Genomic DNA, 71,757 nt, shown 5'->3' with positions numbered 1-71,757 from the left:
CAAATGTCGAGCATCAAACCGATTCGGGAATTATTTAAAGTTCCAGGAAAATTGCGGTTGGGTTGAGACTATTTCATAGCCGTAAACACATGAAATGGCTGCTTGAATACGATCGGTGGCCATTAAATTGCGCACACTATCTATACAAATATTGTTTTTAAGCAAGCGCAAACGATAAACGCGTAAGTACGCTATCAGCCGCCCATAAGGCTGGTTGGCTGGCTCCATGCCCTGTGCATGCGTTTCGAGTGTTGTTCGGACAGAACCATCACCCCAAAACGGTGCCATAAACAAGACGCTTATCGCGCCCTGCCATCGCCTTCATTAAGCTCGAATTTCAAATAAACACACTGCCCGGCTGCCCGGCTGCTGCTGATTGCGGGCCATTGCGCGGTTATGTCGTGACGACAACGAGTGCGTGTGTGTGTGCTTTACTTGAACCATAACGACCGGACTGAAAACTAGTTACTCTGAAATAACTCTCCTAACACTCTTTATTCACACCCGAGCTCGAACCTGCCGATGGATGGGCGATTGAGGAGCAATAAATTGTTTTAGCAGCGCTCCTTAGACGCCAATAGTGCGAAGGAGTTGGGTTTCGCATCAATAAAATCAGCCATCAGCCAGCGTGTGTGTGCATCAACTGCTCTCCAGGCTGCGGCTCCGACCCGCCGATAAGTAAATAAATCCATTAGAATCCCAACCTAGAGTCGGAGCCGTTGTTGTGCATCTCATTACCGGGGCGCCAAGTTGCACTCCATTCTAGTCGGGGCCTATAGTCTGGACTTTGGCCAGTGTGGAGCAACTGCACCTAGTGGTGCGTTCGCGGGGCACCTAGCTTGAGCAGTAGAAAAAGCAACACAATTCTCAAGGCGCCATTCGGGCCACAGGTTCTGGACAAGGACGAGCCAGAAGGGCCACTTGGCAATTAACATCTAGCCAGCCATCGGGCGTAGTTGTTTCACGCTAATCTGCAAAACACCTTACAGATTCGCTGATGTATGGGCCGCTGGAGTGCCGATGCGGAAATCGTTGGAATTATTGCGAGTTTCGTTCCGCTAGCACCGAGATGGTCGCAGGAACTCCAGAGAATGCGCTGATATTCTTCACGGAAGGATTTAGTCGCCTGCCGTGACCCCGTAACAAAATAAAGCTCCAGATGGTGAAAGAAGGCTTGGTGGCCGGGCTCTCGAAAGTTGGGGCGGCCGGTCTCGGAAGACCGGCCCCCCCATGCTGCGGCCGATAAGCGTGACCTAGTTGAGAGCGCTACATTTTAATGCGCTTAAAATCGGGCCAATGACCGATTTCGGTGCCACTGCCGGTCATTGAACTTCGTGCCACCCCACCAGCCTGCCATGCCAGCCAGCCAGCCAGCTGTATACACTCGGCCAGGTCGGCCGTTTTTTTGTTGGGTACAACTGTTCAGGCGTAGGGTTACCACCGCCGTGAACCCTCCGTCGTCGTGGTGTGTTAATTAGCTGCTCGATGATGACATCAAACGGCCCCTAGTATTTTGAAATCCGTTCGGTGCCTTTTTCCCCCGGGCCGACGCGTGAGCTTCGGGGAAGGAACATTTTCTTGAAAATTACGAACATACCGCGCTTAAAGAAACCCTCTGCCCTCTGCCCGGGGTTGACATCAATCGATCGATTGACGGAAAGAGGTTACCAAACACGATGTGTGCGGTACGAAAAGTTCCATTACGAACCTTCAGGGACCGGTGTGTGTGTGTGTGGGGGCCAATTTGAAAAGAACAGTGCCTTTGGATGGGATTCATTAATTTTATAAGGCGCCAGTAAAAGTCAAATTGCTTTTTGCGCTCGTGGCTCTCAGGAGCGGACGAAATATGGCCGGGTGTGGTGCAGCTTCCAGCCCCGTTGCAACAACCGGCCATTAAACATTCTGTTTCAACGCGGTGGTGGCGGCGGCAACGACGATTGCTTGCAGCGTCAGAGTCTTTCTTCGTCTCAGGAAAAGTTTGGTCCAGTCTCTGGGGCTCGTCTGGCGCAACATCACTTTCGAGAGTGTCATAAAAGACACCAGACACACACACACAAACCGTGACTAAGGTTTCCCGGAAAGAAGCGAATGCAAACGAGAGCGCAATGCATCAATCAATCGATTCTTTGCAACCCGGGTTGCCCATGGGGACGAGTTTCGGGTTGCCAGCCAGCCGTGCGCCATCTTGCTTTTATGGTTACGGCCTTAAAGCCGCGGGGGCCGTCATGTTTCTTCAAAAATTCAATCTACCACATTGAAGCAGTTGCTGGTTTAGTGAACCATTTTGTATTGTCACTATTTGTCTGTCGAAAGTTTTGCACTCAAGTGATGACTCGATGCGACTTAAATGGATGATCTACGGACGAGCCACGCATCAGCTTTTATTATGCATATATAAAGTGATTTCGAGCGATAAATGAGCATTGGAGGATTGGCTGACCTTTGCGTTGACGTAAACAGAAAGCCCAATCGATGCCCAGGTCTTACTTAAAACAATAAATCTTTGCACAGCTTACTGCGCAGCGCGAGGAGTAGTAATAAAAGGATGTTACGAAAATGCGACCCACAACAATCACCGAGCCGTTCCGATCTTGAAGTGCCGTGATGCAACTGCGGTGCCGCGATCTTGCAACAGCCAGCGATTCAAGTGGCGCGTCTCCGTGGCCGTCTTCCGTGCCGTATCATGTGCATTCCATCGAGAACCCCTTCTCGGAGCGTCAGAGTCCACGCGAATCGACACAATACCCAATCACTATCGATCACCTCCGTGGGACTAGCGCGTTTCAGCCACTTCGACACTCCGATCGCCGGCGTGCAAGGTTGTGCAATTATCACCTGAAATGACGGGCCCCGGGAACGTCGTGTCGTGATCTGAATTCGGAAATTGAAGCATGGCGCGGTGCGCGTGGTGCATTCCGCCAGGAGATTTCTGCAGCGATTTCGCAGCTCTTTAGGCAAACAAAGCGCGCGTTGCTCTGTTGCAAGGGCTGCGGTGCCTGGTCATAAATTATTATTAAAATAAAAGTAAATATTTGAAATTACACTCCACAAAGCTTTGGGACTCGTCGTTTGCGACTGCGATTCCAACAGCGCGCAATCCTTTCGGGCGGCCATTGCACTCCGCAGATGAGAGTGCTCATTTGGCGCCGCGTTTTGGAGGTTTTATGTTTTTTTGGGCGCTGCCGGCACACTCGAAACCGCCCCGCAGACACAGTGTGTCTCGTATGGGATCTTTTGTTATTTTGTTCTTGAAAGAAACGTTTCTTTCATCTTTCCACACAAAAAAACGCTATTCATTGTGCTCGAGGGAGCACACATACACCGCGGAACACTCCGGCCTCACACTCATACATACGTAATCCGGGTGGTTCGGCGAACAACACCTTCCAGGGAAGGTGTTTGCGGCGGGGCGAAGCAGAACTAAAGCAAGAATAAGTGCATTTTATTCTTTGCATAAATTAACTTATAATTACGTATTCAACCCGGTTGCTCGTCCGCCCTCCGTGTCCGCCGTCGTCGACCCGGGCGGATTTGGCACGGGTGACCGTAAAAGGGCACTCCACGGGCAACGCTCTTCGTTCGACAAATCCACCCGACGACGACGTTGGGCGGCGGACCGCTGGAGTGACCGTCCCGAGCACGAGAGCTCGGCCTTCGCAAACAGCTTTTCGATGAATTTAAATTCAGATTTACGGGCTGATCCCGGGAACCCTCGGAAGCAAGCTGAAGAATGGTCCGCGTAAAAGCGAAACGACAATACTTCAAATGCGCGTTAGTTAATGCATGTTCTATCGATGTTTTGACACCTCGATCGTTATTTAGGATAAGGAGTTTTTTGGCCACTGAAAACCCCGATAACTTCTTGAGGCCACAAAAAATGAGTGCTGGAGTACCGTCCCCGCAATCTTATCTGGCCCAACAGAAACTCTACTCGTTCCGGCGGAATCACAGATTTCGTACAACTTTTTGGAACAAACCGTGGAAGTGGAAAATAAAGAAGTTTTGCCAATAAAAAAGGAGCTCCAAACCGGAACGGGGCCGAATTTTAAAAGCCTCACCTCCCCCGGCCCGGCGCTGGGGTTAGAGTTCCTCCTTCCCCGAGACACACGAGAGTCGTTGTCCTTTCGGGCAACCGGCCGGCCAGCCAGGACTAGTTACGTGTGCGAGGCGGTACAGGAGGCGATTTATGAATCATGGCCCCGTTGGAGTGTTGGATCGTGTTGCTTGGTTCGGGACATTAATCATCGTCACATCTCTCTGCGCCCACTTAATTTCAGTCCCCGGAGAGATAGAAAGACAGTGAGAGAGAGAAAAAGTGAATTTAATGAAGAACATTCGGCCGGCCAACACCTAGAGGCCACGTAACGGCAGTGACCAGGGAGTCCACCCTAGAACCCTAGAGAGAAAACCAAAACGGAAAGCAAGGAAATAAACAAAAGCAAAAACATGCCCAGCAGTAAACGCGCGGTGAACAAAATGGCGGCGCCTGATCGAAGGCCACCGGAAGTCATCAATGGGAACGAGAGCGGGTCGCGTTTCGCGGAGCCTTCGTCGGTGGCCGCCACCCTGACCGGAAGTGCTTCTAGCGCTACTCTAGTAAACAACTTGTGCGTGTGCGTGTCAGTGTGTTGGCCCCCTAGGCGGCCGAACAAACACACGCGAGGGGGTAGAGGTTCAAGAGGTTTAACAACTTCCAACCAACGCGCCGTGTCCGCGGAAGGTCAACTTCGGTCAATCTCCGGATTGTGTGTTGGGCCGTGCATACCATTACCGGGAGACCTTGCCGGACGGGGTTAGGTTAGAGAGCGAGAGCCGGGAACCGCATCACGGGATGATGAGTGACACTACCTTCGATTTTGAGCCTCTTCGCTCCCTTAGCACACCCATTCTATGGTTTCTTAGCATTCATAGCAGAAACGAGGAAAAAAAAATCCAAAAGCGGAAAATAAATTTCCGGTCCGGGTTCCGGGAAGGGCCCCCATACCCCGCGGAACGTTGGAACAATTCCCACCACGACCCCTAGCGCTCTCGGGAATGACACTTTGATTGGCATCCCGGTGTGTTGTCAGAAGCCAAACCTTTTTTTGTTCGGGACCATTGATTAGATTGATTCCGGGGGAAAATGCGACGCCGCATCGGATGACCACCGCCAATGGGCGGCATCATAAAGATGTTGGATTGTTCGACACCGTGTGGCACCGATCATGTCTTGTCTTGGTGGCGCTGATGGATGAGATGTGAACTCAGATCTAGTAGCCATAGCGCGGAGCTGTCCAACAACCGGCAGCGATCTGTTTCGCACCGCCATTTTCAACTAAAAGGGGGAGCCTTTTCCTGGCGGGTTTTCTTATTTAAGTTTCCTAGGCAGAAAATCGATACAAACCGAAAGCGACGCCGAAACCCATCATATTTTACGCTTGAACCGCGCCCGCGTGGCGCAAGTATAAAGTTCTCGGTTAATTAATTCACCGCAAAGCCTTTAATCTACCATCAGCGTACGCTGCGTGTGAAGATGATTATTTTTTTTTGTTTTCAGCAGCGATGTGTATACCTTCATACTATCACACACACAGACACACACGAAGATCGTTATCAATCGTGGAGCTTCATATTTCGCTGGGCCCGGGACGCGGTATCTTCGAAAGTAACGCGGATTCGTGGAACTTTGTGTGGCGAAAAACTTTCACTCCGTGCCGTGATCGAAACCGTGATATATCACGGTGCCGTAGGTACTCGGCGGCGGCTGCTTGCTGCTATCTCGTGGTATGCCATCTTAACGGTGGACCGCAGTTCCTCCTCCACCCGCTGGCTCTTTGCAGGGCTCCGAATGACACACGGCGAGCACAGAGAGTTGGACAGCCCGATCTAAAGCACCGTGTACCGTCCGTGGTGTGGCTCACATGCTCATTGTTCCTCCTGGGCACACACACACCTACACACACACAAACAAGGACCCGGATGCGGGGCCGCACAAACGGGTGTGCTCATTTCGCATCACTCATGTGGATCTCTCCTCGACATCCCTCGGAAGGAAAGCAAAAAAAAAGAAGCGACTCGTCCACTTCCCAGAAACTCCCAGAGAATTCCCAGGGAACAGGTCGGGGGGCGGAGGCGGAGGCCGCTCTTCATCTGGTCACGAACGCCGAATTTGCCAGCTCGAATCCGCGCCCTTGCCCCCCGGTCCCGGTGTGTGTGACGCAGAATGATTATTATGCACTCTTTTCGTCCACGGCCACTGTATCATTTGTTTCGGTTTTATAAAACAGCAACAGCAAAAGGTAAGCAAATACGACCGGCGCGAGGCCGGAGGGCCGTCCCCTTGCGGGGGAAATCGAGGATGTGGGGTGGGGTGTGGTTGGCGGGGAAGGCCTAAAACATTAAGCCCGAAACGCGGAACACATGTCACGATGATTAGAGTCGGAGTGGGTCGGAAATGAACAGCAGCAGCGCGGCGGGCGAGAATGGAAATTCAAATTCCGTTCTTGCGCGCGGGGGTGTTTGAGGGCGATCGGGGCAATTGGGGGGTGGTTTGGTGTGGTGTGAAAACTGTTTTTCAACACCGCGCACACCACAATCCGGACACTCCATCGTTCATCGGGTATTCCGCCTTAAAACAATCAGCGTTTTGCGCGAAAGGTTTGCGTGTAGGTGTGTGTGTGTGAGGCAGGATTAAAAACAGGATGCTTTTGGGCCACGCGAGCTTTTTTCGGGCAGTGTAAAAATAAGGAAAATGTTCGCAATTAATTTAGCGACGGTTGGGTAATCCATTTATAACGCGACAAAGGTTTATGTATTATAACCATCTATCGGAGCTGCGCCATCTTGTGGTGGCGATTTCAGGGTTTGCAACTCTTTCACCGCCAATGCTCACCCGCCGCGGTACGTCACACACAGCAATTGACCTGCACGGCTGTGCGCGTTGACTTGTGATTCATACCCTCTCGTTGTAGCACCCACAATGGGCAATCGCAGTCGGCGTCGAACGAAAAGTTTCCTTCATTTCCAATCTCCCATCACTGTCGAACGTAATTTCGGTCGCTAATTGGGAAAAAGAAACTGAACGGCGAACTTTCTACTTTAGGCGCGCGCGCGCGCACGCGGATTTGGTTTCGATCCGCACCTCGGTTTTGCCGCCGCGGCAGTCGAAAGCGGAATTTGCGGATGTCATATCCCGCGTCGAATTCGCTCGGAATAGGGCGAACCGATGGAGAGTTCTTCGATGGATATTTATATTTTACCGGGACCACCTGCCACGGCATCTGTGAACAGCTGACGCGAAGGCGAAGCCTCGGTTGGCATGTAGCTCTGCAAAATAAGGGCAGCAAAAAACAAACAAAAAATTAAGCCCGAAACGGAACCAAGCGGCTCTTAATAAGCATTCCAAGCATAATATCGATCGTTGTTATCGATGAAGGGGTTCGGGGTTCGTGTTTCGATTATAAATAGGCATCGCCAGTGTCCAACACCCGCCCAACCCCGATGTGGTGACGATGATGGCGGTATGTACACAAGGGCGGGTTGTTGGCAACACGTATGATTTGAGTTTTGCTATTTTTATTCTACACCACTTGCCCCCCATTAGGCCTCGTGCCTCGTCAGCGTTCACGGTGCACAATGTATGGCCCAGCGTCCGGGGATGATATCAAAAATTGTACACCCCTATGTGCGTGGGTGTGTGCGTGTGTGGCCGAATATGTTTCCGCTTTCTTGCCGATTTCTCTATCGATTGTGCTGCTGTGCGAAACTTCAAAGGCCACCGTGTCCGGAGGCTGCGTTCGTCTCTTGGGGTTTGCTGGTTAAAATGCAGTTTTGAGTGCAGCTCACGCAAGAGGCCATCTTCCTTGCTCGCTCTTGCTCGCTCTCTCTCGTTTCCTCAGCCGGGCATCGGTCGCTCGTGCAGGCTTCGTGTGACCTAAATATGACGTTGCAGTGTTTTATGGCCGCACAGCAGCACTAGCCTAAGCACACCGTGAGCCCTGCCCAGTGAGTGTGTGGAGAAAATATCTTCTTTCCATCGCGGAAGCTTGCCACGTTGGCACTGGCAGGCAAAATGGCGGCAATTGTGGCCAATAAATACTATCCAGCTAAACCCCGCACGTGTGGCACACACACACTGGGGTACGGGGGATGATAATGGGATTAGCTGATGAAGCCGCGAACGCAAAGTGCGGCGCAATTTCGATTTGCTTGTGCGAAAAGTGCACGTATTGGTGTTCCCGCATCCCTCCATGGAGTTGGGTTGGCCAAAAAAAAATGGCAACAAAAACGTGAGCCCTTGAGTGTGTCCCCGTCAACCGGAGGAAGAAATGGAACATGACCGGAATGGATGACCGAGTCAAGGTCACCGGCGTAATGCGTAAGATTGGCGCGTAGTTCGTAGGGGGAGGGTGGCAAGTTTATGCTGGGGGGCAGGAACAGCAGGAACCGGCCACATCGAGGGTCGAGACAACGCAAATTGTGTGACACGCATCGATTCGCAAACGCAAAACTCAACACAGAAAAGGGACAGCATCTGGTGTGCGGCCGAAACGGCAATAGAGCGGCGCGGTGGGACGGGATGAGAGCGAGAGAGAAAGTAGCATCAGCATGGCGAAGCATAAAATGCCAAAACCTAAAACATCGCACACACCCCCCGGGGGGTAAAAACATCGCACCGGCAGCATATCGCACACGTGCGCAAAGTGATAATGATACGTTGCCGGAGCGCCAAGGGTGGGCCGCAAAGGGGTGGTGGCGCCTGTCAATTGTGTGACCAATCGCTGTGACGTCATCACAACAAAGCACTCACGCCGTCGAGACAGATATTGACGACGGAGCTCTCTCTCTCTTTTTCTTGCACTCCTTTCGCCGTCTCTTGTTCTCTTTCAAGGATGCAGCACTTCGCTCTCTCTCTCTCGCGTCGACCCCATGTATAGGAATGAGAGCATTGGTCGCGGCGATGAATACGTGTGTGTGCGTGCGTTGTTTGCGCCTGCTTTCGCTTTCTACGGCCAAACACTCGAGCCACGCTCGCTCAGAGATTCTCGGGAACGGAACAACGCCACACGGACGCTAGGGCGAGAGAGAGAGAGAGAGATGGCCGCAAAAGAGAGCACTCGCGGGCCACTCGACCGATTCTCGCGTTCGTTGCGCACGTTGCGGCTTCCCGTCGACAGTCAGTTTTGTGCGGGCAATGAAACGGTGAACTTTAAGAGCGATCGAGACACAGAAATGGACGTCCGGCGAGCAGGACATGCAGCGAGAAGCGCGTGAGAAGTTCGGTGCAATCAGTGAGTCGTGTCAAACACCGATTGCCTAGAAGTTGAAGACGGAAAAAAAAAATTTAGAAGGAAACAAATGGGTAAGGGTGTGGAGTTATTGGCCACCGAAGGATACGGATGCGATGTGGGGTTCATGGGTACGGTGGAGCAGCGAGGGAGTGAGCAAATGCGCGCATGAGTGAGGCAGAGGTAGATCGGAGCGAGAGAGAGAGAGAGTGAGCGAGAGACACAGAGTACGTGAGAAAGCAATACGAAGCAATCAAAACGCAACAACAACCAACAACAATAAGCAGCGCGTAGTAGTAGTAGTAGTAGTAGGCCTGTGTTGTTGAGCGATGTATTGTGCGCGAGTGAGTGAAACAGTTTCGTGGGGCTGGCGACCTTTCGGAGAGCGAAGAGAGAGAGAGAGGGTGACAAAATGCTGCGTACATGAGACCACTGGTCGTCCTCGCCGTTTTTCGAAGAAATGCGTACTAGAATTCCATTGTTGTGCTACAACCACCTGCCCGGTGAAAAATGGAGCTACTACGAGATTCGCCGACCAACACGACCCGTGTTGTTGCTATAGTGATGTGTGTAAAATTCGGTCATCAAACGTGTCGAATCGAAGCGATAGTAGATCCAGAGTTTGTAGTGGGCCTCGCCAATCGATTTTACGACGAATGCTTAAAGATGGGCCGCCTCGGTGGTGCTGCAAAGTAAAAAAAATCGGTTAACAGTTCCTGCGATTGTTTAACTAAGCTGCAAGCTGCAAGTGAGAAATGATTTACGACCCGTCCCCGCCATAGCACACAATAAATGAGGGTGTTGTTGATGGATAGTTAGGAACGGAAAGTGGTCGTGCCCCGAAGTGTTCTAATCGGAAAGCGAAGAAGTGAACAAAACGAAGATAAATTAATTCTTCCTGCCTGTTCCCTGATCGTGGCGGGCGTGCTGAAGCCGTACGGGTGTGTGCGGGTGTGCGGGTGCGGGTCCACACACCCAGCGGCGGATCTAGTGCTTCGCCCCCAAACCGAATGACCTCTCGCCGCATCGCGAGAATTCCGTCAAACAACCGCTGTCATTCTCGACGCCACTGACAGTTCACCGCGCTGGGGCACACCACCACACACACACACGCACGCACCCAAGCGCGTGTCGCATTAGCGCTGTCAAGTGCGTGCGCTGGTGTGTGTGCGCGAGTGAGCAGCAGCAAGTGCAACGGGCGGGCGGACGCGATGTTTTTCGCGTTCCGCGGCCAGTGCGTTCGTTCGCACGATAGTGTTAGTGGTGGCGGTCAAGCTGCGCTGTGGATAGAATGTTTTCAATAAAATCCAGCGAATCCAGCGGTGGAGAGCTTGTTTTGGTTGAGCGCGAGAGAGCGAGCGAGCGAACCTTCGAGAGAGCCCACCGCGGGATGAGAGCGAGATTGTGTGAGAAGTGAATAGAAAAAAAAAACGTCGAAATCGAAATACGATTTTGACAGCTCGTCGAGCACGAGAGTTTAGGGGGGCGCTTTGATGGGGACGGACGGGGGGGTAGTTTTCCTAATTTGTGTGTGCGGGACCACCATACGACGTAGAGAGAGGTTTATCGTTTTGTTTCGTGTGAATTAAGTGGCGAAAAACGCCATCTTAGTGGGGCCTCCGCACGGAAAGTAGTATTGAAACGTGTGCATCACAGCGGGCGACGCAAAAAGTGCCATTCCTTTGGATGCGATCGATCCGCCGATTCGTTGTGATCTGTGTGGTGTCGATTCGATCGATTTAATTTTAATTGGTTTTCTTCCCTCCCCCAAACAGAGCCGAGTGAGTGAGTGTTTTGTGTTGACCGACCGACACTCCAGGAACAGAACGGGAAAATCTCGGCGGCCTCAAAACGCAGCGCAGAGAAGAATTAATGACGGAGGTTTCCAGCGAGCCGCGAGCGCACATCATCGGAGAAGAGTAGCAGCAACTAGGAGCGGCGGTGGTCAGGCGGAGTTGCCGAGAATTTTCTCCCATCCGGGAAGAAGTGGCCGAAAGGAAGAAGAAAAAAGAGGTGCAAAATTGCTCTCACAGAGCGCTGGGAAGTGAAGAAAATGTCTTGTCTTACGATTGAATTGCGATAAAGCTGCAACTGGCGAGCGATTAGTAGTCGTCCGTCGCTTCGGTGGTGTGCGTTAGTAGTGTACAGCAGGCGGCCCGCGGTAGCGGTGTGTTGGTGAACGTGAAGCAATACGTGCACAGGAAATAAAGAAAGAAAAACAACGTCTGCTGCCGGTGTGTGTGTGTCATGTACAAGAAGCAATAAAAAGTGTGTTGTTCCGCCTAGCGTGTGAGAGAGAGAAAGAGAGTGTAGTGGGTTGCAATCGTGGGATTGTGTTTCGCGCGCAAGTGTGCGTGGCCGCAGCAATGGGTAATCGATAGTGGTGTTTTTATCTCTCTCTGAGTGTGTGCGTGTGTGGAAGTGGATCCATGTGCGCGCGTGTGTATGCGATGCAACGGGGCTCACTGGTGGGATATTGTTTTCACTAGAACCGCGATTCCGCGACCAACAACGACGAACTTAATCGATCCGGTCGGTCGGTGGGTCGGTGGGGGAAAAGTCGCTGTGTCCGGTGTGTCCGCGTCGGGAGAGTTCGACCGGAAATGGTCGCTAGTCGCCGGATATGAGTGCCGAGGTTAGTGCCCAATGGAGATCGCTCGGATTCAGCGGAACCTCGTCCTCGGACGGTTGCGGTGGGCCACAGCACCACTCGCCCTCGCCGGTTCCGGTGGTTCCTGAGTTGCTACCGATCGCCCCGGGGAAGCCCACAACGGCGACGACCAAGGCGAAGACGACGGCTGGGCCGGGCGGCGAAAAAGGACACATCAATCACAACAACAACATAATCAGCACAGCAGCAGCAGACCCATCCGCCGGAAAGTCGCGGAAGTTGGCCAGCGCGAGTCACCAAGATGAAGGTTGCGCCAGCTCGTCGGAAGAGTTCAACTGTGAGCTAGTGTTGCGCTCACTCCACGCAACCGACGATGGTGGTGGTGGGGTCGGTGGCGGCTCAGGGCGCGACAGTGCGGTAAGGATACTGACGGCCACCGAATCTACCGCCGACCGCGATTCCGGGTTCGAGACGCCCTCGCTGGACACCACGATTCTGCTTCCGTGGGAAACGGCGTCCCAGCGACCGGAAGTGGCCACCGGCGACGACGACCAGGACCAAGGAAAACATCGCCACGGAGATGCGCCGGAACAAGGACAGCACTATGTAGCGCACGTTGTTGCAGGGGAATGCAGCGACTCGAAGGACACGAAGCTGATACTGAGGCGACGCAACGTCACGCCGCCGACCGAACAGCAGTCACCGCGCTGCCAGAACGCCAACGCCGATTCGGTTCCGATGGCGGAAGTAGCAACAGCCGGGTCAATCGGATCGTCCTCGAGGTTGCAAACCGCCGTCGTGAAAAAGGAACTGCCGGATGAGCCACCGGCCGCCGGAGATGCTGGCGACAAGTCGTCCATGGTGGTGGTCAAGCGCGAACTGGTGCCGGATGCTGTCGCCGAACAGTCACGGGTTACCGTGCTGCCGCTACCACAACCCGCACCACCACCACCGGCGCCACGGAGGGCTCCCCATAAGGACGATCCGCTTCCGCTGCCGTTGGAGCCGAAGGAACACCGAAAGTCGAACCGGCGGAGACAGTTTACAGATCGGGTCGTCGATACGCTCTGCCTGCCGGAGATCTTCTTCAATGCCCGCATACGCCCGAAACCGAAGCCAAAGGGGCTGGGGGGGACCAAGTCGGGGAAGGTGGCGATCACCGTCGCCGCCACGACGGCGACCACCTCCTCCAAGAAACGTGCCATTCCTGCATCGGTGACGACGACCCCCCCGAGCAGTGCCTCGACGAAGCGTCCACCAAAAGCACCACAGCAAGCGCCAAGCGCTTCCGCGACGACCCCAACGCCGGACGTTGCCGTCGCCCGAAGGTCCCGCACGCCGGCGGCCACCCCGTCACCGGTTCCTTCCGCGCCTAAAGCCACCGGTGGTAGTGGCTCTTCGAAGGCGTCAACCCCGACGGGCTCGGTCGCCAGCGGCGCCACCGCCACGGCCACGCCGGTGGGCGGTGCCGCCGCCTCCACAGTTCCTAGAGTTAATCCCATCTTTCTGTTCGTCAAGCAGGAAGACACGCGCATCGTCGAGGTGCGCTGCGAGGACTACGATAAGCGCAACCGTATACGATTAACCCGCACCGGCACCGGAAGCTGGCGGGCCATTCCGCGAACCGACACCAGTTCGTCGGTGATGTTCTCACTGTTTCCGCCGGCGACCGGTCACGAGGGACCGGACCGGACCGACGATGAACAGGAGCAAGAGGACGAGGAGGACGGGGAGGAAAACGAAGGACAGACGACGGCCAGCGACAGCTGTCGAACGTCCACGCCGGCTAGCGAAACGTCACCAAAGTACAAACACTCGTCGAAAGCCCAACAGCAACACCATAGCAAGCACCACAAGCACAAGAAGTCGAAGAAGAAAAGGAAGCGCCACTCGGAGGACGAGCGGCGACGGCGAGGGTTGATGGACAGCAGCAGGAGTAGCAGCTGCAGCACGGCGGCCGCCGCCACCCCGACCACCGGTGGCACCCCGAGTGGACGCCGGAAGGTGACGTTCTGTTTGGGCGTGAAGCAGGAGAAGCTCGAAGCGACGGTGGCCCAGCCACCGGAAGAGCACCACCATCAGCAGCAGCATCCGGCGCCCCCGAAGCGCACGGCGGCGGACGTAAAAGCGGAGGAGCGGGAGCGCGAGGAAGCGATTGCCGAGCTGATACGAAACTACCACGAGCAGCAGCAGCGGCAACTGCAGGAACTGCAGGAAAAGCTCGCCGCCAGCAGCCGACTGGCGATGGGCGGGAGTGACGAGCCGATGGCGGCGGCCGGAAGTGGTAGCAATAATAATATCACTAGTTTTAGCGAATCCTCCACCACCAACAGTCTTCTTCCTCGTACTAGTAATAGTAGTGGTGGCAACCATCGCAACAGCAGCGCAGCAGGCGCCGACGGTGGCGACGAACACATAAGCAATAGCAGCAAGCCACGACAGGTCGACAACAATCAAAAGGTAGAGCTTCTCGAGCTAGACGACGACGACGACGAGGACGAAGTGCAGGAAGTGGTGCACCATGCCACGGACGGCGATGCGATGGCAGCACTGGTCGCAGTATCCCGCAGCAGCAACCGGGAGTGGCCTGGTGCTGCGATGGCAACGACGGCATCGACCCCGTCGAAAGCTTCTCATCTTGACGACTCCGGCGGTGGCGGAGGCCGGGGGCAACTGTTGGATAGCATCGAGTCACAGATACCATCAACCGTCATCCCGGTGCAACGGTGCAACGGACTCTCCGATGACGTCGGCGGTGGTGCGCATGTGCCAAACGGGCTCGGGTTCGGTCTTGCCTTGGCCTCCGGCTGCTCCCCGGCTGGTAGCAGCAGCCTGCAGGACGTCGTGCTGAGCGTCGACGGTAGCGCCGGCCCCGCGGAACTGATTGCACTCGATGAACTTGGGCTTGGGAATCAACACCAACACCAAGGCGACGACGACGACGATGACGACGACGTGCAGCTACTCGGCGTGGAAGGAGCATCCGGTGGTGGATTCCACCACCACCACCAGCTGCTGCACCACTCGCTGTACGACGACGACGACGATGATGTGATGCTCGGCGAGGAGATGCTCGGCACGGGCACGGGAACCGGGGCCGGGACTTCGGCCACCAACGGGCCCACCGCGGGCCTCGTTGGTGTTAGTGTGTCGGAAGCTGGGGAACGTGGCAGACGACCATCGGGACCTTCGGTGTCGTCGTCGGCGGCGGCGGCCGCGGGAGAAGAGGATAATGCGTTGCTTCTGCTGCACTCGTCACTGGCGCTGGCAGCGGCCGCAGCAGCCGCAGCGGCCGCCAGCGATGCAACACTGACGAACGGTGGCGGTGGTGGCAGCGGCGCAGTGGACGGCCGCCGCCCCACCGTGGTGGAGATTGACGACGATGAAGTGTGCGTTTTGGAGCAGCCCCAGCAGCAGCAGCAGCAGCTGGCACCAACACCAACAGCGGGGCAGGATCAGCGCCAGCAGCAGCCGTCGGAGCGCCGGAATGCTGTTGGTGCCGAGTCACAGAAAAGAGTTCGACGGAACGACGAGGATACGACGACGACGACGGCGACGGCCATCGTCGGGTGCCCGGATAGTGTAGCGACGCACACGGGAACCACTACGACGACGACGACGACGACGATGATTACGAAGGCGGCCACTGACGGTGCTAGTGCTGCTGGTGCTGCTGGTAGTAGTGGTGGGAAGACGAAATCGGCTTGCACCGAGAACGCGGAAGTGCATCCACCGCACATCACCATCAGTAGTGATAGTGAGCTCGACGATGACGATCCGAAGCACGGGCTGCAGCAGCACCAGCAGGACCACCTTCACCAGCAGCAGCAGCAACAACAACAACATCATCATCTGCATCATCATCAGCTGCAGCACCACCACCACCATCCCCTCCACCATCACCATCTGAGTGCGGAGTTTGGCGATCTGATCGACGACATACAGTCGGCGGCGGCGGCGAGTCCGCGCGAGGATCTGCTGAATGCGGCGGCAGCGGTAGCGAGCTGCGCCGCCGGCGGTGGTGACACGACGATGACCGGTGTCGAGCTGCTCGATTCTCTCGTCGTGGAGCAGCAACAACAACAACAACAACAGAGGTGCGCAGACAATCACAACAACATCGGAACAAGCGGTGCGACGGCAACGACCACGACGAGCGCAGCGACGGCGACGGGTGGCGATAAGGGGGCCGCTTCAGCCGCCGCCACCACCACCACGATCTACACGATCGCCGACGATTACAACGACGACGAGGAGGACGATGTGCTGCTCGAACCGGAACCGGTGGCGGACATCATCTCGCGGCTAGGCGAATCCCTCAGCACCTCGCCCAAGTGCCTGTCGTTTAACGAGGCGGGCGAAATCGAGGGTCTCACGGGTGATCTGTTCGATACGAGCATCACCCACCACTCGCTGCACGCCGAGGACATCCTGCCGAACCCGTTCGCCCCGTCGGCGATGGCGGCACTGGTGACGAGTCAGCCGCAGCCGGTTTCGAGTGGCACGGTAGCTACGACCACCTCCGCGGCAGCGGCGACGGCGGTGGCTTCCTCCTCGACCGGTGCCTCGCTCGAGGACGAACTGTCGATCACGATCAAGGATCTGACGGAGGCAAGTGAACACGCGAGTTCCTACTTTGCGGCGGCTACCACGAGCGGCGGCGCCGGAGATAGTGAAGCCCTCACCACCGAGCTGAAGGAGGCGTCGGGGACGGGGGGTGGAAGCGGGTCCCCAACTACTAGTGCCATCGGGGGTGTCGAAGGCGGCGGTGTGAGTGCGAAAGAGTTGCCATCGGAGGCACCGATCGTGATATCGCCCGACTCGTGCCAGGAGGAGCTACCGAAGGACCTGAGCTGCCGCAAGCGTAGCCTGTCCCCGTCGCCCCGGCCCGTCTCACACAGTTCCGATGCGATCCAGTCCCCACAGCCGAGCGGCCTGCCAGCGGTCCCGCCGTCACCGGACCTGTTCCTACAGCCCAAATCCGTGTCCGCGTCCAGCAGCAGTAGCAGTAGCAGCAGCAGCCACCACTCGGCGGCGGCGGCGTCCAGTGTCATCGAGGCACTGATGTCGCAAGCCGCGGCCGCCATTTCCGCCGTCTCGAAGGCTGGCAACGGCCGGTCCGCTGGGGGTGGCTCGACCACCACCAGTACCGCGACGAGCACGACAAGTTGTAGTTCCTCGGTGGCGGCCACCACAACCACCACGGCGACGGCGAGTGTCAAGAGGGCCGCGGCGCCGGCCATGGCCGGGCAAAAGGAGCCCCTCGATTTGGGCTCCAAGTGTCGCAAGTCCGCCAGCCCCACGGTGAGCTGCTCGGAGGAAGCGAAACGGCTGAGCTCTTCCACTCCGGTGGCCACCGCGGCCACGATGCTGCCCAGGGACGCCGAGGACACCGACAGTGAACCGCGGGCGAAACGGATCAAAACCGACCCCGAGCAGCAGCACCACTCATCGTCCGTGAAGGCGTCCGGAGTTGCGCTTCCGGTATCTCCCCTACTCACCACGAGTTCGAGTTCGTCCGCCAGTGCCACGATGACGTCAACCTCGTCCAGTTGTGGAAAGGCAAGCGGGACGGCCCCGTCGAGTGTTGCCTCGATGATGAACGCTCTGGGCGGCGCCTGCGCCGGTGGCAGCGGCCAATCGCTGGTTAATCAACTGTCGACGGCGACAGGCGGCACTTCCGGTGGGACCGGTGGCAATTCCTTTAGCAATCTGAACGACTCCGCCCGGCTGGTGGAGATGCTGACCACGGGCAACGATCCGGACGCGCTGACGCAACTGCGCCTCCTGGTGGGCAACCCGGCCTGGAAGGTACCTGATCCGCTGCTCGTGCCAAAAGATCGTCTCAACGCGGTGCTCGCTTCGCCGGCCCGCGAAATTCCGCTGCTGCTGACCACCCGGCCCGAGCTGCGGTTGCCGGAGGCGTTCGCGTTCCCCAACATCCTGCAGGACCCGGACATTCTGGTGATTTCGTTGCAGCAGCTCGAGACGATTCTCCAGACGCAGGAGGAGTTGCTGAAGCTGAAATCGAAATCCTCCTCGCTGGAGGTAACGGCGGTTGTGCCCCCGTCACCGGTTGCCGCTGCGTCACCGGTGACCTCACCGATTGCGGGCGCCCCATCGAGCAAGAAGGTCCACCACCACCAGCAACAGCAGCAGCACCATCACCATCACCAGACCACCCCACCGGTGCCGCCGAGCCCGCTCGAAGCGCTCAAACAGACGCTGACGGCCTCGGCGGCCAAGCAGAACCCGGTGATGAGCACTCTGCTGGCTTCCGGGTTGGCCGGCGACATTGACGCAGCGACGACGGCCGCCTTCAACCAGATGCTCTGGCTGCCGTACCTGGGCCAGATGGGCCAGTTTGCCCCGGAACTTCTGAAGGCCATGATGAACCTGCCCGGTGCTGCGTCCTCGGCGGCGACCGTTGCAGCTGCGGCGGCCGCTGCCGTCGGAGGAGCTGCCGGTAGTGGTGGCACCACCGGCAACGCCGCGGGACCGATGGGGAACAGCTTGGCCGACATGTTGCCCTTCATGGGGCCTCGGTTTCAGGACTTTTGTGGGTTGCCACCCGCCTCGGCGAACAGCCCGCTCGAGTACAAGCGGCAGCTGGAGCTGGCGATGCTCCAGGAAGCGATGACCACGGCCAACTTGCAGCAACGCAAGCAGCAAGAGGCCGCCCAGAAGAAGGCAGCCGCCGTGGCAGCGGCAGCCGTCCACATCGATCGCAAGCCGATCATCGGAGCGAAAACGCTCGAGCAGCAGCGCTCGGTGGCCGCGGTCACGGCCGCCGCCAACATGTTCCAGACCCAGCAGAAGAAGGCGGCTGCGGCGGCGGCCGCTGCTGCGGCCGGCATGATGAACCCGCTTGCGATACCTCAGTTCATGACGCCTCCAACGATGCCGCACGGTGGTGCAAATGCAACGGCGGCACGCTACGGAGCTGGCGGTGGTACGTCAGGAGCCGCCGGCGGCTCCCGCGCGGCTGCCCTAGCTCAATCGGCCACGCTACTACAGCAACAGCAGGCGGCCCTGCAGCAGCAGCAGCAGCAGCAGCACCGACAGCAGCAAGCGTTCAGCCCGAGTGGGTTCAAAAATATGGCCAATCTAATGAACCAAGCGGCAGCGGCGGCGGCCGCTTCCGGTGGAGCGGTCTCGATGCGCCCCGGTGGTGGCCACCAGAACACCGGAAACACTCACCGTCAGCAGCAGCTCTCGGCGATGCAGAAAGCGAAACTGCAACAGCAGCAGCAGCAACTTGCACAACAGCAACAAGCGGCGGCGGCGGCGGCCGCGGCCAGTCTCGGTGCGGCCGGGATGTTCGGTTCGGCGGCGGCCAACTCGTTCTTCAACCTGCCCACCAACTTCCAGGAGTTCCACGAGCAGCAGCAACAGCTGGCGCGGAAGTTGCAGAAAGAACAGCTTCACCATCACCAGCAACAGCAGCAGCAGCAACAACACCACCACCAGCAACAACAGCACCACACGCAGCAGCAGCAGTTGCAACTGCAGCAACAGCAACAGCAGCAGCAACTGCTGCAGCAACATCATCAGCTCCAGCAGCAGCATCATCAGCAGGAGCAGGAGCAAAAGCCTCGGGTCACGTGCAAGTCGCTAATGAATCTGTTGCAACCCGAGAAGCAGCACCAGCTGCACGGCAAGCATGGCGGCGGCGGCGGTGGAGCTGTGGGTGGCAGCAACAACAACCAGAGCACCTCGAGCAAGCTGGCCAACCTAATGGCCATTCCCGGCATGGATCTCTACACGGCCCAGCAGCACGACCAGCTGCAGCAACAAATGTTCCTTCAACAGCAGCAACAACAGCAGCAACAGCAACAACAACAACAGCAGCACAACAACTTCCTCCAGCAGCAGCAGCACCTACTCTCCGGTGCGACTGGCAGTGGAATGCACCAGCAGCAGCAGCAGCAGGCGAAGCTGAAGGTGAAACCGGGGCTGCACCTGCTGGATCCGGCCGCCGTCCAGCGGCGGTTGCTGAACACGGACGAGCTGGCCGAGGTTGGCAGCACCACGAACGGGCTGGTGGACGATAGCACCGATCTATCGTCGCCCCTCTGGCACCCACTGTTCGGCAGGTGAGTGTGGTTTCGATTGTTTTTGTGCTTCCTTTTTGGGTCGTGGCCCTTCGTTAGAGCAGAGCAGAGTGGGTCACCAAAAGCTACACGAAGGACGTTTGGTATTTGATACGTCCTCTTTTCTTGTCCGCCCCGATCATCCGTTTGGGAGGTCACGCAGCGGCACCAAAACTGGTCTTAGGGAAAATGGTGGACATAGCAGACCTTGGCCAAGGCCAAAACCTCACAAAATAATTATTTTCAAACCACGAATCATAAAAATGCAGACTATTTGGCATCAGCCAACTGTTATTCAAACCTTTTACAACCCCCAAGTCTGGTGATTTTCTAAGCTCATGCCCAGTAACTCGGGTTACTTGTTTTAGCAAAACCTTTTTCATCTTTTGCCTTCAATCCGACATAATTTTGGGGTGTTTGGAGAACGGCAATCTTTCATCAACAGTATCGTCAGTACAATTTTCTAAATCCCACTTCTGAGCTGTCTTTCCAAGTGGTTAAATCAGACCAGAACAACACATAACGTTTGGGGTTTTGAGTGGACTCTTCGGACTTGAAAGAGTTGCTATTATGGTATCCAATTTCTAAATAAGGTCAGCCAAGTCATAAATTTTTTATGCGATCTTCGCCACCCTTTTTTGTCTCAAAATAGTCGCTGACCTTACTGCGACGGAGTGCTGTGTAAAAATCATCCAGACCAGGTTGCTGATTGAAGAAGGCTTTGGCGATTGCCGCGTCATCCATTTTCAAACATTCGAACTTAGTTAGCAATTTGGTCACAAACCTTTAACACGGGTGTTTTTGCACTATTTACCTTCTTATCATTACGATTCAGCGCTTTAAAATGCATCGTTATCCTTTTTTTCCAAACATAAGAGTCGGAAGTTTTCACATTTTTAGTGACATTTCCCTTCGATTTACGGAGCTATCCATACCCTTACCGTCGCATTCTGGCATCCGATCATCGTTCAAACTATCGAGGAAGTGTTTTAAAATGCAACTTATGGTCGATCGATAAATTTTGTGTGAATTTCTAACACTCGTAAAATATAAAGACAGCAGATTTTTTGAAGTTATACAACTAAAAAGGTTTCATTGTAGGCATTTTAATAGATTATAGAAGAGATTACAACCATATTAGTTTTGCCGTGTCCATCCCGTATCCTGTTACCTTCGGGGGTAACATGATCGGCGACCTTCAACGGCCGAAAATAGATACCTACCTAGACCGTAGAAACCTTCGGAGTTTGGTGGTGATGTCTGCTAGCAGAGATGATTGATAGAGCTCCGAAGCGCGAGCGTTCATTAGCATACCGCGCACACGCACTCGAGAGCTGATGGAAACCCATCCATCGAGCACAGATGTTGAGGGTGAATTACTTGGTCGAGGAGGACGAGGCCAAAGCAAGTGTAAAGTGTCACGGACCAGTGCGGTGGGAACCATCTTTCTTCCTTGCCCTTCTCGCGCCAGAGTTTTCCCGGTGGAAGAAGCGGCAGGTTTTCCTTCCAGCCGAGTGTGTGTAGTAGGTAGCTGTCACCGGTCTGTCAGTCACCATGATGCTGGAAATTTGTCACGGGACTCGTGGATGGGATATGGAACCGGGGGCCGGGTGATCGTCGTGTGATCGTCGCCGTGATCGTGAAAAACGAGCAGATGATGACTACACGAATCCCTAAGACATGCACCGCCGCCGCAGAGTGGAGTGTTGTCTGTTTTCTGTCCCGGTCCTCCGTTCTCCCTGTTCGCGTTGCTCCTTCCATTCAAGTGGAACTCAGTGAAAATCTCAGCGTAGCCCTCGGAGAAGGCACGGCAGCGACATGTGGTACGCCGCGCGGTGTGTGAAGTGGAATGTACAAGAACAGGCCGCGAAGACATTCTGGTGCTGGTGGGAACTTTTCATGCATTGTGTTTTGGGCTGCATTTTCGAGGTGTGTGCGAGGTCGGCTCCTTCGACGATCGCGCGCGCGCACTCACCCAGAATCGGGTTTTCTGATCGGGCCGTAGTGTCTGCCGATGCCCCCGGAGGTGTCCGTGAAACCTGCCCCCGTGGGAAATAGCGCCGGGCGGAAAACGGTGCGCGGTGAAGACAAGCTGAAGAAGAACTAGTCGCCCTTGAAAACGCGAGGACCGTCGTTCGCTCAAGTGTTCGGTGTATAGTTCGGCCCCGACTGCGACCCCGTCGTTAGGTTAGTCAACGTAGAGATCCAGGGGGCAGCTTCTCGGGCTGGCTTTCGCTAATGAGATCCGGCGGGAGACACCGGAAACACATTAACTGTGGCGAGAATGATCCCCATTTCTTCGCTCCTTTCGGGAGGGCATTCAAAGCCCCCGGGAATCGTGCGGAATCGCTTGGTAAAAGACCACCAAACAACGGCTTGTGTTTGCATTCCCCTCACACACTTTCTCTCTCTCTCTCTCCAGGCGGGGCAGCCCGCCAAATTTCCTTCCGAGCGACGAGGTGGTGGGCCTCACATCGTCGCGCGCGGCGGTGTTCATTGTTCGCTGGAACAAGTTCTTGGCGCTCTCCAGCAGCGGCCGCCAAGCTGAGCGTCCGCCCGGGGCGGAAGTGTTCGGTAGGCGGAATCGTAACGATAAAATAATCTGCAATTCATGAAAAACCGGTTCGCGAAAGAGTGCGCTTACTTGCTTTTGCTGAGGGGGTGCCGGTCCGGTCCGTATGGACCCTCGCTCTAGCGAAGTGGTCCCGTCGATGCAGCCCCACGGAGTGTTGCGTGCTGCGTCCGTGTGGTTGCATTGCGACCGAGGAGGGGCCCACTAATACAACGCCGTCGTCGCGCGTTCCTTCGCAGATCACGGGCAGCGAAAGGTTCTTGCGACTACACAACTACCGAGTGCCGGCACTGCTTTCGACTGCGCCTCTGTCCGTGGAACCAGACTCGCTGGACGCTGCGCCGCCGTAGATGTGTTGTACCTTCCACTCTAGGCGTATGCATAATTGAAGTCCGGACGAAGGAATCCGGCATCTGTGGCTCTCTTTGTCGCTCTACCCGTAGTCTCTAGTCTGTAGAAAATGCAACGTACTCCGTTTCCCTGCCCTGGCTCTAGGATATCTGGCAGACTAGAAACTTGTTGCAACTCGCTACCCTGGGCCGCTGACATTCACTGCTGCCTCCGTTGCAACGACGACGACAACGGCGATGACGTGTGTGCGGCGGTGGTGGTCGTGTTCTGCCGGAGTGCACTTTGCATTCGTCGAACCCTCGCCTCCCCCGGTAGGACTTGTTGATTGAGACCCCTTTGTTTCAGGGGTTCCGAGGGTCCTCTACACTCCATCACTCCCAGGTCCGCCTTTGGTACTCCCCTGGCTTTTGGTGAATGGTGTCGTTTCTTCCGTTTTATACGGGACACGAGACATCCTTGTGTGGCCTTGACTCTACATTCGGGTGCACGCACAACTTGTTGGTGCTAAATGTCATCCGCTCAAGTCCTGCTGTCCTGCCCCCTATCTAGTGCGATGTACCATAATTCCGCAGTCAGGTGGCGTGCTGCCGAGAGAGGCCGGAAAAGGGGATCCTTCGTCCGAACCCGGTGGGATGCCACCGACGTCGTCGGAAGAAGACGAGAAGCGCGCCATCATGAACTGGCAAATGAATGAATCTGACGGTGTCTGGCGGCCCTCTCGCAGGACAGGGGCAACTTCTCGAGAGTTATGCTGCCGTGGCTGCGGCTCGTTGTAGTAGTAGTACCCGGGGTCGGTTGGTCCCGGTGTCTGTGCGCGCTGTGGCAACAAGTCCCAAACCCAAAGTGCTCCGCCCCACGCCACCTCTGGCGACCTTCACCGACGGTGTAGTAGACTCTCGAGCTCTTCTGCTTTGCTCCAGTGGCTACGAATGGCACTGCGCTGCCAGCAATGGTTCTCTGGGTGCCACGTTGGCCAGTGGCCTTTCCGGCCACACACAGACGGCAAAAACGGGGCCACAAAAAGCTGACTCGGGCGAAAGTAAATTCCAACGGAGGAGCGCAGGAAGATATGGCGTCCACGTGGCGAACGGTGCAGAAATGCAGGAGCGAAAAGTCTGAAGATGTCGCCAGTGGTGAGCTGTGCCAAGTGGAGGCTGATCGTGGAAAAAATCCCGACCACAACCCGAAAACAGAGCTTCCTCTTTGGCCGTCCTGTGTCCTCCAGAGGTTGCTCTCCATAGTTTCTTATGGGTGCCCGTGATGCAATGGTGGCCGAGAGAATAGTGAACCATTTCCGATCTGTGAAATAGGGACAACGGAGAAAGTTCCCTTCCCGGCAGTCGTGGGCTTCCTTCTGCTGGTTGGCACTTCTAGTTTTGGGTCACCCTAGGATCTCGGCCATCGGCGAGCCAAATCGGTGCACGCGATAGAAAGAGACAGGGAGAAAGAGAAAGAGTGTGTGTTAGAATCTCGGACATTGGAGGGAAAACCGTCTCGTCGTCGTACGTCGTCGTACTGGGTCTGGCAAGCCTTGGTGGTCTCGTCCGTCCGTACTTTCGCGCGCCTGTTGCGCGCGCCAGCCAACAACGAGTTTCCACTCGACTCGAATCGGGGTTAGCTCCGACCGGTGCCCGGCCGCCTGGCCGGTGGTCTCCGCGCTTCAGCTGTGAAAGTGCGACGTCGAGAAAAAGGGTGAAAGAAATCCAAATTTGTGTCATGGACGTTTCGCCGAGTCTGAAGGTTGGGCCACCGTTTTTCTGGTATCTCCGCTGTATTTAGGTTTCCGTGACCTTCCGAGCGGGAGATTTCGTCGTAGCCGGAAAAGAGTGGGAGCCTTGATCTCCGGCGACTACGTCTACCGGGAACCGCGGGATCCCGGGGATCTGGTAGAAGGAACCAAGACATTATCACCCGGCGGGTCACAGGTCACAGATTGAGCATATTTTGGACTACCTTCAACTTAAAACCTTTCCCGCCGGTTAGAGAACGGCTTCGTGCTTCTCGGAATGGACACTTTTCGCCGCCGACCCCGGAGTTTGGTGTCGTAAAACGTTTCCTTATCTGTCAATTCAATAGAACCTTCGGCTTCGCTTCGGATGACGTGGAAGCTAAAGCGCACCCGGGGCCAAACGTTGAATGATTTATTAGTTTGCAGTGTGTTAGTGGAACGCGCGTTTTCGGTCGGCTCTCTCCGACCACGAACCTATTTTATTACCACTTCCAATGATGCGTGGGTTGGATTTGTGTGGAGGAGGAAGATCATCGTTCGAATACCGCGCCGCAAGTAGGAACTACGCGCTGCTTGCTGGGCACGCCGCCGCTGACTCCTTGTCCCAGGGGTCTCTTCACACGCGACCGTGGCAAATTAGTTTTATGATGAGACTCATGGTTAAGCTTGGGACGACGACTCTCCCATAAACCTTTTTCACCCTGCCCTGCCGTCCCGCGACTGCTTCTTGGAGGCGATCGGCAAAACAGGCATTTCGAGGCGGGGGAAGTTTAAAATAGAATCCTCCCGAGGTTGTGCGCCATAAAACCGCCGCCATTCGATCCGGCGGCGAAACCGTTGTTGCTCAGGGTCTGCGCGGCTTTAAACAAAGTGCGCCGCCGCCGCCTGTGATATCCCACGGTCAAATGTTAAATGTCAAACGTATGTGTCGCGCGCGGGCTAACGGAAATCTCGTTGCGCCAGGCTTCATCTCTTGGCCATATCTTCGACTGTTAAAGATCACTTGACGTGTGAGAAGATAATGAAGTGATGGGGGGCGTCGTTTGGTCCACACCATCCACGGGTTGCTGTGATTGTTGCATGCCGCCTGCATGCAAATCCCTTCGCAGCTCACTTACTAGCTGTTCAATAAGTTCGTAGCCTCGACAGGGAAAATAAATTTTTATGGTTTGAAATACACTTTATTGTTCAATATGGCCTTCCTGAACATCGATACGCTTGTTCCAAGCAGAGTCCAATTTATAAATTCCATCCCTGAAGTGGAAAAATGGAAGACCTTCAAAATAAGCTCCCGAAGCTGTTATGACGTCATCATTTGATGAAAAACGCTTTCCAAGCATGATTTTTTGGCTTTGAAAACAGATGGAAGTCGCTAGGGACCAAATCTGGTGAATACTGTGGATACTCCAACAATTTGAACTTTAATTCATGGACTTTTGCTATTACTCTTTGCAAAATGCTCTTGTGAACGCGTGTGTTGTTCCATTTTTAGCGAATGCGGTACGCACACATCTTTTTGAAACCCAATACTTCAGTTAAAGTATTGGTTATACTGCTCAATGAGATGGCTAGGCCTTATACTAAATCTCTTTAAGTGATCCGACTATTTTCCAATACGATATCCTTTATTTTTTGTGTCTGTTTTTGACCTTTTTTGACATGGATCGTCTTGAAGGCTACCGAGGATACGAACTTATTGAACACCCCAGTAGTGAGAGTTTCAGCGCAGTGAATGAGGCTTGTCAAATTTCTATCAACCGGCTGGCATACTGAGATTTGCTAAACCGCGATTCGCGCGAAAGCGATTGACAAATCGCAATCCCGCCGCACACTGTAGTGCCTGGTTGGTCAAAATTTGTGGTAAAAACAGTGTCACCCTTGTTTCGGGTTGTGTTTTCGGTGTCTTCGGTTGGATTGTGTATCCGGGTGTCGCGCACGCTTTGCGGTCGGATGGTTTTCCCACCACCGGAAAATTACCTGTCAGTAAACGGGGGGCGCCTTTTTCGACGAGAACCTTCCTACACTCCTCTAACCTGTGCGCTGACCGCACCGGAACCGGGACCAGGTTGTGTCGGATGTCAAAAAACCACTGACAACACAACAAAGTTGTGTTAGGTCCGCTAGTTTTTACTGTCGCCGCCCTGTGTTGCCCTTTGATTGTGTCCTGCAGCGTCCTGACACGATCCGTGCGTGTCGATTCCTGCCACTTTTGATGGCGTGCTTTGGCGTAGCGAAAAAGCGCCACTGGAAGTCAAAAAGAAATGGCGAAGAGGAGAGCCACAAGCGCCCGAGGCTCTGCACCAGAGGAGGAGGTTCGTGAGAGATCGGCCAAAAAATCCGTAAAATTCACCACAGCCGGCTCGCCGCCGGCTTCCGCGCCGAAGCCAAAAGGCTATCAGCAACACAATTGGGAAGTAAATGAAACATGAAATGAAATAATCCAAAAACGAAAGACTCGAAATAAAATCCCACCCGCTGGTTGCTGCTGTCTCTCGCTCTGGTCCGTTCTTTCTCTCTCTCTCTCCTTTCCTCCTGCAAAGAGTCCTCCTGGGACCCGCTTGGTGGACCCGAGCGATTGATTCCGTCGTGCTGGTGATCCGGCGGCTGGTAGAGGTCCGAAACGGACGGACCTGAAACTGAAAGCAAACAAATGCAGCGCAATTAAGCACAACACAATGAAACAATTTTCCATCAATCATCAGCCACCCGCCGGGAGGGGGCGGCTCGGTGGCCTCCACCATCGCCCTGTGTGATATCATCGCCGCCCGCAGCTCTGGCGCAGCTTTTTTGACACTTTGTGGGGAGCCCATTCTGTCTCTCTCTCTCTTTCTGTGAATCCGTCGCCGCCTGCACAGCGGGTTTTCTTCCATTTCACTTCCGCGGCGCATCCGGCGAACGCCACACGGGGACTGGGCAGGATTTTTCTCTCGTTTTTGGTAGGAGAAAGATATGTTTTTATGCTGTGGCTTGTGGCCGGCGCTGGTGACCTCTCCGGCTTCGAAATTCGCCGTTCCCAGCGAGCCAACCCCGAGCATATCGTGTGCGTTTGATTGCAATTATTTTACAAAGTAATTTCGTTGGCAAAACTACACTGACTCTGAGTAACCACCGTTACAGTGTAGTCACCGAGCACTGAAAGCTTTTGCGTATTAGGTCTTTGGTTAGCCCTTTTTCTTGTAATCAATTTATGAAAGCTACTTTTCCGTTCTCTGTTGACATATTAAGCCAATAAAATCACTAAAATCGACAGAGAGACCGAAGCAATAAATAATGGAAGCATCCAATTGTGGCCAAATCTGGCAAACATGCGGATAGTCCGCGTGGGGCCAGGCCTTCGGCGGCCGGGATCGGGATGAGAGAAAAACCATTTTCTGATCCCACTTCCTCCTAACCACAGCAAAGAAAACCCACCGAACGAAAGGGAATTGGAAATCCGTACTCCACCGTCCCGCGCAGTTGTGTAAAGTTGACCAAAGAACGGAAATTGTAAAACCAGCCCACGGGGGGAGGGCAACCAATGCAATTGTATTTAACAATGATATAAAACACGCGGCCACGCCGTCGGTTACATTTCTTTCGTTTTTTTTGTCGCCCTAAGTGGACCTGCCTGGGGGTAAGGCCGGCTACATGCAGCAGCGGTGTCGGGATGGACGAAATAAAATAAAGAAAAGCTCATTATTTTCGCTCAATCAACCGAGAGAAGAACGTAGAGCAGAGAGAGCGGACCAAACGGAATGCTTGAAAGTACTGTACTGTGGCATCGGGAAACAAAAATGATAAAATCCGTCCCGGTGACTCATCATGGGGTCCTTTGCAAGGAGCTGGGCGAACGGTAGTAAAATTTAAAACAAGTGTCCTGCGAAGGCCACACCGATATGTGTGGGTGGTGGTGTCTCCAAGAGAAGAACTTTTTTTTGCCCCCTTTAATGCGAAGAGCTACTTTTAATGTCCTGACCCACCCGTCCTGTGGCGTCCTCTGGCGACGACAAGTTTGTGTCGCGGAACCGCACGGAGCACGGCGCATTAAACGTCAACTTTACGAGGTATTAGAGGCAACTTTTCAATAACCGCCCACCCAGCTTACAGTGCGCGTAACTTTCGACGACTTTTGATGACTTCCTGTGGGGGGCCGGTGCGCTGCGGTTCTTGTGGCGACCGCTGACTTTCGTCTTATCAAAACAATGAACCCTCCCCAAGTGTATGCGGGTTTATGTTTCTCTCTTACGCTGTCATGGGTTCAGGGGCCGGTGCCCGTGGTCCTGCCCGTGGCAGCATAATGAGACATCGTGCCGTGGTGGGAAGCGCACGCTGCGAGAAATTAAAAATCTACTCGCGCCTGCTGGCAACAAATTGGTCGCTCGCGTCGTGGCCTGTCAGTTGGATGCGAGGACCTACGCCGAAAAAAAACAACAACAACAAACCCCCAATCTTTACCGTCGTGCACTCGCCCCGATGATTGCATTTTTTACCGATGCTTTCTGCGCCTTCGTGTGGCCAAATCATTTCTGGAGCCACCTCACCGCCCCCCGGAATCTGTGGTGTAACGGCGAAGTGTACGGGTATTTGTCCGTTTTCGAAGGTTATACATTTAATATAGCACGCCTGTCGCCCTGCCGCGGACGTTGGTGATGATGACGTACCGAACCAGGGGAGGAAGGGCCGCTGTGGGCTATCTAGAGGGCAGAAAGGGCCCCGGTCCGGCCCGTCCCGTCCCGGAGGCGATAATTTATTCCGCCGCCGTATTTGGAGTACGGCGTCGGACGGGGTGCTCGCGGTTTGTGATAACGTCGAGAACCAGTTCATGTGCCAGAAATCGATCGTTTGCAGCACTATCTCCACATCGCACCACCACCCCCGATGGCCCTTGGCTATGCGGGCAGTCCGTGTATGTGTGTGTGTGTGTGTGTAACCTGCTTCTATCTACACGTCCCCACTATCGTTTTTTGCGGTTCCGTTTGAATGGAAAGGTTCAACTCACGTCATGCAACGTGCCCGTGCGGCGTGCACAAAACCCCCACGGAGGCGGCATCCGATGCACATATGAATGCACAAATTGAACAGAAAGAGATAGAACGAGAGAGAGTGAAGGATGCAGAACGTGAAAGAAAGGAGTCGGGAAAAAGTCACGGTGAACTCCAGCTGCTGGTGGACCCCCGGGAGAGAGAAAGAGAGGGACAGATTGAGGTAAATTAAAGGTAACGAAATTAAAAATAATTAAGCAACAACGCACCACCATTTCAACCGCCGCGTTTCGGAGGAGGTGGTCAAGCAGAGAACTCGGTTCGCTCCGCTGATTGACCCACCGTTGATCCCTGTTGGGCCCCCCGGGCGGGCTGTGTGTAGCGGCCGGGGTTATATCGAGCACACGGGTGTGTGTGGCTCGAAATGGATTCGAGAATTATGAAAATGATTAAAAAATTGTACTCAACCGGCGGCGGCGGACTCAATTGAATGTAACATAAAAAAAGGTCCACCCAATTGCGCCGGCCACCACCCGCCGGGAGCGTGAGTTTCACGAACGATTAAACCGAAATTGCTCTGTTGATGCCGTATTTTCGGTGTTTGACTTTTTTGGCGCATCATCGGTTCCTCGCGGTAGGAAGTGGTCAACTTTAACGCGACGAATGCAAGTCGGTGGTACGTCGCCATCGTTGTCCGACGGGATTCCGTTTGAAAATGGGTTCCTTTTAAACAAAGTTCGTAGGTTCTAGGAATTTATGTATTATGAATTAACTTAAATGAACACTGAAGCCTAATTATGTGGCTCAGATACAGACGTCGGTGCATTGGAGAATCTGCATCGGATTCATGTGAAGCATGGTTGTAGTCACGACCATGCGAAGTCCGACGCTACGTGGTGCGCGTTTGCGTGCGTCCGGTCCGTTAATGCCGGCGCAGCTCCCATTAATATGTTAGTAACATGATGCAACATTGCGCAATACCGATGCCGTATCCCGCGCAATACCGATGCTCCAGACCAAGGTCCCGATGGGTCGTAGGCACACGAGTTGGAGAAATTCCATAGTTCCCTTCCGTAGCTTTGGGAGTTCCCTCGTTTGTTTGCCTCTTGGAGTAAGTTGTAATGTAGGGATAGTAGAGAACGTTCCAATACTCGATCAAGAGACGTACTCATTGGCAGCAGAATGACACATAGGGTCAGTCTGATGGTAAATCCGAGTATTCTGTTTGCTTTAGTCAAGTGGTCATTTGTAGGCTCCCGATATGGGGATTTCATCGTTACAACAGATATGATCTGGAGGGTGTTTGTTAAAATTCTTAACTGTCGGCATTGACGCTCATCTTAGCGTTGAAATCGTTTCTCGATCCACTAACTTATTTGCCTAAGATACTTGACTTCGTCTTGTTACTCGCAGACTTAAGATGGAAATAAAATAATGGTTAAAATAACTATACTGTCGATTGATGTCCATAGTCCATTGATGCAACTAAGTCCAAATGATACAACGAGAAGGCAATCAGGCGGAAATACACGGCATAATAAATCGAAACACGATGGCGTAGCGCGCACGGTGTTCTCCGTTCGGTTGTTCCGTTAATCCTCCGAGCCCTGTGGCTGGCAACTTGTAAGAAGCCACCACCAAAGGCAACATCAAGGAAAATAGATCAGCGTCTCTCACGCTGCCAGGAGATTGCAGAACGACGACGACGACGAACGGCGGTGGCTTAAGGGAAGGAATTTATTCAGCTTGCACCAAACCCAACAGCAGCAGCAGCGGCGGCGCACCGCAAGAACACACCGATCATTAGTTGGCCATTGAGCGATGCAATCTGTGGAAACGGGAAAACGTCGCCATCGTCGTGGTCGTGGTGGTCGTTGTTGGGCATTAGTTGGGTAGTATTGGTGTGTTTGGCAGCGGGAGAAAAGATCTATGCAGAGCACCCCTTTTACGGGAGAGACCGGACCTGCCCCACACGAAAAACCCCGTTTCGGATTCGGATCCTCCATTGAACACCCGGATCCCGGCGAACTTCTTGTGGTGGCATTGCTGCTGCGATGGCAGGGATTGTTTCCGACGCGACGTGGCCCGATGGGTACACCTTTCGGTGTGCGCGGGGAACGCACAACGCGCAACGCCAGCCAGATTGACGGGGCCAGATTAGAGAGACAGAATCGGATCAAGCCTCATTAAAAGCGAAGCGAAGATGGTGGTGGGGTTGCCAGTGGCCAGTCTCGAACCCGTTCTTTTTGCGAGACACTCTCGCGGCCCGCGGCTTTTGCTAGTGGTGCTGTTGTAATCAAGCGAAAATGGTCTTCTTTCATATTTTCTTTCTTACTTAGCACACCCGGTGCGTAAGTTGTCTTCTTCTTTTTTCGGTTCCCGATGTTATTTCCACAACCGTGAAGAACGCTGTAAAATTGGATTGGTTTTACACCTTTTATGTTTAATGCTATGTGTTTGAAACTCTTTCTTCGTCACTTCTCTATTTTCTCATTCATTTGGGTTTGTCTTGTTTTCTTTCGTTTAGTGGTTCGTAAAAGGTTTTTATAATCCATTTTATTAAACATATTTACATTTACCAGTTAGACAATCCTTTTGTTCTTAGGCGTCTATCATATCAATTTGTCGCAAATCGCACATATTTAGTCGCAGTCGTAGTAATTGCTACCCATCAACACATGGCGCACCAGGTTTCAAAAGAAACTGATAAGAAACAGCGATAAGAAATGTTACTAATGCATTGATAAATAATGCGAGTCAAGAATCCCACGATTGTAAGGAACAATTTACACATTTGCGTAATTTGCCTTTAAAATATTAATTTACATCAACGCAGATCTTCGTCAATTTCTTCAGTCGAACGACGATGTTCGATGTTCATCATACGTTGTCATTGGCAATCCAAGTAAACATGTCGATTCTAATTTCGATGCATTCTTTTGCAATTACGTTTTATCAGCATTGTAAAGTCACGTTTCTTTTGATGTTGGTGGGAAAATGTAAGTTTTGCTTTTCCTTATTGTCTCCGAAGGGTTTTCAGAATTTAAATGAATTTCGCAACCGCTTAAAACTACTTCCGGCCGAAAATCGAAGTCGCCGTCGTTGTTGTCTCTTGTGTCCAGATCGAGCAGCAAAATGGCGCCGAACAAAGCGGAAATGGTAATTTTCCGTAACTTGCTGGTTGCTTGGTGACCGCCACCAATACACCGCGGTGAAAAGACTAACGTTTGTGTAAAATCGTGCACGTGGAAAAGAGCATGAGGAGGGGTGACAAACGGAACGGTGGGGTAATGGGGGCTGGTGGTCCGCCGCCGGTTAGAGTGGAGCTGCCAAAGAACGCTCTGCCCTGAGAGAAACGGTGTAATAGGTAAAATAGAGAACCACGAAATGTCAATGACACTTTGCGTTCTACTCCTCCGTGTCTCTCTCTCCGCGTCTCTCTTTCTCACTCTGGTTCCGCGGTTCTGGGGCCAGGCGTTCGTGTGGCGGAGGGAGCATGATTGGCGGGTTTCGGGTTCGCATGTTGCCACCAGAAGAGCAGCGGCTTGAGCATAGTACCGCGCGGCGCGATGTGCGCGCACTGCGCCGCACACACCACATCCCCACGATCTGCTGCGCCAATTGCTGGATCATGATGTTGGCTCAGCTTGCGCGGCCCCTTGCTGCTGCTGCCGCTGCTGTGGGTCCGTCCAACAAAAGATGACGTGGCATGGGAGCTCTGGTGCACCTCTTCCTGCGCGCCCCGACAGCGCGCGCGTTGCGTTGCGCGTCGAGCAATAAGTGCACGACCTCATTTTTGTAGCTCATCTGGGAGTTGCTCTGGTGGGCGGCTGCCACTCCGCCACCATCCAGTACGCGCGACCACCCTCCCTTGCGTATTGATATCCTCCCAACGTCGTCGTGGTTCGATCCGAGAAAAGGGGAACTATCTGCCAGCACCAGAGCGCGCGCCGCCCCGACGACGCCAATTAACTCCCAAGTATGCGTGTGTGTGTGTGTCCGACCAGCTCCAGTTATCGATTTACTGCCAAGTAAAGGCCACCATGAGGCAGCACCGCGCGTCCATGAAGATAATTTAAAGTAAAGAAAACTTGTTCGTTAAAAAAATTGTATAACGCAAAGGGCGGAAAATGTAGATTTATGTTGGACCATTACAGAAGTCGTTCATATCGTCCATTTGATTACCCTTTCTGTGGATGTGGCGCGCCGTCTTGAAGTCCTAGGTCGAGACGTGGAACCTCTCTGTGTACCACAAACGCCATTTTGTATGGTGTCTGATCCGGTGTCCGGGAACGACTTACGAAAAATTGACAAAAATTGTAGCCACAAGTGCAAAAAAAGAGCGGAGTCCGGTCGGCCGTGTCATCATCGAGCGGCGACACGCTCTGCGCGACGATTGCGTCATCCGTGGTGGTGGCCGCGTCCGCGGCGGCGACCTCATAATGCAGGGGCTAATTATTTGCCATACTTGCCAATTTAATCGCGCAGATTCATCGTCCGCTGCGCGCGGTGCTGGCGTCGTTCTCGTCGCGAGTTGCGACAGATTGTGTTGGCACAATCTTTTACGCGCTCGCGCCCGTCTGCCCGTGTGTGTGTGTGTGTGTGCGATCCTTGTCGACCGGGAAGGCCAGATTCTCGCCCCAACAGCAACAACGCGATCACGCGCGCGCTCTCTACCAAAACAAAATGGCTGCCAACCCGACGCCGAAGGGTGTCCATAAAGCTTCAGCACACCACACAACACTTAGCAGCTCTAGGAGGTCGTAAAAACTGGGGAGAACCATAAAGTGATCTCCTATCCTGTCCGTCGAGACTTCCTCTGAGTCGAGTGTAACAGAGGGCGACTATTACTCTGTGGTTTTCTGTGTGATCGACGACGCCGCCAGTGGCCGTCCCCCGTCAATGGTGTTCTCCACGCACTGACTTTTGAACTTCGCGCGGTTCGTGGTTGCGCGCTTGGCGCAATCATGGTTGTGACTTCCTTATGGTGCTGTGGTGTGGCCAGTTTGTTGCTAATAGTTGGCTGCTGCAAGTGCCATAAACATTCGTTCGTTTCTGATCTTTTGCGAAACTCACAAACAACGAATGGTCAGCAATAGCAGCTACAGATCGGTATCTGCAGGCTTCCGGAGCTGGAAAGTCTGATGGCGGCTTACACACGGTCTGTTCGAACATTTTCGCGACATTTGAATTTCCGCGGGCTACGTATATCCATTTTTTTGTGGCGCTAGGTTACTACACATGTCAGTAACTTATGGTGAAAAGTTCGGCCATTTTGAGTAATCAGTCAATTTTTGGCAGCTGTTTTGATTGAACAAAATTTGGCTCATCGTCGTTTTTTGTCTCTTCCATAAAATGGATGGCACAGAATCTGTATCAAATTTTGCGTGAAAAACGAGATTAAGAGCTCGGACGCAATCGAAATGTTTACAGTGGCTTATCGTGCAGCTATTAAGACCAAAAGCAACGCTTATCGGTGAGTCAACAATTTTTCAGAGGGGCGAGAAGATGTGAACGTCGAAAAGCCAAGTTTGGTCGTATGTGAACAGATGTCCTTACAGTTTTCTTCGAAAACGGCTGTTTTAACGTTTTTTGGCTCCCTAAGTTAAAACAATTTTTTTGTCGGAAAACTAAACAATGGATAATATTTCTCTTGCAAAACTAATTGATTCCTCATCTACGAAAAATAGGTTCAGCGTTTTATCTTAGCCTCAGCCTCAGTCGCGAAATTTTGACCACTTAGAGTACAAAAGCAAGAGCGATGCTAGAAACCCCCAGCACCCAGAGAGTCAATAGAGAATTTAAGGACAACCTCATTCGAATCATGCGGCGCATTCGATTGTTTTTGGTGCAGCAATTTGAAAGTAGGGACTGGTAGTGCCGGAAGTTGTTGGGTTTTTACCACCAAAACAGTACCGATCCGATCACGACCACCGCCGCGCATATCGTCCGACGGCGAGTCTGCATCCGGAACCGACTCCCCCCGCGGGAGACTCTTTGTGGGCAAGAAGAAACGAATTCTTTTGTCTCCTCGCCGCTTTCTCTCTAACTCTCCGCGGCCGTCTGTTGAAGTTTTCATGTTTTAAATTAGGTAACTGTGGGCCGCGCGCGCAGGAATGTTCCCTGCAGCAACACCCACATTCCAGCACATTCTTGTGTGTGTGTGTGGGTGTGTGTTCTTCGGCAACCAAATTCCGGGTGTGTGTTCCGTCGTCGGGCGTGTTGATATGTTTATTTACTTCTGTCTGGCTTCCTGGCTCTTCTGCACACTCTGTCGGCACTTCCGTGGCCCCGCTTTCCGGTGGTTCGGAAGTCGATAAGAAAATACGCGCCACCACACACTGCAGCAGACTAGAGACCGCTCGCCCGGGATCAGAACATAAAAACGCGACGTAGAAATCGCGCCCGCACAAAGTGCATCATAATGCACACTCATATCGGTCGCGGGCGCCATTGTGTTGTGCCATATTTTGATGATACGGTGCTGGCACTCGACGAGTCTGTTGGAGCCATAAAACGCGCGACAACCGCGCCGACCTGAGCGACCTCTCCGTACACGATACGTGGCCCTATTGGACGTGGGGCTCTCTGACATCGTCGATTGTCGGGGTGGGTTCACCGCCGGAACCGGCGTCCCCGCAAAAACCATAGACCGGAAATCATCAACGAAAATTATCCGTTAGCCCTGGCAGGGGGTCGTCGGTGGGTGGTATTGGAGAGGAGGAACCATTGTGCCCCGGAGGCTACACGGAACTTATCTTACGCCAACCCGTATGTGTGGTGTGACCAGGCCAACCAACAAACCATGGCGAAGAAATTTAAGGGGATTACCGCAAAGTTTTGGAACTTTCTTCGGTCGGCTCGCGGGGGCTCTGCTCACAAACCATCGAATATCGCGTTCGTTAGACCGACGGTTTTGTGTAGTTGGAAATATATGTCCCTCCGCAAACTGCACGCGAATTGGTTCGATTCAAATGGCGAAGCATATATTTTCTAAAGACGCCAACAAACTTCTCAAGAGCAGCACATCACTATGCGTTTTGCGCAATTGTGGTAGTGTTGTCTTCTTGGGCGACGTCGCCTACTTGGGTGCGGCTTGAAGATCAATCTCTTTGACAGTTTTCCTTTGTATTTTCAATTCCATCTCGTCGTCGTCGTCGTCGTGGCCGTCGTTGCTGTGCCACGGTCCGCTGCCGCTATGCTCCGACCAACCCCTGGGTTTCAATCGACTTTGCATCAAAAGACGTATGCGAGCGTGCGGCGCCATATTGTTCCCTGGCAAACGCTCTGGAATGCTGCTGCTTCTTCTGGAGCGAGCAAGAGAGAGAGCTCCAAAAACGTCTTTTGACGTTTGAGATTACCACGCCGAAGCGGCTGGAGTAGTGTTAGGCTATGATGCTGTTAATGCTGGTTTATTGTTTTTCCATCATCGTCTTTTGTTTGGCGTCTGCTTGGGTGCTGCTCTCTGTTCTCCAAAAGTTCACAACACTCCGTCGATCTCTCGCCTTCTCTCTCACTCTCTCTCTGGGGTTTCTTTGCACCCAAAAGAACGTCGTCGGACGTTCAACTATATGGCCAGCCAGCATCACCGACGCTATGCTGGCGGTGGTTGGCCATCTATCTTTATTAAATTCAAATAAAGAGCGGTGTAATGTATTTCAATCAATGCCACGCGGATGTTGAAAAGCTCGTCCTTTCGCCAGCGGAAGAATTTTAACGAGAAACTCTAGCGCCGTGTGCTGAGCAGAGAGCCCTGCGCGCACGTCGCGCTGTCGCTGAGCAGAGGTCCGAGCTAGCGGACGACTGTGAAGGTCTTTTTTAATCCTTCCCGTAGCCATCATCCGGAACCAAGGCAAGGAGACATCGAGATATCGACCCTGAAACGAAACAGGCGAGCGAACGGGAGAGAGAGGGGACACAGTGCGTGGTTCCATTAATACTTCCGGGCGAGATATAGAGATGTTTCATTATAACTTTTGTAGCACACGGGAATGGCCGATGGGGATGCGCAAGACGCGAATGCCAACACTCTTTTCACAATTTGCTCCGCGGAGCCCGGATTTATTTAAAATGGCGGCCACCGCCCCAAGTACCACGTGCAGTGAATATAGAGAGAGGTGTTCGACAGGAACAGGGTTCTCTTTTATGTCACGGTAATAAATATTCAGCAGCACTACTCTCCCTCTTACGAGCGCGGTGAAACCCTACAAAAATCATCGCCCTCAACACATCAGTGCGTTTTCAGTGCGCTCTTTGAACAAATCACCACACATTCCCCGTCCCAGGTCCCGTCCCCGGCCCCGACTGTTAGGGCCCCGTTTTAATTTCATTAGCAGCGGCGTGTTGCGGAGTCGAAGAAAATCAATTCAATTCATCCAAACGCGCGCACATCAACGCGGTTTGGCCGCGGGCGTCTTATCGCGGGGCCCGGGGTTCCGCTATCGCTGCTGATGGTGTGTCTGGTGATGCACTTTTTTCGAATGATTTTAATTCAATTAGGACCTCAGCTCGGCGGTCCCGACACGCACTCACCAAACCCTCATTGGCCCTGATGGCGGACGGGCGGCTTGGGATTGAATCTTTTTGCTGCTCGAAGTGTGTGTGTCTGAATGCGCATTTGATCTTTTTTCTCATCACCCTTACCCTGCACACTATGACGACTGCGCTGCGCGATGATATGGCCACGGCGGGCCCGGGGACATCCACTTGTGCGCGAGATTGGTGGGGTGCGCAACACATCATCAGCCCTTTGTCCAGGCCATTTACGGGCCGTCGTCGTCCGAAGTTGGTCTGTCTGAGTCACTGGAAATTATGTTTTGCATTGTTCCACTTGACGACTGCTCTTGAGACACACACACACACGAATGAACGGACGGACCGACTGGAACGGACGGCGCAGCACAGCAACACTCACGGAAAATGTGCATTAAGAATGCACAAAGCACCGGGCGAGAGCGCATCTTAGTGGAAAATGCACATCGAATGAATAGTTAAAATCATTCGAAGCTGCTGTCGAGTGCCAAGCGAGGAAAGTCTCCGTCTCGCTGGATCCTTTCTTCGAACGCGCACCCCCCGTGTCCCAACGGTGGCGGGATGGTGGCATCTGTTATTCCTAGACGCCGCTTCGGCTACCTCGTCTTCTGGTGCGGGTGTGGTGTAAAGTGAATTTGTTAATTACTTTAACATGAAGCTCGTCTCGTCTCGTCTGTCTTTCCTGCGGCCTTTCACCAAACCTGGCCGCGTTAACCTGGTGCTGGGCGAATCAGCGTGAGAAAATCTTACTTCTCATGGAGGAACCCGCCGTTGAAAAAAGGGATTGAGCAAAGCTTACTACGCGGCTGTGGCTTACTTTCAAATCCTTAAGACTTTCCGTAGGCACTGTGAACACCGCGTAACTGCAGACACCGGCGTCGCTCCTATTTCGGTTTAGTTTAATCGTTTTTTTTAAATCGTGTCTAATGCTCGATCCAAAGCGCGTGTAAGCAACAGAGAGAATTCTGAATTTCGACAACGTGAACGTTTGTTTCAATTTGAATCTGCCGTAAGGTATGAGTGGTCCTCTGAAAATCGAAAGAAATCGACGAAAACCCGTTACAGTTTTTTTAAATGTAAAAGCTTAGGCAGACACGACAAAGTTAATTGGCATGTCAGTAATCAGAGCATCGACCAGGAGCTAAAGATCAATCATCAAACAGCTTAAAGCCATTTGCGCAAAGCTGGATTCACGAAGAAGCTCAATATTTGGGTACCACATCAATTGACACCGAAAAACAAGATGGATCGAATTGCCATCTACGAAGTTTTTGCCAAATGGAACGAAACCGTACCATTTCTTAAACGGATGGGTAATGGGGATGAAGAATGGGATATACATACTGTTAAATAAGTACCGGGAATTTGTGATTTTAAAGAAAACGCGTTATTCGATTTTCGATATTTTTTGGCGCTGGATTGCTACACATTTCAGTGATTTTTGGTGAAAAGTTGAAAATTTAAAAAAAATCAGTCAATTTTTGAAAATTTTTTTAGTGTGGGCGTGTCTTGGCCCTCCGCCGATTTCTGTCCCTTCCGAAAAATGGATGGCAAAGAACCTTTATCAACCGCAGGCCAGAAAAGACCAGCAAGTTTAGCATCGTTGCTTGTGTGCGATTTTTTGATCAAAAACTACAAACTAATGATGCCAAAGCCACCGTATTGCCCAAATCTGATCCACTGTGTCTTTTTCTTGTTTCAAAAACTCAAATTACCGTTTCGTGGCCAATTAATTTAGGAGAAGACAGAAATCGGCGGAGGGCCAAGACACGCCCACACTAAAAAAATTTTCAAAAATTGACTGATTTTTTTAAAATTTTCAACTTTTTACCAAAAATCACTGAAATGTGTAGCAATCCAGCGCCAAAAAATATCGAAAATCGAATAACGCGTTTTCTTTAAAATCACAAATTCCCGGTACTTATTTAACAGTATGTATACGACAATACTGTGTGAAAATAATCGTGGTCTAAGCGTGATGAAGCACCTTATCCGGTGGTCAAACCAGAACTCACGAACAGGAAGGTTCTACTGGTTATATGGTGGGACTTGAAAGGAACCGTTTATTATGAGTTGCGTTCGTGTAGCCAAACACTAAATTCAGATCTCTACTGTCGATTACTGCACCGTTCGAAGCTAGCAATTGACCAAAGACGACCAGAAACGGCCAACGGAAAAGGTTTTGTGTTCCATCAGGACAACGACATAGTTAGGATAGTATATGAAGACGGATCGCCGTAAGTGATCCTCATTTCGGTTTGTAGTTTCAACATGTTTGATGTGGGGGTCCGTCAAATGTTTTTCGGATCTCTAAGAACCCCTGTTAACCATTTTTAAACATCAATCAATTTAACATTCTTCTTGCATTTTGCTTCTTCTGCTTGCAGTGCCCAGAAAGGGTTGGCGGCGGCCGCGGCCGTAGGTGGCGGTCCGGGGTCGGGCAGTGGCAGCAGCCTCTCGCTAACGGGTGGCAGCACTTCCGGTAGCGGTGGCGGAGGCAGCGGTAGCGGCGGCGGCAGTGGCAGTGGATCCGCGTCGGGTGTTGGCGGAAGTGGTGGCGGAGGCGGCAGCGGTGGCGGAGGAACGAGCAGCTACCACAGTCCATGGCAATGGACGACGATCACGGCGACGGGCGAATGACATTATGGGGCTCGTAAAGAGCCCGCTGTTGCTGGACCACAACAAGCACAAACGGTTCCAATGAATCAACAGCACCACAGCAGCAACCACAGCAGCAACACTAACACTAACAACAACACCTCCCACAACAGTAACAACAACAACAATAATGGCACCAGCAGTAACAACAACAACAACAGTAGCGGCAGCAGCAGTAGCAGCAGCAACGCAAACACATCCAACCACAGTCAGCAACAGCAGTCACAGCAGCAGTCGCAACAGCAGCATGGGATGGATACGATGAGCTCGTACCAGTCACCATTTGGCGGAAGCCTTGGCAACCTTCTGCAACATCAACAACAGCAAAGCCAGCAACAGCACCACCTCCAGCAACAGCAGCAACATCACCAGCAACAGTTACATCACCAACAGCAGCAGCAGCAACAATCGACAATGATGAGCAATGCTGCGCTGATGCAACATCAGCAGCAACAACAGCAGCAGCAGCAGCATCAACAGCACCAGCAACTTCACCAGCAACAACAGCAACACCTTCAGCAGCAACAGCAACTCCAGCAACAGCAGCAGCAACTTCAGCAACAGCAGAGCCTCCAGAACGCCGGTAGTGGAGCCACCTCCAGCGGTGGTGGTACCGCCTCCACCGGTAGTGGCCACCTGACCGCTTCGTCCTCGAACGTCGCCGCCTCCCACCACCACCAGTCCCTCGCCGCGCAGAGTGCCGCGGCGCAGATGATGTCGGCGCGCAACCCGTTCGGTTTTGACTTCAATCACTTCCAAAGCAACTACTAAGCGTGCGTCCAGGTATGTACCATTTTGTCATCACGTCCGGAATTCAGAAATTATGTGGCTGTGCAGACGACCCCGAGATAGAGCAGGGGGGAATGCGAAAAGTGCGCGCGGAAAATTGCGTGCCGAGCGTCGGCGGCAAATATTCATTTGGGTTGAGGACCTTCTTCTTTTTGTCGGAGTCCGTCTCTTCCGGCGGCCATTTTGAATGGCCCGCGCGTTCGCGATGATAAGCCCATTGCGTGTGTTTCCGCGTGTGTGCCTTTTCTTATTTGCCCGGCCCGAGTCCGTGGTCCGTCTCGTTCGCCGACTGTCAACGCGCGGGTTGCTTTCGGGCCACTGGCTCTCCGGCATGCAATTATGTGGACCTTCGCTCACGCTCTCTCTAAGCCTTCATCGTCACGCCGGACCGGGCGGGTAGGCAGGCCTTCAATTAGCGAGCCACATCGTCAAATAATATGCGGGTTGCTGCTGATTAGAAACCTCCAGCACACGGTCTTCACAACACAACAGGGTCTTGTTGTGGCTGAAGCCGAGCCTGTGAGTGGTGAGGGATCTCTTTGGGAAAGCGAACCGGACGTTGTCGGCGGTCGGTTTTCAGTAACAGCAAATTCAAATTAATTATTCACTGTTTGATTTGTGCGCTTCAACGGCTCGTCGACGCCGCCGCAGCAAACGATTGACAACCCGACCGAGGGACGGACCGACTGTCAGACGGCACCATCGGGACACTCTGCCCAGGTGATGATGTTTGCTCCCCCCGTTGCTGAGTTTGGGCTAGAGAAGACATGATGACATTTGATGTTGTCACGACGACGACGGTGGCCTTGGCAACACACAGTAGAGCGCGGACCCACCGCCTACTACTGCTTACCTGTCACCTGTGTTCGAATCAAGTAACGGTCGAGAAAATCCGCCAAAGCCTACTTTGCCGGAGTTGCCAGGGCGAGCGTCCGTGACCGGTGGTGCGGGCCGGTGCGTTGCAGGAGGGAGATTAATTTCCGCGATAGTGTGTGACCCACCGAAAGGAGGTGCCGCACCGAAAGAGGCAGCGAAAGGTGAAGCCTTAATTCTCCATTGTTCCACCGAACACACCGAGTGAAAGAGAGAGAGAGAGAGAGAGAGAGAGCAGCTCACAATTTGGGGTAGACACCAGGGAGCGAGGCGAGGGCGCTTCCGTTGTCGTCGTCGCATTAGATTCTAAACAATATGTAGAACCCGCCCCACCGCCCCCCCCCGGTCCGAGAACTGTCCCCGAGGGGGTGGCCTTAGGCTCCTACGTGCGCACCCGCCCGCCCGTGTGTGTGTGTGACGCGCAAGATTCCCGGGCATTTCGATCTTTTGTCCAGTCACGCAACGCACACGCAACAACCGATAGAGGAAATAAAATACGAACCCGCTCCCCAAGACGAACGGGTGCGCGGGGACTCCCCATCCACACCTGGCGCTGGCCACCTCGTGCCGGTGTCCTGGGCTGACCGGGAATGGAAATTTCGTATTTGCATTTTGCATCATCATGCTGCTCCTCGCTGGGAGAGAGAGATCGAGAGCCTCTCCTGCTTCCCGCGGCCAGGTCTTCGCACTGGACGGTCCGGGGGCGCCGAACGAAGCGGGACCGGGGCCGCAGGGGTGCACTAGTTAATGCTTGGTGGTTGATTCTGCAAGATCCCTTCGTCTCTGGGCCCCCCGCCACGCCCGTTATCATTATCGCCGTGTGGCCACCGCAAAGTTCCTTTTTCCTGCGCTCACTGCGCCGCTTCCGTGCATCGGGTCGTCGTTCTCGGGTGGTTTGAGGTTAGCCGGTGCGCACCGGTCGGTCGGTCGGTTGGTCCGGGCCGGGCCTACTATGATGCAAATGCCTGTGGCCTGTGCGGCCATTTGCGAATCGATCGGCTCCGATGGTGGTGGTGGTGGTCCTCTGCGTCGAGATCTCTCCGTGTGCGAGCCATAAACAAACCGCCGCTGGTGGAGATCACACACAATATACCACCACCACCGGCCCAGTCGGCCCTCTCCTGGGCTGGGTGGGTGAGCCTCCTGTGGCCAGGCTGGCTGGCTGGCTGGCTGGTGTGCGTTGGCACACACCACGCGCAACGCTGGATATTAGATTCGCTCCTTCGCCACTCGCTCCAGAGCGCCATATTTACTTGCAATATATTATGTTTACCATTAAAACCGTCACCGTCGTCATCGTCGTCGTCGTCCAGGTGAGGCCGCCCGGAACTCCACCTGTTTTTGGGTTGGTGGCAGAGAGCGACCAGCATTCCAGGGATCGGCCTTTCGGAAAGGAGGCCTCCCCGATGCCATTAGTTTGCAGCTCGCGAACCCCCGGGACACCGGGACCGGGATGCAGAATACATATATTGAACCTTTTGCGGTTTCCAACCGAAGAGAGAGAGAAAGGTGTTAGGGGGTGCTTCACGACGCACGTCCGCGCCGTCCAATGTTTTCCGTGTGGTCACCGAGAGAGAGCATTTGCCCCATTCCAGCAGAAGAAGAGCGATGCTGAACGCGCGCAATTAATACCCAGGTCGGTGCACACACTGGTCGGGGCCTTGGCGTGGTCCCGGACTTCCGGATCGGTGTGTTGGGGCGATACTGTGCGTACAGCAGAGCAGAGGCCACGTTTCGCGTTCGGAAGGTGGCCTTCTCCCACCCGCCGAACTCCGGGTTGCCGTGTTCGGTTCTTTTCCTAATGCACACACGCACCGGACACAAGAGCTGCACATACGACGCAGTGACCACACAACCCACAGAAAGAGAAAGAGAGAGAGAGCGAGCGAGAGAGAGAGGTCACAGGGCGCGCCTAACCTGCCTGTCCGAAAAAGGCATTTACATTCACGCATCCCCCCGCGAGATTCTCCGCTTCCGGCTTTCCCACTTCAGGGACCCAGGGAAAGCTGTGCGCCATCGTCCTGTCATCGTCGTCGGACGTTGCGTGCGTTAGATTTGGAGAGGAGTAGAAGCACCGGCCTCGTCGGCCGATGCTGAAAACATATTCCCTCGCAAGGATTTTTTGTCCACTTGCCCGCTGTGTCCCTCCCCCCGACGAAGGACGTGAAGTCCAGCCCGATGCACCAGAGGGTCGTGGGGCGAGGAGATGCACCACCCAGGTCTGAAATTATCGGGGCGTTATTGCATTTCTGGTTTCGGGGGGACGCGTTGGGTGTTTGGGTGCTTCGCCTTCCCCCCGAAGGCCGGTGTCGTCCTGTGTGTGTTTCGTGTTCGTTAGTGATTCGTTTCTCTTTTCGCGCCTTTAGATGGAAAATAAACACACTCTCCCTGGCACACACGCACACACACCGAGGGCAGGGACACGCACTTGCGTGTGTCCTTGCTGCAGCAGGTTCTTAGTGCGTGTGCGGCTGCTAGAGATGGTCAGATCCCTTCTTGTGTGCGCACTCGCTCTCTCACACGACGCACTTCGGGGAAAATTGGTTGGTCGGGTTTTTGGTGAACGCGAAATGCGCGCGCGCGTCCGCACGCACACACACACAGGCACGCGCGGCCACCTCAACCACCAGAACGGGGGGGACTTCCACTTCCGTTCGCGCGGGCCGACACCACAACAAAAACAGGAAAAGCTGTGGAAACTTGTGTGCTTCCTTATGGCGCGCGGCGCCACCACCTTCTCGTCGTCGTCGGTGGAAATTTCGGTGTGGAACCGAAAAAGTTCGGTCGTCCCGAACAAGCACCACACGGACGCGTGACTGTGTGTGTGCTTTGTGGGGAGCGATGTTGTTTTTCTTATTTTTTTCCAATGCTTCTCTCGCCAGCGAAGCGGGGCGCGTCGTGTGTGTCGGTCCGGAAGAAGCACGACGATGACGACGGCGACCTCTCGGAGAAGAGGCGCGCGGAAAATGGCTCTGTGTCTCGTGTTGTCACGCACACACTGCTGGCACGCATCCTGGCCTCCGCGAACCACACACACACACACAGAAAGGAAAGATCCCATCGAACTTTGGGTAAAACTTACCACCACCAACACCACGACAAAGAGGTGGTGAGGAAGTCCTGTGAGAATCCGCCCGCCTGGCCGGCCCTGGTATGTCTTGTGGCAGCGCAGTAGTGCAGCTCAGAGGGGGTCCCCGCCAGAAAGCTTTCGGACAGATGCGCTGCGCCCCCCAGGAAGCAAAAACAGGATAGCAAATAGTAAACGGGGCGCGTTCCCCACAAACCGTGCGACCCGACCTGAGACCGCGGAATGGAAGGGTGTGAACCATTAAAGTCATATGACAGAAAATCAATAATACTGGAAGCGCGGCGCGGTCGACGACGACGACGTGGACCAAATTCCTCGTTTCGTTTAAATCCTTCGTCATGATGTTGCCGCGCGCCCGGTGCCTGGGAAATAGCTCTCGGTCCGCGGTTCTTCTGGGACGTAAGGACACAGGTGTCGGGACGACAGGTAAAAAAGGGGAGCGTTCAAAACGGGACGCAAAGCAACGGCAAGGACGCCGCTGTGGAGATGCTCCGGGACAGTTCTTTGTTTGCGGCCAGCGGCTTGCGGTTCCCACGGGTACTGGTGGGGAGGTGGTACCTTCCTCCGTTCGCATCCCCCAGTACAACACTTGTTGGGAGGGGTACGTCTCGTTTCTCATTTTTTTTTTTTAGTTGGGGGCTCCCAGGCAGTCCTCAGAATCCGCTTACTTCTCCAGTGGCGCGCACAGTGCTTCCTGCGTTTCCGGACGTCCCTGGAGAGAGCATGTTCCAACGACAGGTCTTAGAGCTAATCCAACGCGCGCGAGCGGGGCTAATCCTAGATGAAGTTCTTGCCCCAGATTACTACCGCTCGTCCCCGGTTTCTTCGTCGGGGCATCATCATACGGCGGGGGTGGGAGTGTGTTCCATTCTTCCTCACATCATTACGGAACACGGTGCGTATGTTGAGGGTTTTTTTTCCCCGTGGGCCGTACATCCTCCCTTGTGGAGCACGCCGATCGCCGGGGATGGAATTTTACTAATGAAATTCTGTGCGCGAAACTGACTGAGGCTGCAAATGCCGTTCGGGAGTGATTGGCTTCAAAAAATAAAGGGAACTCTTTCACACGAAAAAGGGGAAGTACTTTTTACCGATATATTGAACATACTTGATTGATACCCGGGCGGGGTGAATCGGGAATCCTGAGGATCACTGAAAGAGGGACAGGGACACAATGCGCACATAACCTTGACGTTTCCATTTGCAGCTGTCAAACGATATTTTGGATTGGATTTCTGAGCCCCCGACTCCAATGTATGTACAGCCAAACAGAGGGCAAACTGAACTGCAACCTTTTGTTTGGTGGTCTTTTATTCCACCGACTTTGCGAACACTGGCAAAAATCAAGAAGGCTGTGGCTTGATTTGCGTTTGATTGACCAATGCATTTCCCTCAACAAATCCTGGAACTAGTTAAAAATTGTATTAGGTTGGGGAAAAATTACATAAAATTAACATAAAAATTACTGAAACGGGTCAACGAAACCAGAATTGCAAATTACCAGCTATTAGAGTATCGCGACCATGAACACCATGCAAAATTTCAGCGGCCTAGCTTGAATTTTCGCCTTTGTCAAAGAAAAATTGTAAAATGTACCGTATTTTCTCTATGGTGATTTCCATTGTTAACACTCTGTAACTCACAAACGAATAAAACAAACAATAAACAGTGAAAGCATTTTTTTAAGTGTAAAGTATCAGATACTACGAAATATCGATCACTAAAGCCATCTACTGAGAAAATAATGGTTTACTTTTTCCCCAACTTAATACTTTAGAGTTGAATCTCAAAAAGTTTTCCCAAAATTGCTCTGCTTGCCGTTCTTGGGTTTACATTCTTTAATTGCCCCACAGTTTTCAACGAGCTCGTTCCTGGGGCTCTTTTAGTAGAGCGCTAGTTGGGGCTAATACATTTGTGCCAGTCGCAGTAGCCCTCTACTTCCATTTGACAGCTCGTAACTCCAACGAAGATGTCTGTCGCAAGATGGATTCCGATCAAGATAAATCCTATGAGTGCACAGGGCGATCAAGTAGTCACCGTGTTGTTGCTTTCAACGCGCGCCACTCACAAAACTCCATATTTGGTGATTACTCCAAAATGGTGTCCGAAAATTCCTCCACGCAGTCTAATTGTGCAATCGTTAAAAGTGTTTTTTTTCGTGCTGTAAACCAATAGCTTCAGAAGAGAAGAGTATCATCACGACCAGAGAGGGTCGCCGCCGTTGTGGTGCAACCAACATTCGGCGCGGGTCAAAATAATGAACCCTTCTACAGCAGCAATGTGCGCTGCAGTGTTGTCGGTCACCGTTGTGCGTGCGTGGTGTGACACAATTACACTCGAGCCCAAGCCACACGCGGCCATGTAATTTCACAATTCCCTAAATCGTGTGCGCGCGCACCCACACACACACACACACCACAAAGGGGTTAATGTTGTTACGCGGCGCGGCGCGCACATTAATCATATTGCGATTTTCCTTCACACTAATGGCATGGGTATGATCTCTTGCAGACCCGCAACTTTGAGGTTAGGAAAATGTTGTCCAACATAAATTTTTGGGGCGGTGGGTGACCTCTAAAAGATGCTCGCTCTTTTAGTCGTAGTGGATTCTCAGGCATCGGGAACGTTCTTGCGAAACTACACCGTCGCGCGCTGTCACTCGCGGAGCGGAACCGAGTGACAATTTTTGCGCGCCTAATGATGATGGTGACGTAAGGCCGGATTTTGGATTAGACGCCATCTTGCCTGATGCGCCCGGGCAGCGCAAGTAGAGCGCGCAAAACTCGGACCGCGGCTCCACACGGGTGGCACGGTTTGCAAATTGTGTGCTATTTTCGGTTCTAAAAATAGTGTGATGTTACCAGCTTTTTTAACTGCGCCGTTGCTTTATTCTTGTGTGTGTGCGCCGCGCGCAATGTACTTGCGATGCGTGCGGCGGCTCTATAGTAAACCCCCCTCTCGGGTGTAATGCGGTTGATTTGCCTATTTTTTGCCACCCATCCGTGACGAGTGCGCGGGTCGGAATGTGTTTTAACTGTATCATGTTGGCGATTTAAAATACCGATTTTTTTTGTAGAGTTTTCGATTCCAAATCGAATTGCATCATTTGCATCATCTGACGGCCAAAATGCGTTTATAATTGCGGGTGGGTCGAAAAGTGTTCATTATTTCTCGCTTTTCGGTGCGCTGTGCTTTTATCGATTCGGTAGGCCCTCTACCGATTAGTCCGTTACAATTAAGTTCCACCGGTTCCAGAATTTGCGCTTTTTCCGAAACCGATTCAAACTGGACACATAGCTCGGTTCAAAATGGCGTGCACCTCTCGCGATGGGTCGATTTATGTTCGTCGGCCATTCCGCGGGCGGCTTTCTCTACGCACACCGCAAACATTTGCGCCTATTTGTTGAACGACTTCCATTACGACGCTGATGATGATGATGATGATGGCGGCAATGATCGGTGCACACGCGGTGTATGTGTATATTTAAGCCACCCATTCTTCGGTTCCGGTGTGCGTTACACCATTTGTACAGTGTTTTGTGTGTTTTAGAATCCTTCCTTTGGGCGCGGCCCGGGATGCGCCAGTTCGGCCGAAAATTTGTGTTTGTTAATTTGCGGTTTGCCCTCCCAGCTCGCCGCCCCTAAGGCTACAGGCGCGTAGTGTTTGCGATATTATGTTTATTTTAATGTAATTTTTTTGCATTATTTTCCTAACATTTTTTTTCCTTTAAAGCCAAACCGGGGCCAGGCACCGTGCAACTCCTTCGCGGTCCGGCCCGCGGGGATAGTACCATAACCTTGAGATGTGTGTCTGTGTGTGTATGTGGGGGACGCAAATGTTTATGATGATGAGGTCAATAACAAGAAAAGGAAGAGGAAAGCTCCGTGACGGGCGCGGGAAGAAGGTTGAAAGACACTTACACAAAAACGTGATGATTCGCGGAGGGCGCGCTTGGGCGTCTCAATAAGAACATTGTCAAACTTTGCTACTAGAGAGGAGCGCAAAAAAGAAGGAAATATCACCTGAAAAACCGTATTCAAATCCGTTGTCGGAGAGTCCAACAACGACCACTGACGACGACCCCCCCGGGGTGTTCTTGCCTCTGTGGGGGGATCGTGGTCCCCAACGTGTCGTGGACCGCTGTTGTCAGGCGGAAGAGAGTGACTTGTGCTGAAATAATTACCATCGTGTGCTGAAAAATGACTTGGCGAAAGTTTCGTTACCAGCCAGCCAATGCCGCTGCTGGCCGTTTGTGTGGTTGAAAATGGGTAAATCATGTTTCCGTCGTTATTGGATGCTTCCATCACGATGATGATGATGATGATGGCTTACATGACGCGCGAGTACCTCGCCAAATGGTGGAATAATAATAATTTCTTTCAATCCATCCAGAACACCCGTAGCACCAGCAGCAGCCACAGGATGGGTTGCTTCTGGGGCAAAACGGAGTAACCACTAACCGTTGGTGGCCACCCGGGGGTGGGACTGGCCGGCCCAGGGTGGGGGGATAGCATGGGGCGAGTACTACTAATGGTGTAACAACAATTTCCTTCATGCTGCGGCCGCGCTCTGCTACTACTTCTCCTCGGTCCCCGATGTCCTTCAATCGCGCCGGACCCCGACGGCCCGAAGGAAGCGATTAATCTTTCTCATCTGCACTTTTCAATAATGATAAATGTGTGTGAGTGTGTGCGGTCCTTTCTCCCGCCGTTCGCCCGGAAGGAGCCGGACCAGGCAAATGTGGAAAATAAAAAATGGCGCCGCCGCGCCGTGGGTCCCAACATATTTCCTGTGGGATCCATCCCTTACACGCGTGTGTTCGCTTGGTCCGCGCGTTGGTCTGGGTCTGTGGGTGTGTAATGTATTGATAACATTTTTGTGAAATAGTTTTGAGTTGAAAAATGTGAACGATCCATCATCGTTACCAGTTGGGCGGTGGTGGGCGGGTGTGGCCGTAAAGCACGGAACCTGGACTCCCGGATAGCAGCGCAGAGCCGGAGCAGCATAATAAGGTGTTCCCTCCCGGGAACGAGTGTTATGTGGTATGCCAGAGAGAGAGAGAGAGAGATGCGGTTCTAAAGTGAACAACAAAAGGTTATCATTGCGTTGTGCGGTTGGCCAGGAAAGGCTAGTTTTTGTTGTGTCCGGCCGGCTGGTCGCTCCAGGTGGTCACCCGGGAAGCGGTGGAATACGTTTAAGTTTACCGTTTTTTTTCGTCACCCATTTGCATTGTGCGATTGAAATGCAAAACACTACGCGGCGCATTAGGTCGCCCGTCGATTATCGATAGCCGCCGCATTATCATCTCCGTTGGGGTTGTTTTGTTAAAAATTTGCATACATTGCATTGCTGTGTGTGTGTGGCGCTTTCTTTTTGTGCCAAATACACCCATCAATCAATTCTTTCGCGCGCTTCTCGCTCTACGGTCCGATCAAATGCAATGTGTGCGGAACCATAAAGTGGAAGTGGATCGCTGGCCGACGAAGAAGAATGTTTATTTGTTTTATAACGAAATTGTTACCCGTCTATCCTTGTCTCTCTCTGCACTCTGAGACGAAAGCGTCTCACGGCACGGGAGAGTTGTGCTTTATGCTTTGAAGCGTAACAAAATAATTGATCGCACTAATGAAAATAAATAGCGGCGCAATTAATCATTCCGTGTTCAATCATAAATTCTTCCCTCTTCCGATGATGGTGGGGCACGTGCCTTTCGTCGCCGCCCGTCTTTTATGCTGCTGCGCGTCCGTCGGCTCCGTGGCAATATGGTCCTTCGTTTTCGCTCACTTTACACAAGTAACAGATGCGCTTGTTACAGATTTTATATTTCTACCATCTTGTGTCGGTGTTTCTGCACTTCGTTTTTGTGCAACGCCGCGATGCACTTTGCCTAGCACCGCGATTCATTAATCTTTCTTTCGTTCGTTCGTTCGGGGAGTGAACTAACAAAGTCACGCGGCATCATAATTCGCGGGAAGACGATCCGAATCGATCGATAGCGCGGTGGTTCACAATTGACCATTTTGCTCTCGTTGCGCTTTGTTGGTGCTTTGAGCGGAAATACACCATCATCACCTTGCCGGTAATGCGATCCTGGACGAACACAATCCGCACTGCTACGTTAAAATGGGGCAGACTTCCTTTTCTAAGCGGTGTAATGTTTCAAAAACCTAACCATGTATGAACAAGTGTATTATTTTGGTGTAGTGCTGTGGAGCTTTTGATTAAAATCAAATCTATAGCAAACGTGGAAACCATACGAGTTTAATTAACTCGTATATATGACCCTCTATGGATACGGCGAATGATTATGTGTCGGCCATGTGTTGGCTTTCTCCTTGAGACACCAACCAAGCTACTAATTATGGCCCGTTTGTAATCACCATCATCTTGGTAGACATATGGACCAATGCGTCCACCGGTTCATGTTGAAGCCTATTGAACGGTGCCACAGATGGTTCGAGTAAAGCCTGTGGATTATCAATCGGTCCGAATGAAGTACTCGTTATTGAACCTCTACTTTTTGATGTCCAATCAAAAGTGTGCCCCATCATTTCAGATTGAATAAATATCTACATCGGAGAAAAGTAGTAACCTTCCCGATGACAAGTGACACCATGATGCTTGGTGGCGCTCCAAAACCCTCAACCATCCGTGGAAATCAAAGATCCGCGAAGATATCACGGCGACCCCCGTGAGCGAAGCGTAAGAAGTAATTTGAAACGTACGCGCGAAACACTCTACCCGCCCGTCCGCGTCAGTCACGTTCTGTTTCATGTCCTCCGCCGGAAAACTTTTCCCTCGCTCTCGCTCTCTCTGTCGAGAAGGAAACCTTTTTGTGCGCGGAGGGGAGAGGAAAATTGCACACCCATCTCGACGACGCCGTGACACGTGATCGATTGGAAATTACAAATAAATATGTGTGTGCAAACACACTCACGCTAAATGGGAACAGCGAAAAAATAGCGATCGATAAAAGCACTTCAGTGCAGGCAGCAGCAGGACACGTCTGGGGCAGGCAGGCAGGCGGGCAACCCGGGTCCGGTGATGGGAAGGACTCCATTATGCGATTGGGTTGCGCCTCGGCTCTTCTGGCGCTCGTTTGATTGGTCCTGTGAACCTCTTCTTCCGCTACATTGCTGCGCGCTCTTTGATTGCGCGCGAGGAGCGCCTGGGCAAAGAGGCCAAGAGGACCCCCAGTTTTGGCCCGCCCGTCCGTCCGTCCGGGAGGCAGCCACTAAAAGGATTCTTTTCCCATTTTTGCCCCGGGTTGGCACTCTCTCTCTCACACTCTTTTCGGGGCATCGGGACCTAATTTTCTTCCTGGTTGACGTGCAATTAACATCCCTATCTCCCCACGTTCAACGTTCGTGTGGTATGATGTGGGGTCCCCTCATAATTTCCTCAAAATTTTCCCCACGACCCTGACACACGGACCTGTGGATTGGTGCCACGCTACAACTGGATCCCACTCGTCCTTCGCCATGCTCTGCAGGCCACGTGCCGTATGTTTTGACACCCATGCCGGGGAAAGAGTGGGCAACAAAAAAACAGGCATTTCACCCCCAGGGCGGGCAACTGAAGAAAACCTGTTGGATCACGGGACCGATCGCAGGGCACAGCATTAGAAACCGCAAGTAGCACGCCGCGGGACGGACGCAGGGTGGGCTGCAATTAATTGAGGTGGCGCTCCCGGCTGAGGTTTTTGATCCCTCGACAGAGGATTATCAGGACAGGACTCTTTTTTGGGGAGATTAGTTTCATAGGTCGGTTGAAAGAGAGGGAAAAGGCATCAGCACACAAAACAGCCTCTGTTAACGTGGCGCCAGCTTCGAAGGACCTGGCGGGCCGTGGCGCCCTTTGATTGGATTAGATTTCCGGTGGATTCAAGCGCGCGCTTTTCCCAGACCAACCGCTTCCTGTTTAAAGGCGTCGCTTTCTTCGCATTTTAACGGCTTATCAATCTTGTCGTTGTTGTTGGCTATTGAGCCTCATCCACGGTTGTTCCCCACGGACACTCGGCGGGACACAGATTGTGGAAGTATTAGTTCTTTGCGCTTCGTTTCCAGACTCTGGCAATGGCCAACAAACAATTCCCAGAAATGGCGTTCCGCAATTGCGCTAAACAACGTACAATACTCTAGACGGACGGCTATGGGTTCTGCTCTGCTGCCGGATTGTTGTGGGTGGCGGCAGGTGGTTTATGTTATGGGGTGGGCGTTAAGGGGCGGCCAGCGGAAACATGTAGCCCAGCCTCGGCTCTACAACGCGGCACACGCACACAGCCAAACACGGGGGGCCCACAGGATGATGGGCGGCCGAGGTAAGATGGGTGCCCCACCGACCTCTATGTGGATGCACATTGCACATTTTCACATGCAACCGAACCGAAAACTAAAGCGCACCCGTCGCCGTCGTCGTCGGCGGCGTCGTCGTCGTCGTCGCTCATCGTTAGTGTCGAAATTGAAACCCATCTTCCATCTACTACCTACCTCTCTACAAAACCACACACACAACCCTTCGATCTTCGATGGTGTGTGTGTGTGTGTGTGTGTGTGTTGGCCACAAATCGAAATTGCATCAATGCACTTGCACACACAGCAAGTTGCCTCTCTTTCTCTCACGCGCGGGCGATGGTCTTTCCTTTTACCAAATATTTCACCAAAGAGTCATGTCAGACTTAATGCACTCTGACGCGCTCGCTGCAGCAGACAGGGCGGGGGTAGTTCCTAGTGCGCCTTCCCTCCCCCGGGGCCACATACACACACACAATCGGTGCGCTGCGGCGGTGTTATATATGTTTTTGATAACTAATATATTGCCAACCAACCAAAGTGTGCTGTGTGCGGGGAACGACGACGACGATGACGGCCGTAGCTGGCCGCCGTGGAGAGAAATCTTTCATCAGCGAAAATTCTATCAGCAGCAGCAGCAGCAGCCCCGGTTTCGATCGAATGGCGGTGAGGGGGGTTGTGAGCAGCGCGCTCTGAGTTCGCGAAGCCCGCTCAGAAATGCATACACAATTCCATCAACCATCAGCAGCAACACCGGCAACAGCGGCCGGGCGGCGCAGTATCAAATGCTGCCCCGTGAGCCGAGCAAAACAAATGTTGACGTACCTTCCGTCCTATCTCTGCATCATCCCCTTGTGTAGCCCTCCTCTCTTTTATCATTGCACAACTAACTGAATCCTTATTCACCGACCGTCATCCTAATGCCCTGTCCGGACACGCAGCGTGTGTTGTGCTGGGCGCGTTAGAGATCTCGAATCTAGAGAGTTGCCCTGTAAAACGTACGAAGGCCACATGTAAAATGTCTTTGCCCTTGTTCTCTCTGGTCATGTTTTGAGTAACTTTTGTACGATCAAAACACCGTTTTTTATCATGTTTCTACTTTCCATTACTAGCCATGCGTTGTTGTTCTACGACGGTTGGCGTTGAGAAGGTTGGCGAATCCTACAGAACGTCTGTTTCGAAGCTACTTGCGGGGAAGAGCGGTTTGCATGATTTGACCACACTATAAGGTGGAGGTAACAAATCTTTCAAACAACGGGGACCTATGGTTTGCCCATAAATGCTAGCTGTCCTTAATCGCGTAATGTATTCCGTTTGTCAACAGAGAACCCTTAGAATTAGTCATTAGGTCGAATCGTAGCACCTCCTTATGGTGGACCATTCGCCATCAAATCTCGCCACGTGCGCCGAATATCACCCTCCTACGCGAGAGGGGAATCGTTTATGATGGATTGCAGAGGACATTCTCGAATGTAAGTCCCAGGATAAGTCACCCACTTCAGAAATGTGTCGATTTTGTTACATTTTACTTAACGTGATTCGATGATGGAGATTTTGGTTTGCCTCGCTTTTGTGGCTTACTATTTTTAAGTGTCACCCTGTTCCCCGCTTAGCTTCTTTGAAATGATTCTTTTCTTCAATTTTTTTTTAATAACTCCAATCTATCAGATCATTACTAAGTATTTTAGTAGCTCTACTGGCAAAACCGGTCAAAACTTATCTCGAAAATGTCGCATGGGAACTGTAAACCCCCCCGCTGTATTCACCAGAAGTTGCTCTTTCGGACTACTATTTGTTTCGTTACATGAGTAACGATTCGGCAACACAGGGGTTAACTTGTTATGAAAGCATTGAAAAAAAGGTCTCTGAGTAGATCGTTAAAAAAGATAAGAAGTTCTATCGACACGGAATCGAAAAAGTACCTAAAAGATGGGAGAAAATAGTAGCTAACGACGCACAACATTTTCATTAAGGTAGTCATACGTTTTGTTGTTGTGTTGAATGTTGAATAAAAACGGGACGAATTAATTTGCAGCCCGAAATGTCAACATCCGAATGTCTATTGTACGTCAAATCGCTCATCGATCAAATCCGTACATCGAATGTTTGAAAAAGTCCTTGATAGGCGTATTTATTTCGAACATTCGAAGGTGATGTTGCCCATTAAAAGATGGCGTACCAAGCTGGGACTAAAATTCGGCTGAATATAGCTGAAATGGTTTTACTTAATTTGCCTTCAAAATATCAGGTTGGCTAAAAAGAAATCGACGTTTTTTGGATGAATTTCAAAACTGTATTTAACAGATTTCCAATGGTCCGATTTGCGTCAAATATGCACCATTTTGTTGGAAAATTTGTTGCCTTTTAAAAACTACCTTCATAATACTTCTCTTTCAAAAGGCTTAGTCGTTATTGGCAAAAAACTCGAGCAATTCATTTTCAGAATCCTTTTTTGATCTCAGTTTTTCATCACTCAGGAAATTTTGTAATGCGTAAAAAAGGTGTCAATCGTTTAGTGCAAGGTCCGGACTATACGGTGAATGCAATAAAACTTCCCAATCAAGCTCCCGGACTTTCTGGCGAGTCACTAAAGACGACCGTAACATTTCGTTGTCCTGGTGGAACACAAAACCTCTTCCGATGACCGATTCTGGTCGTTTTTGGTCAATTGCTAGCTTCGAACGGTACAGTAATTGACAATAGAGATCTGAATTTTATGTTTGACCACACGAAAGCAACTCGCAATAAACGGTTCCTCTCAAGTCCCACCATAAACCCAGTAGAACCTTACTGGCCGTAAGTTCTGGTTTGACCACCCTGTAAGCTGCTTCACCACGCTTAGACCACGATCATTTTCACACAGTATTGTCGTATGTGTCCCATTTAACATCCCCAGTACCCATCCGTTTACGAAATGTGTCAATTTCATTCCGTTTGGCCAAAATTGTGCAAATGGAAATTCGCGCCATCATGTTTTTAGGTGTAAATATGGTGGCGCCCAAACATTGAGCTTCTTTGTGGATCCAGCTTTGCGCAAATGGCTTAAAACTGTCTGATTGTTAATCTTTAGGTCCTGGCCGATGCTCTGACTACTAACATGCCGACCAACTTTGATTATTTCTGTGATTTTGTCAACATTTTCGATGACGTGTCTGCCTGGGTGAAATGCATCTTTAACATCGAAAATAACTGAAACGGGTCAACGAAACCAAAATTTATCGCAACTAGCTGTTAGAGTATCGGCACCATAAACACCATGCAAAATGTCAGTGACCTAGCTTGAATTTTCGCCATTTTCCAAGAAAAACTGTAAAATTTACCGAATTTTCTCTGCGTTGACTTCCATTGTTAACACCCTGTAACTCACAAACGAATAGAACAAACAAAGAACAATGAAAGCATTTTTTTAAGTGTAAAGAATCAGCTTTAAAACGAGCCTAAACTTGAAACTGTACGATCGATACTTCACGAGATATCGATCACTAAAGGCATCTATCGTGAAAAACGTCGATTTCTTTTTAGCCAACCTGATATTTAATTGCATCAACGCAGAGCTTTGTCGATTTCGTCAACCAAACCACGACGTTCATTCGTTCGACGGTCATCGTTCGTTGTCTCAATCCAAGTAGACTTGCTGATTGTGATGGTCGTTTGCTTTTATTTGTACAATTCTATTCTTTTATCTATTTCCTTAAAAATCCATCAAACTTGGTGCAGTCTAAGCTACAGCCCAACACGTCAACGGGGGCCCTCCATTAGGAATGTTCAAAATAGTCTTTGGCCGAAATATGGCGTCTAGTCTCGAGTCTCCATCCTCCATCCTCCAAAAGGCCAAAAACGGTCTCGTATGTCCCCCCAGTTGGCGAATGATGATAAGAAGGACCCCCTCCCACAAGGTTGTCAGCATGTAACGGGTTAACCATGCGCCTTTTGTGACCGAACTTTCCAGCCCGATCCTGATGATCCTGATCCTGGGTTTCAGTTTTGTGTGAGGCAGCCTGGAAAATGTGTGTCGAACATTGCTGACGTGTGCGTTGATGTTGGTAAACCCCGAAAATTCGAACTGACCTCGTGGTCCTTATCCGCAACACGCACACACACACGCGCGGCCAGCTCGCTAAGCTTCTTCCCTACAAAAGCCCCACAAGTTGTGCGTGTGTGTGTGTGTTGATGAGATCCGCGGTTTTCCATCGAAGAAGAATCCGAGACCACCGCGTGAAGGCCGAGAAGAGGTCGCCTCACGCGGGGCCACGCATGCGCTTCTATGAGCGAACCCCCCTCCGACCGACGAAGTGGTGTTGGATGGCGGCGGCGGCGGCGGAGTCTCTTTTCGCCGATCTTGCCGCGACGGAAGGAGGCGAACACGAAGCGCAACAAGAAGACGACGACGGCGGCGGCCGAGGCGGGAGCTTTTCGCGGAACACAACACAACCGTGCACGCACACAAACAACACACCCAGAGGGAGAGAGACTGAAAGAGTGAGCGAGACAGAGAGCTAAGCAAAACACAAACTTAGTTCAACTCACCACTGGCAACGCGCGAACCAATCAGCGAAGTTGGTCGCGCGGTGAAAAGCTTTTCCCACCATCCCATCATCCGGCCAAGGCCTCTGGATGCGGTGGGCTGCGGTATGGGTAGTTGCAGGGGGCTGAAGCTTTCGTATTAGCCCGCCGTCGTCGCTACCCTCGTGAACCCGTAAGTTCCAAGACCTCTTATCCTGGCCACCCTCTTCGGGGAATGGGTCTCTGGAGAGGAGGTCTCTCGAGCAGAGCCGTCCGGCCGGGCTGGCAGAGGGGTCCGTGTGAAGCGACGTGGTGGTGGTACTCGTATCAAGTGTGCTTTGTTTACATGCCCACCGCCCACACGCCGCCCCCGCCGGACCCTGGAGGGGGAGTTACTGTTGATTGATGGTGAAGTTCTTTGACGCGCGGCGGCGGCGAGGGCACTCCGGAGCGCGGGAACGGCGGAAACCAATCGAACTCTGGCCGCGCACGCTATTGCTCTCTCGAATCGAAACGCAATCAATCCTCGGTGGCCTGGGGGCCGCCTCCCCCTCCCGATCCTGTCGAAGCGAATTCTTACATAAATTCAATAAATTCAATTCGCGTTGCGCCGCATGTGGGTGGTGGGTCGGTGGTGCCCGTCCCGGTGGTTGACGAACCCTTTCCGCAGTCGGGAAAACTGTTGCAGGAGGGTCCCCATCCAAAGAACAGTGGGCACGCGGCGAGGAACGCAACATATCAAGCCCCAAGCGGTGGGCGAATGAAGGTGGCGCACGGAGGGGACGTAATTTCACCCCATCGTTTGAGGACACAGCATTCGAATGGAAGAGCGCAGGTGAACTAATAGAGCTGGTGATGTTTCTCATTACAAGTCCTCCGTTGCCACACAAAAGCCTTTATGGGGGGAGCCTCCGGAAGATCCTTTTGCAAGCGTCCCACAATTGACCGGTTATTAGGTGCACTGCGCCGAGGCAGAGGCCCCGCGTCACTGGAGAGGAATTTTGTTGCCTAATGAAATCTATTCTCTATTTCAGAGACCTCCACCACGCCGTTGTGTACCGATGATGCTTTCATGTGTTATACTTTTGTTACAGATTCGAACACAACTCTCCCCCTGGTGCGGGTTGTGGTTCGGGCCATGGTCGGCCGCAGAGCGCCACCCCACGTTCGTACGCTTGAGTTCGTCTCCGCACGCACCGCATTCGGTTCCTACTGCTACTGCTCGAGAAAGGACCTGCCGCATCGGCCTGCAATCTCTACTTCCTGAGTGAAAGGTGAAGAGCGTCCAGCAAATCAAAATTAGGACACACAGGACAAAATGTATAAATAGAGAAATTTCATAAAAGAATCCAATTCCCCACACACAACACACACACACGCGCGGACACACACTGGTGGTGGTCCATGATGTCCTCGGCTCGGCATCTGTAGTATTAAAATCGAAACATCACACGTGAAGCGCCCTTTTGTATGAGGGAGAGCGAGAGAGAGAGCAAAACCGGGTGACAAACGGTGAAAGTCCTAGTCCTTGTTACTGTGCGTGTCAGAGATTCGTGTAAATAGCACAGAGCAGGAAAACAAACCGAAAGCAAATATAAAAGGATGCAGATACCAAAACCAAACCACCCAAACCACCCCATCATTAGGACATACACACACACACTATTTAAAGCGGGAAACGTGTTGAGCGCAAAAATTCCACTAAACAATAAGGGGCGCATTTTGTTAGATGAAGTTTTAGGACAAATTTACATGCTCGCAGCCCTCTAAAGAACCGCGGGCCGGGGGCACTATTGCGCGCGAAACAATACATCATCTTCGTACGGTGAAGAGATATCTCTTAGCAAAAAAAGAAAATGGGTCGACGGTACACAAAATTGTCAAAGACAACGTGCGCGATAAAATTAAACACTCCATTCATTCACAATAAACAATAGGAGAGAGAGAGAATGTAAAAATGTCGTTGATAGAGCAAATCCCATGTGTCACAATTTAGAGAATCCCCCCGCCATTACGGCGGCCGCCCAGGGTGGGTCGCTGTGGAGCTGATAGCATAGACCTGCAACATACAAAAACATCTCAAACTCAGTGGAACAAACGCCACCTAGAGACCACCATCATCACCACCACAAACACACCACACACAGACACAACAGAAAACTGAAATGATAAAATAGACCAAATAACTTAAACCTTAACACACTTTTCTTGATAATGTGTAAATAAGAACCCGCCAAACCCGCGCGCGTGTTTTGTGCTGTTCCCACGAGGAGGAGAGGCGCAAAGGCGCAGCAAACAAACACACACAACTCCTCGTCGCCCCTTTTGTGCTGTGGAGGGATAGAACTAGAGAACCAGACGGACAGACAGACAGACAGACGGATGTAAATAGAGAGGGAATTATGGGGAGTGTGGCAAATAAGAGTGGAGTGATCTGGATAGGAAAGGAGTTGAGGCGAGATCGTTTTTATTTAATTTCCGTTAATCTTCCTTCCAACAATGGCACCACCACTGAGGGGAGCAGCAGCAGCTACGTCTGGATGCTGCTCTCTGTGGGTGCGGTCGTATGCTTTAAACTATGTCTCCTCAAGGAATTTGATAACAGAGCGAGAGAGAGAGCGGGAGAGCACACACGGAATTTGCCTTCTTGTTTCTTTTGTTTTTAATTATAAACGGATTTCCTTGAATCAGTTATCTCGTAAGCTTGTTATATTTCTTAGACTGAACTGAATTGTGTGGTGCACGCACGCGAGCGAGAGAAAGAGAGAGAGAGAGTGGCCAGCCGGAAGGGATATTGTATTCGACGAAATAATAATCCAATCGCAGCCGCCGCCGTTGCCGTGGCCGCCACGGCCGGCGTCCGGAGGTCCGAGATGGTTAAATCTAAACCTGTTTCTAGTGAAATTAGCAGTAGTTAAAATCAAATTTTAAAACATGTAAAGAACAACCATGTGCGACCCACACCCTACCGACACGTGTCGCATAAGAGACAAGAGAGACAAGAGAGACAAGAACAGACAAGCTAGCTGAGAACGGAGAGAACACACCTCATTCGTGTGTGCGTGTGTGCGTAGGTAACGTATGTGTGCGTGTGTGTATAGTAAAGTGTGTTAGTAGAAGTACGCCACAGTAATTGATTGTGTGGTGGTCAAGGATGTGTGGGCACGGACATCTTCCATAACCAAAAGTCGGCACTCGCCGCGGCCACACGGTATTGTGGTCCGCGTTGGTCCTTAGCAAAAGGATTCGTGTCCCCCCCCCCCCCCGCCCGGAAGGTGACCCGGGGCCGCCGGGTATGTAAAAGATTTGAGAATGAGTTAAGGCGCGTGCGGGCCGGAAGGAGATAAGTTTAAAAGGTTTTGTTTTTAATTTTAACGAACTGTGATGTAAAAACATATTTATTTATATTTAAATCAGCTATGTGTAGAGCGCGATATACGCAACACACCAAACACACACACACACGCGTACTGATAAGTTTATACTTCGCGCAAAGAATGGTGCAACAACTAGAGGTCCGTTCGTATAGCCATTCAGGAAAACAAAAATGAGGGTTAGCCAATGTATGCAGCCAGAGTAGTGTGCAGGACGACACGAATGGCGGCCAAAGACCACAACAACGGAAACGGAAAAACACTCACACAGACATACCGACACACACAAAGGTGGAGGGGCCCCGCGCCAGTAGATGATGGAATTGGGCACGTGGCGCGTGCGGAGGAAGTGGTCATCACGCGAGAAGTGCAGAACACACAGGCTATTAAACGTAGTAGAGTCTAGAGGCGGCCCTCGCAAAGGGCGGCCCCCCTCGTGTGAACTAATTGAGAATACTCCCCGGCCCCGGGAGTAGTGGTAGCGGCGAGAACCTGACCTAATAAAAATAAACGACGAAAACGCGCGGCCACAGCAGCAAATAACAGACACATGATGATGGCGACGGCGATGATGATGATGTGTAGTCCTATGTTACTGGTAACGATGTAAGCTGTAAGAATAATAATATTACAAAAATAAAACAACCCCTACAAATACCCAATCCGGAACCGTTGTGTCGTGTCGTGTCGTGTATTGCTGTTCTGTAGTGCGCTCCGTAATCCTCTCTCTATAGGCAGCACCATCGCGGCTCCACCATCCATCGTACATATTTGATAACACTGGCACACTGCAGGTAAATAAATGGTGAAGTGGATGAGCGAAGCGCACGATCGTGAACCAATAAAACCAGCTCGCAACTCCATTCGGGGTTTCCACAAATATGTAAATAAATTTATCCAAATGAACTGTGTTGAAATGGGCGACGAAGTGCGGTGGTGGTACACGCACAACGAGGATAATACTATCTGTGGCCGCGCAGAAGGACTTTTTTTAATGTTAGTAGCCCATTGGCGCACACATTCATTGTGCATAGCACAGAATTGCTTTTTGAGGCGTTGATGGCGCTCGTGTGTGCTTGATGTCTCGGATATGGAACACACGAACTCACAGAGGCCCTCTCCTCTGGTGGGTTGTCTTGATTGCTTCGCTGCCGCCGGCGGTGTGTTGTCTCGGTCGGGGTAAGTTAATTTTCCTTTCCTTCCCGACATCCTTCCAGCGAGCGAGCAATGCTCTCAAGATAAGAAGCGAGAGACTTGGGAATGATTTGGGCGTTTTTATACTGTGTACTGGCGCCATACACAATAGAAGGACGCAGAATATAACTAAACAAAGACATGAGAGCTTCCCGGGAGCGATCTTCCTTCGTCCTCGGAAGTTGCTGTCGGAACGGGCATAGAGATGGTAATCTAAAATGGCGCAACGCGTGGCAGAAAGGACTTGAAACGGCCTTGGGTTGTTGGATTCGAGAGTTGGACCGGCAACGTTCTGAAGGTTTGGAGCCTTGTACCAAACTCTGGTAATTAATGCCAAATACTGTTCAGCATGCCAATAACCGCTGACGAGAACATTTATAAAGCCCGATGTAGGCCAAACTCCTCTGTGTGGTTCGTTCCTCATTGGCCTTGTTATCCACCATCAATCATTAAATCCAAGAACACCTTGAGGAAACCCACGGGAAAACGAATCGTTTTTGGGCTTAGACGCACGGCTAGCCCGTCGATCGGTCGGTATCGATTGAACCAACACGTCCTAGCGGTTGGATGTGACACAAAATTAGCCAAATATCACTCATTATGAAATCGAAAAGTACGAAATCAAAATTATTAAATCAATAAACAACATATTACAACACACTCGCGTACACGACAAAACACAGGGCGATAAAATATCTGACCAATGCAGCGAATCGGTAGCAAAAGTCAAATAAATGAATACAACATTAGAATCGAATACCTGTAGCAATGGCGCTATAACTTATTAGACAAAATCATACCAATATAAGACGAGCAGCTCAATCATGTTGTTGTGTAAATGTGGAACGTAGCGAAAAATATGTAGTCCAAGGCTATACACGTGAGAAGAAAACCTCGATGTCCTATGTCCATTGTGGTAGATGCCACTCTAGAAACGGAGGATAATGTCGGCTGGACACGGTGAAGTCAGATGCCCCACCACACACAGGACACGGGCTGTGCTGTTTTGCTGCTGTCGTCGAGTCGAGAGAAGCCAAAAACAAATCATTTAGCAACAAAACGCTATGTACTCTAACGGTGATTAGTGAGAGGTCGGTTGAAGTGGCCAAAAAAAGGATGGCGGCGGGACGTATAAATATTTAAACAAAACAAAAGTTTCATCTCGTCCGACGGACACACAGTCGGGAAACTTACTTTTACGGACAGAGAGCGTATAAAAAGCAGTTCTTTCGAATAAAATAAGTAAACCATACCAAACTGTTGTGCCCCCTGTGTGTTATTTTATTGCCCCGTTCTTTCTTGTACCTTCCCGAAGGAATACCCGTTTGTATAGAGATAAATGTTCGAGATCCTTTTTTGCAGGACCCCGCTGCAGCTGGAGTGATTTCGATGAGACGAAAGGCACGAAATCATGGTGTGAATATTTCATTTGCTTATTCCAATTTCTAATTGCAAAAGTCACATGGCGGTGTGGTGCAGTGCCGTTTGCGTCGGAAGAGATATGCAAACGGTAAAACAAATCAAATTGAGGTCAATTCACCACTTTTCCAACCGGGCTTTTCTGCGTGCACATAGTAGCGCCAAATATGCACACGTGAAACTATATCGCGGCGCGGCTCATTTTTGTGTGTGCAGTCGCTTTTGAAGGAAGCATAGAGAACTGTGTCATTTTAACTGTGTATTCGTCGTTAACCGTTACAGAGGTGGTGGTGTGGTGGAAGGCCATCGAAACCGAATTGTCCAAAGGTCGATCACCTTTCGTGGAGCAGGTTTCGCCGTCACCGCGGACCGCCGCCACCGCCGCCGACTAGCGCAACCATCGGAGCGCGCGCGGTTTCGCATCTGGTGCTACTGCTGCACGCCGGGCGAAAGGGCCCTGTTTAGTTAGACGCAGCCTTGGCAGGCTTAGCCCGCCGATCCGGCCTTACGGTATGCGTGTTTCATTAATGTGTTATTTAATGCAAACGAATATACCCCACATTCGATCTATTTTGTTCGGCGCTGGTTTATTGTTTGTAGTGGTCCATTATCTGACACTCTTTTCGGGTGCACACGGAGTATTGTGGCGTGCATTGTACGAGTAGAAGTAGTTTAGCTGAGCTATCGGAGGTTCTTTTTGGACGAAATTATTTAAACATGTTTAAAATGTAAAATTAAAACATTGCACACAAGTTACAACCGTTTTTAAAACCGCTGGATGCTAGCGCCATCTGTTGGAATGTTGCATGTCACAAGTTGTAAACAATCGCACGTTGTTCGAAATTAGTACTAAATCGTGGTATGCTGTACTAAATTTCATATGTGCAAACGTCAAAATATCATACTCCGTTGATGCTCTAGAGTTAAAAGTTCTACAATTGTATTCAATCAGCAATCAATCGTTTTGTAATGATCTGTGGCATCAAACTATTTGAATTTTACCGCAGAATACTATGCTATATTTTAAGCAGCTTTGCGAATCCAATTGATCCGCCGATTACCGCAACCGATACCAGCCACATCATAGCCGATGCTCGTTCCAAGCCAGCTCGAAACACCCGTACGTCGCTGTAAGCTTATTGACAAAAGCCCGAAAGCTACAAAACAAAAGTAGAAAACCGTAACACGGTGCATCGAGAGAGTTGACCGGGTGGTTCGGCTTGTGTGCGGCAAAATTGGATTCTTTGATCGATTATTCACCCACAAACGGGCGTGTTTTCTATAGTTTTTTCGCCACCGACGGGTGCGTGATAAGGAATACAAGTTTCTGGCCCACAAAAGTGTCAATCGTGGCCAGCGCGAGGGCGGTTCGATTCTTCCCGTTTCTACCCGCGAATCCCTGTGTGCCGGTTAGCAATATGAAGTGAACTCGCTCCTCGGTGCGTGTGTGTGTGATTGTTTCTTTGTCCGTTCTCCATCCGGTGCTTTGTCGGAAGCCACGCGGAATTCGTTGGTGGCTGCCCGGTGGCAAAAGTGTCGCGCCACTGAAAATATTGTGCTGTGTGTGCAGTTTCCCCGGTCTGGGGCAGTGTCAAGGAATTGCCTACGAGCCACTCGGTCGGTGTCAGAGAGAGAGCCCGACGTCGAATACATGCGCGCAAGTGAAGTGAATGGTTGCGATAGGTACGCGTCACGCAGCGAAGGGTGTTCAGTGGCACGATTGGTGATAAGGTGGTCCGGATAACCCGTTACGGGTTCGCGAGTGTGGAGAAAAATCGTCGAAAAACGTCTTTACGGCCGTGCCGTTTTTATCAAATCGAAAGCAATCAGCTCCCCATTTAGACGCGGCACGCCGAGCGCCAGTGAGCGTCGAATGTCAAACTTACAGATGGATCCAACGGCATCGCAGCAGGCGGCAGAAGCCGAGCAACCGGAGGCGGCGGATAGTGGCGAAAACGAGACTCCGACGGGGGAAGCCATCGTCTCCAGCAGTGACCCTGGTGTGGTCGAACGGCAATCATCGGAACTAAAGGAAAGCAACGTGCCGAAAGAATCCGCATCCCAGGGTGACTGCAGTTCCACCCACGAAAAAGTACGTGTCCTGCCGCACACACACACACATGCGCGATTACGTTGCTCTTACTGATAATGCGTATTCCTCTTGCTCTTTCTTGTAGACAAATCCCGATGCTTCCGAGGCGCAACAGGACAATGAGGAACCTTGCTTGATTGAAAATTCACCGGAAAAGATCTCTCCGGAAAAGTTCAATGAAGATGAACTCAAAAGCCCTCCGGAGCTGGAAGTATTTTCCATCGAAGAAGAAGAGACGAGCACCGAGGAGGGCGAAGAGGTGGAGGTAGAAGAAGAACCAGCAGGCGGCGAAGAGACAGTCGGTGCCGTCGAAGACTACCTGGAGATGGACGAGGACGAAGAGATGTTCCTCGAGAGCACCGATCGGATCGGGGCAAACGAATCGATTGATAACGATCTCAGTACCGACGAGTACACCGATGATGAGAAGCGATCGGCCAACAAACGGGACTCGAAACGGCGGAAGTCCTCGGAAGACGACGAAACCGATGACGATGACGTTCAAGTATTAACCGATGACGATGATGAGGAGGTTGAGGAGGAAGAAGAATACGGAGATGATGATGACGATCCGGAAGAGGAAGACGATGGTGAGTTCCTAGAACGGAGAAGTTCCCCGCTGGGCTATTCGCGCTCGGGACGATACGGCAGCGTTTCGGATTCGGACAGTGACGGATTCGTAGTGGAGCGAAAACTGAGGAAGCGATACGACGACTACCCGAGCAAACTGGCGGCAACCATCCGGAAACGGGCCATCAAAGTGTAAGTAGATGCTCGCAGTTCATTGTTCCGTTCAGTTTTCAGTATTTCAGTATTTTGCCAAGTTGCCAAACTGTTACGATGTAAATGAATAATACGAGTAGGTGGTTGGGGCCATGAAACTTTTCACGGTTCGGACTCGTGCAAAAGTTTTCGCTTTCCGTTTTACGCAATTACGATGCTCTTCGTTGCAATTCCTCCACTGCTGGTAATGGCGTCCCGCGCGCTCCGGCGTCAATCGATGTCCGTGCATATCATTTCAACGCCATCCATCCGGCGCATCACCGGAATGGCGGCAGCTAAGAATAGGTTTCCTGGTGCGCCGCGCCGCGTTGCGTTGTGTGTTGATGAAAGAATTATTTCATAGCTCACCTCGTCCGTTGGCATGGCAGCGTCGTCAGAGTGCAGTGGACAAGACTGCACAGCTCGATTGGCGATGGATGTGTGTTGCCGCCGCATGCTTCTTCTTTCTGCGTGCCATACATTTCCGTTACTGCAAATTCGCATTACCGGGTGGCCCGCAGTAGACGCGGTCAGTGCGTGGTTCGCCCACGGCGGACGGATTATGACGCTGCTGCTGCTGCTACGCGGAAGATGGCGCAAGGGTCGCGTGGCGTCCTTTCATTTGCGCCTGGAGGGTATTTATTTTCTTTTCCGTAGGAAGGGTAGAATGGGATGACGCGCGTCCGTCGGTGTCGGACGGTGTGTGGCGTGGCGGCGAGAGCATCGATTTGCACATGCGCCAGATGACGACGGGGCACACGTAGAAGCGGAGCGGATGCTGTGTGTGTTGATTGTGCTCGTGATGGACGGGCCGTCGCTGGTTTGTGGTCGTCGTGAGTTCCGATGGACGGTAAAGACGGTTCGTTTTGGGAGCATTTTTACACCACAGCACCCGGTGGTAGTAGTGGTTCTGAGATACGTGGCGGTGGAGGACTGCATATGAAATGTAACTTTCATTTTTGCCCCACAGGCCCCCCAACCGTCTGGATGGATCTGGATCGGTCAATTGATTTTTTTTGTTATCGAAACGCATCGATAGTTTAAAATTAAACTTTTAAATGCATCGCACCGTCAGGATGTCCTTGGGCCACACGGTTCCACGCACCGATCGTGACTGGGTCACCGCACGGTGGCTGCTGCTGGTCCGTACCGTTTGACCGTGGCTCCGGAGCAGTACGTATGGCCGTGGTTGCAGTTTGCAAATTCAACCGCACTGTCCCTGAACCGACCGCCCCACACGTTCGCCCCACTTCGCCGGCGTGGGGCCAGCCACCCAGCACCCGGCGAGCGAGCGGGCGAGCTAACACAACAACCTTCTGCAACCTTGGCTGCAACCACCGAAGAACCGAACCGCGCGAGAGAACGGTTGCGGACGCGCAAACGGCATTTGCAAAGAAAAGGGCAAAGCCAAAAATCATGCCAAGGTAACGCCAAAGCGAAGCGCGCGCGACCAGCGGCAGAGTGGCATTAGCTTTTGAGCTCTTAGCTCGCGAAGCATTAGCACCAGCTAGCCAGCCACTCGCCAGCCCGCACTCCGGGCAGTGCTCTAGTGGCGCACGGAGGGTGATGATAGTTGTTGGGCTCTCGTCGCTGCTGCCTCGCTCTACCCATAACCCCACGCCGCCGCACGGTTTGTGGTTCAACTTGATTCAATTGACCTTTTGTCGGATCTGTCACAAACCGTGGTGCATCGCCTAGCACCCGTGGCACACTGTCCCATTGCAATGCGCTGTTATCGCTAGATGGACAGCGGAGTGATCAGAATTAGGCGGATTAATGCCATGTGCTTATGGGACTCGTGGTAAGGCATATTTCTGTCCCGATCTATGCTTTGTCCTTGTGGATATTAACATTAAATAAACTATTAGATGTTGTCAATATTCTAATTTTTAGTGGACTGTGGATATAAACTGTAACATTGAAGCTCTTTGTCCAAGAACACGTCGCGCACGTCATGCAGTCGGTACGTGATGGCGAAAGTTTGGTCCTGATTTTCTGTCACCGGGGGAGAAAAATCCGATGTCCTACGGAGCCGGTTAACAGCGTTCAGTCCGCTCCAGAGTGTTGTAAAATCTTTCCCCACGGCGAAAAATGTTGGCAATGGAAAACGAGAACCAAATCCTTCAGCATGATACGATGACTGTTGACCGACACGGTGACGACGTGGCCGGCAATCATCAGAAAGTGCGATAATGCTGCAGTGGGAGCATGGATGCCGCAGGAGGTGTATTTTATGATTTCATTCACCGCCGACCGACAAACGCTTGGCCTGCGGACCTCCCCCGGACACGTTGAATGCATTTTCCTCGCTTCGACGCTGGTCGATGTCGTCCCGGTTTCCCCGGAGAGAGGGACGGACGGACAGCTGCACTAACGGTGCAAAAGGCCACCGACCGTGTGCTGCTGCGGGGGCCAGGCTGGTTAGTAACCCCTACTCCGCGTTCTCCTTGCAGTATCCTTGAAATTCATGCTGCAGCGTTACATTGACTTTCGTCAAAGTGCTCCTTCCAATGACCTTTCGGTACCCGGGGCGTAAAAAGTGCAAATCGAGCGATAAACTGCAGAAAGGCAGCATACATAAAGTGTGAGAAACAATATCCTCGGCATCGGGAGGCAGGCAGTCGCAGCGCGGGGTGGATGGAACCGCAACGTGCAATCGAAGTCCTGCCCGCGATTGTGTCACGTTTTCCGAACGATGATTTTCCAAGTTTGTTGACACGAACCCGCAACCGGGGGAGCCCGGCGCCCTAAAACATGCTGAAATCTTGGGGCGGACAGGTGAGATGGTGGATTCATAAATCCCCTGCCCATTGTTTCTGGCGCCCGAAGGCGGGACCCCTCCACATATGGTTCGTGTGATGCGCTTGTTCACTAATTAAATTGAAACCAAGTATTCTCGCCGACGAAGCGCCCGGAGCCGGTGGAAACAGGCCGTGAAAGTCACTCGCGCTGATGCGTCGTCGCCAACTGCAACCTACCTCTATATTTGGGGTGGATTTATTTTTTGCACCATTAGAACGACGCTGCTCACCACTGCGAGTGGTCGCATTTTAACGACTGTCTGCTAATCAATAAAAATTGGCACGTTTTCGTGCGCGCTGCACCACCGGTGTTCCGGCGCCGGAAGGTGCGAACGTGTGCGTGTGTGTGTGCCGCGCATTGAGTGCAATGATCGATCGCGGCCGGGCGTCCTTTTTTTGTTCTTCCGAGCCCCTACGACCACGGTTCTTGGGGTCCTGCACTTAGCGATGCAGCTTTAATGGGTTGTTTTCCCGTTTTGGAAGTCGTCCGACCGCCGGGGATCGTATGAAGTCACCTTGAAAGACAATCGTTAGGGCAGGAACGCACGCAGCCACTGTCTTCAAGCTATTGTTGGAATTTGCAAATTTATGGCAACTGTCAAATGGTAGTTCTTTTCTGAGCACCGCGTTTCCAAAGGGTACTTCGATTCGATAGAAGCCGCGCTGTGATGCGAATCGATAAGGAGATGATTGCTGATAAAAACGCGCCAAACGCGCACGAATATGTTGCGATTAAAATGGGATATTTATTGCCGGGCGCCTCTCGCGTTCGGGTGGCATTAGAAGTCAATCATGCGGTCGCCAATCGTCCCTATCGGAGGTCCCTAGCCTCACTGGGTCCTAGTTTGCTTTCTTTCCCCCCCCTCGATAGCGTCGATGCAATCGAAAGTGCGATTCGGCATGCCACGGTGTCAACGATCAAACCTCGGTCCTTTCGGGGCCTTCCACAAGGACACTGGCATTTATAGTGCCCTTTCTTTCGAAGATTGTTATGTGTAAGTTGAAGGTTGACCCGCGTGGTCGACACACGACTCTTCGTGTCGAAAAAAGTATCGTCGTAGAAGGTGTGCTGCCGTTTGAACCCGCGTAAAGCAGGGGAGCAGTTGAGTGGCCACCCGGCCATATTTGCTGCAGTAGCGCTGCACTGCACTCTGTTTCGTTTTTTTTTATTACAATGACCTTCCGTCCTTCGGGCGATAGCTTAAGCTCGCAAATTAAGCGAAATGAATGCATAACTGTCCAGTGACACGAACTGGTGCGGTGAGCGGTAGCGGTCTCCAATCAACCACCGAGTGCAGGGTGACCGAATCAACCGCGCACCATATTGGCGGTGACAATAATCGCATCGGCCACCGGCTGAACACAAATTGGTACAAATTTTCAAAAAATTATCAAAAATAATATCTTGTTTAATCTTATTTTAGTGCCCCTGGGAAAAGAATTGAAGGAGTACGGTACGGAGTTGCGTTTGTTGTCGTCCGGTGTGTCTCGGTGGTCCCATCGGAAGTGGCGCGCACGACGCGGGCCAAGTATGTCATATATATTGCAGTGCAATGAGCTCACCTAGTTGTCGAAGGTGCAGCACCCGAAGACAGCACCTCACTGGTGGCGACAGAAAGAAAAAAGAAACAATCTAACCACACCCCGCGGGGACCAGAAAGGAGGTCAAGAAGGCGGCTGCGCGGAGGGAGTCAACGACACACAGGCGGACACTTACAAAGTGTGCATGAACGCGATTGTCGTCACTACAATTTACGCTCCAATCCGCGCCATCCCGGACACTGGCTTCACGAAAGG

The 71,757-nt window shown here is 52.1% G+C and overlaps 2 protein-coding genes across 2 annotated transcripts in view; both read left to right on the top strand.

The window, feature by feature from the left end:
- Positions 1–11,889: 11,889 nt before the first annotated feature.
- Positions 11,890–40,755, top strand: LOC128278523 (pneumococcal serine-rich repeat protein-like). The gene is made up of 7 exons (XM_053017252.1): positions 11,890–12,068; positions 12,117–13,236; positions 13,282–13,542; positions 13,684–14,573; positions 14,634–17,476; positions 17,552–19,973; positions 40,503–40,755. Exons 1-7 carry the CDS (start codon positions 11,890–11,892, stop codon positions 40,753–40,755), a joined length of 7,968 nt encoding a protein of 2,655 aa, XP_052873212.1.
- Positions 40,756–66,193: 25,438 nt separating this feature from the next.
- Positions 66,194–71,757, top strand: part of LOC128278521 (uncharacterized) — a 37,537-nt gene continuing 31,973 nt past the window's right edge. Inside the window, exons 1-2 of the mRNA XM_053017250.1 lie at positions 66,194–66,397; positions 66,483–67,159. Coding sequence (XP_052873210.1) covers positions 66,194–66,397; positions 66,483–67,159 — 881 coding nt within the window. The remainder of the gene's footprint in view (positions 66,398–66,482; positions 67,160–71,757) is intronic.

The sequence above is a fragment of the Anopheles cruzii genome, chromosome 2 (assembly GCF_943734635.1).
Source record: "Anopheles cruzii chromosome 2, idAnoCruzAS_RS32_06, whole genome shotgun sequence".
Lineage (NCBI taxonomy): Eukaryota > Metazoa > Arthropoda > Insecta > Diptera > Culicidae > Anopheles > Anopheles cruzii.
Note: the sequence above shows the minus strand (reverse complement) of the source record. Positions and strands in the feature narration are given on the sequence as shown.

What these genes read in the sequence shown, in the direction of transcription:
- LOC128278523 (XM_053017252.1), top strand. Translation starts at nt 11,890, where the DNA reads ATGAGTGCCGAGGTTAGTGCCCAATGGAGATCGCTCGGATTCAGCGGA. An exon ending in AAGGCGAAGACGACGGCTGG is followed by an intron (nt 12,069 to 12,116) that starts GCCGGGCGGCGA and finishes CAACATAATCAG; the next exon opens with CACAGCAGCAGCAGACCCAT. An exon ending in CGGCGGCCACCCCGTCACCG is followed by an intron (nt 13,237 to 13,281) that starts GTTCCTTCCGCG and finishes GGCTCTTCGAAG; the next exon opens with GCGTCAACCCCGACGGGCTC.